We start from the raw sequence: 72,089 nt of genomic DNA, 5'->3' as shown, positions 1-72,089 counted from the left end.
GGTGACACCCCATCTCTACTAAAAACACAAAATTAGCCAGGTGTGGTGGAATGCACCTGTAGTACTAGCTACTTGGGAGACTGAGACAGGAGAATCGCTTGAATCCAGGTGGCAGAGGCTGCAGTGAGCCAAGATCATGCCACCGCACTCCAGCCTGGGTGACAAAGCAAGACTCTGTGTAAAAAAAAAAGAAAGAAAACAAAAGAAAAGAAATTATATAACTGGTCTGCTCAAGATAATTTTGTGTAATTACTGAACATATTAAAGGCTCTTTATTTTATTTTATTTTTATTTTTGAGACGGAGTCTTGCTCTGTCCCCCAGGCTGGAGTACAGGGGCGCCATCTCGGTTCACTGTAAACTCTACCTCCCGTGTTCACACCATTCTCCTGCCTCAGCCTCCCGTGTAGCTGGGACTACATGAGCCCACGACCAGGCCCGGCTAATTTTTTTGTATTTTTAGTAGAGACAGGGTTTCACCGTGTTGGCCAGGATGGCCTCAATCTCCTGACCTCGTGATCCGCCCGCCTCAGCCTCCCAAAGTGCTGGGATTACAGGCATGAGCCACAGCGCCCAGCCGTAAATATCTTTTAATTAAAAAAAAAAAAGCTGGTTAGTATTCTTAAAGAAATGTTCTGGTGCAGGGTTTGGATTGTTATTTTCTTAAAACTGTTTTTTTGGCCGGGCGCAGTGGCTCACACCTGTAATCCCAGCACTTTGGGAGGCAGAGGTGGGCAGATCACAGGGTCAGGAGATTGAGACCATCCTGGCTAACACAGTGAAACCCCCTCTCTACTAAAAAGACAAAAAATTAGCCGCGCGTCATGGCGGGCGCCTGTAGTCCCAACTACTCGGAGAGGCTGAGGCAGGAGAATGGCGTGAACCCGGGAGGCGGAGCTTGCAGTGAGCCGAGATCGCGCCACTGCACTCCAGCCTGGGCGGCAGAGCGAGACTCCGCCTCAAAACGAAACAAAACAAAACAAAACACCAAAAAACTGTTTCTTTCTTTACGTCATTATCTGAGCGGAAACGGAACCGCATTGGGGGTGAGTAGTTGGGCTAAATAGGACTTGCCTTTCTCATATTCTTTTTTCAGATGAAACCTGTTGAGCCGGTGGGTGGGAAGAACCAGCGAAGCACGCAGTTACTGGAGAGGTTATTTGCCTGATGTTGAGAAACATAAGTATGCATTAGAAAAAATCACATCGACTCCCAGGAATCCTGCAACATACTGCAACTGTGATGCTGACCAGAATGAGTAGAAATTTCCTCATGATTTCTCTGTGTGAGATGCAGGTTAAAAAAATTATTACTTAATATATGAATAGGCAGATATTGAATAAGCTATTGCAATAAAAAAAAATAAAAGTATGCCCTAGTGAGTAAACAATGTAAGCTGATGAAATATAATACAATTGATATGAAAACTAAATATCGAGATGGAAGGTTTGCTAGTTCACTGTGGATAATAGATCATGTACATTTTTCTAGTAGAGTAAAATAGAAATATTTGGCTTCCATTCACTAGAAGTCCAACATCATCTCTTTAAATTTAAGTTCGATTAAGCAATCTATTACTACCAATATTTAAAGTAGTAATTCACAAAGTGTATTTGCTTATAAAAGTCCCATGATTATCCACATTTAAGAGTTAATGCTGCATATCACACCCCTTGGAGACTCCATACATTAACATATTTAGTTCTGATAGGACTGTTTACTTGTCTCAATCCTGATTTTCCAAAGTCATTTAATCACAAAATTATGTAGGCAATGTCATATGATAAGGAAAAAAAATGTTCCGTGAACCCCACCCTGCAAAGGGTGATCTAAAAAATGTCAGAGATTCGAAAATGTTTCAACTATCTTTAGAACAAAGCAATAATCTCCTGTGGATTGCAATACTTCCTTTACTGAGAATTTGGAAAGTTATTTGTAGATTTTTAGGTTATAGTTGGAAAGTATGCTGATTTTTTTTTAACATGCTGCAGTGACCAGCAGGGCAGCATGGCCACCCCCTCCCCCAGGGCACCAGTCTCCACCTTCCCTGCCAATGATACCACCAAGTCCCAGCCAGTGCGGACAGACATGCTGATGTCACACAGTAGGCGCTCAAACAGGACAGTCACCGACAGATGGGCTGCTGGAGTTTCTGAATCCTCCCCTGCCAGCTGTCCCTTCCCCTCCCATGTGTCCCCTCCCCAAACCATTGTCCCCTCCGCCTGTGGGGAGTGACTGGTGGTTGTGTTTAAGTGAGTAATTTGGCCCCCGTTTAAGAAGAGGAAGCAATAATAGAGGCCGTAATTGTCCAAATTACTGCTGCCCCTTCCAGTTTGACATCTGCCTAATGATGGCGGATGGAAACCTGACCCATGGCCGAGGGCAGGTGGGTGGTGATGGCTGCTTGGAGCTGAGCGTCCCATCCCCAAAGCTGGCAGAGGCTCTGCTGGCCTGTGCTGGAGGCTCCAGGGCTGGGGGCTTAGTGCAGTGTCCACGGGTTCCTCTCGACTGCATGTGAGGGACGGGCCCAATTCATTTCAGAGACTCAGAAACTAAAGCCCAGAGGGATAGCAACTGCCCCACGGCCACAGAAGGTGGCTGGACCAGGGGATGGGATGGAGATTGTTCACTGTTTGCCATTTGGTATTTTTCACATTTTGAACCAGGTACTGCATTATCGATCCAAAATTTAAAATAAACAAGACATTGCCTCTTCAGCTGAGGCTTGGATGGCTCCTGACAGTCAGAGACACCTGCTTTGATGTAAAAGCATCTAGTGAACAGCATGGGGCTCTGCTGTTGCCAAGGCCACTTGGCCAGGACCTCACTGTGAGGACACGGGGCATGAACACAGCCTCAATCTGTTGACCCTTCCCTCTGAAGGCTCTTAGGGCCAGCGGGCCCAGGAGCTCCTAGTCACGGGATTTCATGGGCCTATCACTTTTTAAAAGTTAGGGAGAAGCCTCCCCAGAGCTACTCACTCTGTGTCATCAAGGACAGACCCAAATGGCCCTAACATGAACCCACTGCCATTTGTTATCTCCAAGCAGCAGAGCTCTCAGCATCAAGGACTTTCTAAGAAAGGACCATGGTGATGGCTTTGTGACCTGCTTGGTATGAACCCAACTCCACTGTTAAAGGACAGAGGGAGCGATTGGCCATAGGCTGAGAAGTCAGGGTAGGGGGGTGGTGTTTGGGCTGAGAAGTCGGGGTGTGGGGTGTGGGGTTTGGGCTGAGAAGTCGGGGTTGGGGGTGGGGTTTGGGCTGAGAAGTTGGGTTGTGGGGTTGGGGTTTGCTGCAGGTGCAGCAGGTTCCAGCTATAATATCCTTGGGAAAGGCTCACTCTCCACCTCACAGCCACATCCCCAGGTCTTCTGTAAGCTCAGGCTGTTGGGGACAAGGAGAGGATAAGGCAGCAGAGTTTATAGAGGATTGGGGCCCTCCCAGTCCTCCTCTACAGGAGCCAGGAGCCCCAGCTGCTCCCACTTACATAGTCAGGTTGCTTTGGGACGGCAAGGAGCTGAAACCATCGGCTTCTCAGGGGTCCCTAGAGGATCAGGGCCCATTGCTGGGGACCCCTGAGGATCGGGATCCCAATCCTGATCTGGCCCAATGGGATGGGGCTCGCCATCAGGATTAGGACGGTACTAAAAAGCTGAAGAATACGCTGTTTCTTCCACTCCTGAGTGGCTCATAGCAAATATCCCTTCAGCTGCTTTTCTGGAAAACTCTGAGCTTTATATAGACCCTTGCCTGGCATTGGGTCAGCTCTGTTCTATAGATCAAATGCTAGACCATTTCCAATTTCCTTTTCCAAGAGGAGCTTCTTTTTTCATTCATTTAGCAGGCACTTAATGTCTGTTGGCTGAGGGATCATGCTGTGTGGGGTGGTGCAAAGAATTCTAGATTTCCAGGCAGATGCACACAGGTTTGAATCCAAAACTCTGCCCTTTTGACATCTTGAGCAGAGCTGTTCACTTCTTGTCCCTCAGTTTACTCCTCTATAAAATGGGAATAATAATGCCGGTGTTGCGGGGTTGCCTTGAGGGCATGTTGGGTCCCCCAGCCTCGCATGGGGCCTCGGGATCTTCCTGTAGGACCCTTGCCTCCAGCAGCTCCAGGCTTGAGGCCCCTCCTCTCCATGGGTCCATTCAACCCCCGCCCCTGGGGTTCATTGCACATTATCTTGCCCTTACGTTTGGAGGCTGCCCCAGAGCTGTAGGGTAACAAGCTGATGGACTGAGAGGATCCCGACACCAAGGCCGTGGGTGGGCTGAACGGACCTGGGTGCCGGCTGAAGAGAGGGCACCAGGCCTGTGAGGATGAACGAATCCCTTGGCCTGGACACTCAGATGGCTGGGGCCTTTGCTGGTGAGAGTCCTCAGCCCCAGCTCTGCGGTCCTCTCCCTACTTGAGGCCTCAGGTGGCCTGAGCCTCCGGTTCTCATATGTGAGACTCCATTCCCCATCCACTGCAGACCTGGGAGAGAGGGAGGGAGGGGGCAATGAAGGGGAGAGAGCTAAAATGTTAGTGAGAACCCACCAGGTGCCAGCCCCATTGTAAGAGGGTCTCACCGACCCCTACACCGTACCAGAATGGGCCTCCAGTCACAGGCAGATCAGGCCCAGGCCTCTGAGCATCTGTGTTACGGGACGATTCTCGGCACCGTGACGCTATGACAAGCTGGGCGATCCTCAAACCTGGCTCAGGCAATTGGCCCACAGCCCTGCTAGGGGCAGCCTGAGGCGCCCACCTGGGGAACTGGGCTGGACCCGCCACTGACCTGGTCCTGCTGGCTAAGTGTGCACAGACACCAGCTCAGAGTGCCCCGGCAAGCAACGGCACCTGCAGGCGTCTCCAGAATTCCTGCAGAGGAGGGGTTGGAGCTGACTCGGGTTGCAGAGGGGGCCCCAGGCTGTGCCTCCATTCCCGAGCCCTTCTCCGGCTTCCTCAAAGCAGCCACTTTTCCAGCCACTCGTTGAGTCCTTCCCTCCGGCCTCACGGCAGTTGGGGCCTGGGAAAGAGCATACAAATGTCTGGATGACACTCGTTCACCTTTATTATATACAGAGGCCCCTCATCTCCTGCCTCTCAGAAGCCCCCCTCCGCTGGCCCTGCAGGGGCGTCCGCCGCCTCCGCGTTTATCTGCGGGGAGGAATGTCTGCGAGGCCGGCGGGACGCAGCCTCCTCCACCCATCCATCACAGCCTGCTGAGCCCCTGACTGTGCCGGGCAGGCCAGGGTGCGCCTCGGGGAGGCCTAGCTTGGGGGGCGCCAGAGGCCTGCTCAGCCAGTGCCCAGCCCCGGCAGGGGGGTTCGCGCAGCCTGACACCAGGGGCTCCTGGCCTTGGGCCCGGGTAGGCCCGGCCTGTCTCCTGGTGCTGGGGTACTAGGATCCAGCGCCCCAGTAAGGGCAGGACTGCTGCAAGAAAGGGCCGAGGGGAGACAGGTCTGGGGGCTCCAGAGCAGGGGCAGGCTGGAGACCCGCGGGGGCCGTTTGAGAGGGGCTGCGACATAGAAGGTGCAGGGCTCCCAATGCTGGGGCAGTTCAGCATCCTCCCCTAGACAGGGTCCCACATACACCCACTTGGGGAGAGTACACGTGGAGAGAGTCAGTATCCATGCCTGCACTCCTGTTTATACACTGTTTTATACAAAAACATGAGCTGTTTTTCCATGGTTTCCATGTACTCTGACTTTTCCAAGAAGGCAATGCCTATGGGAGACGTGGGACAGTCATTCCCTACTTCGTAAAGCCCTGCTGGGTCTCCTGGGAAACAGCAGTGTGCCTGGCACTGCGCAAGGCCTGCACAGATGCGCCGTTGTTGTCACCAGCCGCAGTTCCCAGGTTGCACATGCCCAGAGAAGGTGTTGGTGGGACGCGGTTGGCCTCTGACTTCCTTTAATTCCGACTTCTACTTGCGTCACTGTGCAGGCCTCTGAGGGCCACCTGTCGTCTAGTGTTTCCACGCCTTGACACTTGTCTATTGAAATGCATCTTTTTTTTTTTTTTTTTTTTTTGAGACGGAGTCTCGCTCTGTCTCCCTCTGTCTCCCAGGCTGGAGTGCAGTGGCGCGATCTCGGCTCATTGCAACCTGCAACCTCTGCCTCCCGGGTTCAAGCAATTCTCCTGCCTCAACTTCCCAAGTAGCTGGGGCTACAGGCGCCTGCCACCACACCCGGCTAATTTTGTATTTTTAGCTAGGCTAATTTTTGTATTTTCAGTAGAGACGGGGTTTCACCATATTGGCCAGACTGGTCTGGACCTCCTGACTTTGTGATCTGCCCGCCTTGGCCTCCCAAAGTGCTGGGATTACAGGCATGAGTTACCGCGCCCAGCCTTGAAATGCACCTTTTAAAAGGTTAAGTGTTAGTTTCCTTTGCCTTCCTCAATCGCAGTTGAGGTATTGTGTGGTAACAGGATGTCAGAAAATTCATCAGGAGGAGGGTGCTGGTTCTGACTGGGCAGGTGGGCAGGCTGAGGGGCCCACAAACTTCTCCCCTTTCCCTCCCACCACTTGTGGGTTTGCAGCCTCCAGGGAGTCACTGTGCTCAGCTCGCAGATCTCCCTTCCCAACTCCAACAGGAACAGAGGAAGGGGGAGAGCCACCTAGTGATGGTCCCACCCAGTGTGCACTCTTGCAGGCAGAGTACTCACTCATTTACTAAACAAATATTTGGGCACCTGCTCTGTGCCAGGCCCTGCTCCAAGTAGCAGAGGTACACATGAGCAAAACAAGCACAAGCTCTGAGCCCCTGAACTGATGTCCCGAGGAGGAAAGCCAAAAGGAGACATCTAGACAGAAAAGAATCCTTTTAAAGAGAGAGCGAGTTGAAGAAAGTCACACAAGTCATGGACCAGGAGATCAAGAACTCTGGCTCAGGTGGCCCAGGAGGGCTTCTTGGGGAGGTGACGTGGGTCAGAATCCCATGACATGAGCCAGAGCCGGGACTCCTACAGCATTGGGGGATGCAGCTGTTCTCCCTGTGAGGCTGCCAGGCCAGGAATTCTGAAGTATTCCTGGCCTTTCACTTATGGGCATGAGGTGGCTGCCACAGCTCCAGACATCACATGTGCACAGGACCACAGCTGAAGGCAAGGACATGGAGTGTGTGTATCTGAGGCTGGAGGTGGCACCTGGAACAGCCTCTTTCATCTCCTTAGGGAGGATGAATCTCTTTCAGACACCTCCTTCACAGGGAGTTTTTTCTACATTGTCTCACTGGCCAGAACTGCCTGCCCCTTTCCCACCCTCCTTGACTGGAAATTAAAGTGAGGTTCTGGCTCTCTTGCCCTTCCAGTGAGAGTGGGGAGAGGACGTGAGGCTGTCTGTGGGGGTGGGCTGGACAGGCTTCTGGGCAGGACCCATCAGAACCTGTGATGCTTACCACCAGGCATTTCCTAAAGGTGTCTGACTCTCTTTTTCTCCAAGAGCATCTCATGGGACCATGTTCTGGGGACCACTCCCCTGGGGAAACATTGCTGAAGGTGGTAGGAGCCTCCCGCTGGTTCTTCTCAGGGGCCCAGCCCATTGGGGCCCAAGTTTGAGAAGAGTTCTGAGTGCTGATGGCCTGGAGCCCAGGAGTCCAGGGAGGAACCCAGGAGCCCAGTGGGGAGCCCAGGAGCCCAGAGAGGGACCCAGGAGCCCAGAGAGGGACCCAGGAGCCCAGGGGGGAACCCAGGAGCCCGGGGAGGGACCCAGGAGCCCAGGGGGGAACCCAGGAGCCCGGGGAGGGACCCAGGAGCCCAGGGGGGAACGCAGGAGCCCGGGGAGGGACCCAGGAGCCCGGGGAGGGACCCAGGAGCCCGGGGGGGAACCCAGGAGCCCGGGGAGGGGCCCAGGAGCCTGGGGAGGGACCCAGGAGCCCAGGGGGGAACCCAAGAGCCCGGGGAGGGACCCAGGAGCCTGGGGGGGGAACCCAGGAGCCCAGGGAGGGACCCAGGAGCCCAGGGGGGAACCCAGGAGCCCGGGGAGGAGCCCAGGAGCCTGGGGAGGGACCCAGGAGCCCAGGGGGGAACCCAGGAGCCCAGGGAGGGCAGATTCCGGGAAAGAGGTGGCCCCAGCAGATTCTCCAGATGTTTTTTACACAGGTAATTGTGGTTGGAGAAGAAACAAAACACTTCACAGCTCTGAAGAAAGCAGTCACAGATCTGAGGGACTAGGATTAATGAAGTTCAATATCATTCCTATGGCTCCTATCCAGGGCTAGCAAATTACAGGTGAAACCAACTAAAACCACATTTACTATGAGGTGGAATGGATGGAACGGCTTCAGCCCACTAAGCCAGGAGCTTCTCCAGGGTGGGAATTGAACCTTGCTTTCCTCCCTCCCTCACTGGACTCTGGTCATGTTAGCTAGCCTTCTCACTGTTCCTTGAATCCCCCAGGCTGATCTTACCCCAGGGCCTTTGCACGTGCTATTCCCTGAAGCACTCTTCCCCAGATGTCCATTCACATAGCTCCTTTCCTCACCTCTTCAGGTCTTTGTTCTAAGCTCCTTGCTCAGGAAGCCCCCACCCCATCTCAACGTGTCTCCCAGAATCTTGCACCCCATCAACCACCACCTTACCATCCAACATACGGTTCTCTGTCTTGTTTGCAGCCTCCACACAGAGCCTGGCAAATGGTCCATGTTCAAGAATTCATTCATTCCTTTATCCATTCATTCAAGAAACACTGATTAGTGCTGAGGGTGGGAGGTGGAGGTCATTAAAATCCCTCAAGAACTGCTCAGTCTGGTGCGGAAGACAGACTTGTAAACAGACCATCATGAAGCCCCGCTGTAAGTGCTGGGATTGGGGGCACAGGCTGATGAGAGACCCTGGAGGAGGCATCTGAGCCCCCCCTTGGATCAGGGGAGGACAGAGAAGCTGCCATGTGAAGCCCAGCTGAGCTGAAATGAACTGGACACCAATTTCGTGCAGAGATCTCTGCAGGGTGTCCAGGCCAGGAGGTGGGAGAGGATTTGGGGCATCAGGGCCCTACAGATAAGGTATCCCCCACAGGCTCGGAGTCTCCATCCCAGGTTCTGACAGGAGCATAGGTGTGGTTGAGCTGGTCATATATTTCTACCTGGCTCTCTCTCAGTGTGCAGCCATACACCCTGATGTGGCACCTGGCCTCGTCACCGTGCCCATGTGCTGATGTGGGCAGAGCACAGACAGACCCTGGTATGTGTTGAGGGAAGACACCCAGCGACTGGGGCAGCTGCCGGGCCAAGCCCTCCGGGCTCAGGTGCACAGGGTGCAACCTCTACCTTCCTCGCCCTCCTTGAGCTCCCTAAGCCCTCTGTTTACACAAGTAGCAGCCAGCAGTACAAATCACCTGCCTGCACAAATGGACCAGCCGCCTGCCGAGGCCGGCCCTCTGACAGCTGCCGGATGCTTTCAGGAAAGGCTTTTGACTCCTGGTGACGCTAGGCTACAATCTCTTGCTTCAAGCCCCCACCCCCACCCGCAGAGTCACACAAAGGATGGCTCCGAACAAAATGCCCTGCATGGAGGCAGGAAGAGCTCTGCTCCGCAGCACTGGGGGATTCTTCATTCTCCAGTGGGACACGGATGTTCTCAGGAAGGGGAGCAGAGAGGCAGAGCAAGCAGCCACACCCACAAAAGAAATGCTTCAACCTCATGAGGGGACATGGAGGGCCCAGCTGGGTCCTAGCACTGGCAGCACCTGGCTTGCAGCCCTGAGTGGGTCCCCTTCCCTCTCTCCCTGGTTTCCCTGACCTCGGTGCTTCCTAGAGTAGAGAACTCATGGCCGTGGCATTGCCCGTCAGCTCAGAGTGCACAGACACAGGGCGTCCTAACAGTGTGGGCCCTGCGGAGGGGGCAGCACCCCTGCCAACCCTCTGGGCACCTCTGCGAGCAAGCCGCAGCAGCCGATCTCGCAGGCTCCAAGCTCTGCAATGCTAGAATTTAATCTCATCCTTTGCTTCCTGTTGTCTTCACTTTCCTGGCTATGCTTCAGTTTATGGCAAGTTCTGTTGGGTTTTATAGCAGTGGTAAAAAGGCTCCTTTGAAGTAAATTCATTTAAGGAAAATAAATCCATGGAAGAGAAAAGGGGTGAATCATAGTGGAGGGTGTGGTAGAGCCTGCAGGGGCTTGTGTCATGAGACATAGACAGTGGTCAGTCACCCTGACCTCCCTAGCTCCATCAACCTGCATCCAAACCCAGTTTGGGACCCTGATTTGCACAGTGGCCCAGCAGAAGGGGCATGCTTCTCTGCTCTAGACCCTCCCACTTCCCCTTTCCACTGGCCCATTGCCCTTTGAGCCCTTCCTCACCTCCCTTCCCTGTGGGAGACGGAGGTGGAGGAGAGAAGACGGCAGGTGTCTCTCCTTCTTATCTGTGCCCAGAGATGTGCACGGCCCAAGCACCCTGCAGGTGCCTGGATGATTTGAACCAGTGGTGCCACTGTTCTCCGTCCTCCAGGTTTGGTGGCAGCAGCTTCCTGCTGGCACTAAGTGCAGCCCACCTTCCTCTAGGATGTGCAACCAGTTCTCTGCCTTAAATGCCCTGTATTCTAAACACACGAGGGCTTTCTGTGACTCCCTCTGTGGGCTGAGCCGCATTCTCCAGCCCCTGCTGGCCTCAGGTATGCTGTGAGAGGCCAACACCGCATAACGTCCATCCCACTCAAGTCCTCCATGGGCATTTTCCTCTGCTGTAAAGCTTTCCCGTCCTGCCTTTTCAAAGTTTTCATGCTCTTCTGCCTAATCTGTGGGCCACCCTTGACTTTGCCACACCCCCTGGGATTTAGGCTTCCTCTAATTTCTGTGAAGCTTGTTTCACATGAAGAGGTGGACATAGCTCAGAAAGGGTTATGACACCACGGCCATCCCCAGCCACGCCACTCAACTCACTGGATGCTCCCAAGCTGGCCACGACCTCTCTACACCTCGGTGCTCTGATTTGTGACATGGGAAGGGTCTGTTGTTCCTCCAGCCCTAAGATAGGTCACCATATGCATACAGTTTTTGCTTTTTAAGCAATTATGATAAGACAAATATTCTCAAGAGGGGGATTACTTTGCCAAGGACTATCAGCATTTGGGAAGGCTGCTTCCAATGTTTTTAATGTCTCCATTGCAAATATTGAAGCATGCTAAACTCACTTATCATTGTAGGTTCTGATGGACAATTTTTCCCTTTATTAACCACATGTGGGCTAGTCTCTCTGTTAAAAAATTCCAAGTAGTCATTAATTATTCCCAATAATTGCAGGGGTTTAAAGGAGGTTTGGAACCAAATGGTGGAGGAGTCCCTACTCGCCTGTAAAATCCTGCAGCCCTCACCCACCTGACAGCAACTTGTAGCCAGAATGAAAAAAGCAGGAATTCTCAAAAATGGCTTTGAGGCACTGCCTAGTGCCACCTCAGATAACTACTTTTTAATAGATATAATAGCTTTATTGAGATATAATTCCCATAACATAAAATTCACTGTTTTAATGTGTACAATTCAATGGCTTTAGTATTCAGAGTTGTGCAGTCATCATCACTAATTCCAGAGCGTTTTATCCCCCTAAAAGGAAACCCCATGCCCATAAGCAGTCACTCCTAATTCATACCCTGTGCCCCCAAAGCCCCTGACAATCCCCAATTTCCTTTCTGCCTCTATGGATTTGCCTATTCTGGACGTTTTGTACACAAGAATCATATGCTATTTGTCCTTTCATGCCTGGCTTCCTTCATTTAGTATGATGTTTTAAGGTCCATTGACAGACATTGCAGCATGAATCAGCACTTCATTCCTTTTTGTGGGCAAATAATATTCCATTGTATGCGTCTGCCACATTTTCCTTATCCAGTCATCTGTTGGTTAACTCTTGGATTGTTTTCAGCTGTTGGCTATTGTGAAGAATGCTGCGATAAACATATGTATGCATTTTTATGTGGATGTTTTCATTTCTCCTGGGCATGCACCTAAAAGTGGATTGAGGTCATACGGTAACTCTTTTTAACATTTTGAGGAATTGCTAAACTGTTTTCCATAGTAGCTGCACCATTTTGTGTTCCCATTAGCAATATATGAGGGTTTCACCTTATCTGCATCCTCACCAATGCTTGTTATCATCTGTCCTTTTGATGTTAGCCATCTCGTGGGTATGAAGTGGTATCTCGGTGTGGACTTCATTTGCACAGTGGTATTGAGCATCTTTCCATGTGCTTATTGGCATTTGTATTGCCAATATTTGGAAAAATATTTGAATAAATAATTATTCAGGTCCTTTGCCTACTGAAAAAAATTTGTCTTTACTGTTGAGTTCTTCTTATATTCTGGACAAAAGACCTTTATCAGATATATAGTTTGCAAATATTTTTTCCCACTCTGTGAGTTCTCTTTTTATCTTCCTGATGGTGTTCTTTGAGGCACAAAAGTTTTTAATTTTGATGAAGTCCAGTGTATCTGTTTTTTCTTTTGTTGCTTATGTTTTTGGTGTCATATCTAAGAATCCAAGGACACAAAGATTTACTTCTAGTTTTCTTCTAAGAGCTTTGTAGTTTTATCTCCTACATTTAGGTCTTTGATCCATTTTGAGATAATTTTTGCGTATGGTGGGTTTGTATATTGTTCTTTGTAACAAATTTCTTTCTAAAGCTGACTACCTTAAAATGGCACTTCATGAGAAACAGTTGTGGTGTCCGGCTGATGTTGTTTTTACTAGTAACAATACTTGTTGGTTTTGGAATGTGTCTCATCATAAGGAAATCAATGGCACACCCATCATTTCATTCCCTGCTCACCCAGCCCTATATATGTTAGTGACCCCACTTCACAGATGGGGACATGGAGACTTGTGAGGAGGAGGTAAAATCAAAGGGACAGAGTGAAGTGAGCCTGTGTTCTTCCCTTAACCCTCCTGCCCTCCTCCCCAGGAAAAAACAAGCTTTGCTATGAAGTAGGGTGACCTCCTTACTCACCAGATTCTTTCTTCCTCAGAAACCCCAATGTACTGACTTCTTTGGGCTGTTTGAGGTGTAGGTAGTGACTTTGGGCTACATTTTCTATGCTCTCTGTTTCCTACATCAACAGCCTCATCTGTCAAAAGGAAGGAGGGAGGGAGGGGGAAGGAGTGAAAGGAAGGATGGAAAGAGAGAAGGAAAGAAGGAAGCAAGGAAGGGAGGGAGGGAGGGAGAGAGGGAGGGAAGGAAGGAAGCAAGGAAGGAAGGGAGGGAGAAAAAGAGGGAAGGAAGGGAGGGAGGGAAGGAAGGAAGAGAAAGAGGGAAGGAAGGAAGGAAAGAGTGAAGGGAAAAAATGGAAGGAAGGGAAAGAGGGAAGGAAGGAGGGAAAGAAAGGGAGGGAAAGAGGGAAGGAAGGAAGGAAGGAGGGAAGGAAGGGAAAGAGGGATGGAAGGGAGGGAGGGAAGGAAGGGAAAGAGGGAAGGAAGGAAGGAGGTAAGGAAGGAAGGAAGGAAAAGGGGGAAGGAAGAAAAAAGGAAGGAAGGAAGGGAAAGAGGGAGGAAGGAAGGAAAGGAAAGAGGGAGGGAGGGAGGAAGGAAGGAAGGAAGGGGAGGGAAAGAAGGAAGGAAGGAAAGAAGGAAGGAAGGAAAAAAGGAAGGAAGGAAAGGAAGAGAAGGAAGGAAGAAAAGGAAGGAAGAGAAAGGAAGAAAAGGAAGAGAAAGGAAGAAAAGGAAGGAAGAGGAAGGAAGGAAAGGAAGGAAGAGAAGGAAGGAAGGAAAGGAAAGGAAAAGAGGGAAGGAAGGAAGGAAAGAAGAAAGGAGGAAGGAAGGAAGGAAAAGGGAAAGAATGGAAAGAGGGAAGGAAGGAAGGAAGGAAGGAAGGGAGGGAGGGAGGGAGGGAGGGAGGGAGGGGAGGTCATTTCCTCGAGGAAGTAAAAGTGCAGCTCCTTTCTAGTCTCCCCTGAGTAGAACATGAGAACATGACTAAACCAAAAATCAGGTATGTCTTTAGAGAGCGCTCGTACATCCAGGTGGATGAGCCCTCCATTACTAAAAGTGCCAGAGACAAACCAATGCCTGGGTGTGTGCACAGGAGACTGGAGGGCCCTCGGAGCCCTGGCCGGAGGGGGGACCAGGTTCAAGCCCATCTTCTGCTCACAGCCTGGGTGATCCTGGCAGCCACGTGCCCTCCTTGCTGGGGCTCAGGTGCCTCATCTGTCAAGCGCCGGTGGCTGGGACAGGACCCCTCAGCCTGATAGGCTAAGACTCTAAGTGCTGCTGGAGTTAAGGCAGCAACGCAATCTCCAAGCCTGTCAGAGACCCCTGGTAGCTGGGTGAGTGATGGTCCCGGGGGATTGACCAGCTGTTTGGGTGTCCCATAAACACAGCCTTAAAGTGGCTGGTTCTGCCCATCCATCTTGCCCTTGGGGCTTTCAGAGTGGCCCTAGTTGACATCAGTGTTGGCCCCTTCTGGGTGGCACTGGGCCGTTGATGGGCTCTGTGATGCATGGGTCTCCATAGTGGAGGTGCCACAGCTCAGGATGCCCTGAGGGTGATGCCGGGGGCTTCAGCAGGAACATCTGGGTGGAGGCAGAGCTGTTCTGCTGTGGCTGCAGCCCTGAACTGTGGGATTCAGAGCTGAGAGTGAGGTAATGAAGCCAAGGGCTTCCAGGGTCTACAGATGGATGTGACCAAGACACACTGTAAATAGACTCTCTGGAGTTTCCTTAGTTCCACAGAAACCTGCTCCCTCCCCTGTGGCTGTAGCCTTTTTGTGTCTCTCCTGGTCACAGATAGAACACCAGCCCATCAAAGCACAGGGCTTCCCTTGGGGCAGTAGAAAGTGGCGATACTATGGCCAGCCAGGCCACTCAGGGGTCTGAATTCAGAATGGCTGTTTTTTCTGATTTCTCCAGGGACCCCTGTACAAACCAAACAAAGTTATCTCTCTGCAACCTCCGGGTCTGACCACGGATAACTGGCTGATTCCTCCTCCTGGCATTCAGGGTTGTACCCCTGTGTTCTGAACTGAGGGCTGGAGAGAGAAATAATGAACTCACCAAGCTCTACTGACTGCCTGCTGCTGGCTGCACATCACAGCCCTTGGATAGCACCGTGGCCTGACTTTATGCAGAGCCGCTGACATCCCTAAGGCACTCAGGGCAAGACTGAAACATGCTGAGGCCATGCCCCATGGTCTTAGAAGGGATGATGCGAGCAGCCTGTCTTCTGCTCATTCCTGCAACACGCCTTAGGGTCTCTCGGGGGCATTGTTCATGACGGGAAGCTCGGAGGGCCTGGCCACAGACAGAGGTGACCCACAGTCACTGAGTTGGAGGGGTGGCCCCCAACCTGGGGAGAGGTAGAGAACTGGTGGAGATGGCTAAGATGATTCCTCATTTCCCCTCAATGGCCCTAGTTTTACTGCCCTTCCCACTACCTGCTTTCTCCAAACACATACTCCCTCTCTGACCTGGCTCTCCCCCACCATTCTCGCTAGAAATGTATACTCTGGGAGAAAGGAAGGGCCCTTGGATCCCAGGAAGTGCCTCTACAGCTTCCCTAGATGTTGGGCATCTGCTGCTCTACTTGCATGCCCTGCATGATGGGGAGCTCATCACTCGTCAAGCAGCCCTCCCCATTTTTGTGTCCTTACTGCTGATCTCTGCCATGCCCCCACCCCTCCTGGGGACCCAGCTCTGCTCTCCTGGCCCTAGGACTCCATCAGCTCTTCCTGCCCCAGGACTGGCCCTCAGAGATGGGGGACAGTGAGTAGATTTCACTACTTTCTGCTTAGATGGTTAGTTGAGTCTAGCAGCCCCAGCTCCCCAGGGGTTGTGGTCTCCAGGCCCCTCGTCACTTTAGCTGCCTGCTGTGGACATGCTGGTTTCCCTCCCCAGGGTCCCAGTCCCAGGCCATTCTCCTTCCCACTAATGCTCATTTAGCTCACCTAACTGCCCACTTCGGCCACTTGGGGGCAGAAAGCCTTGCTGGTCTGGAATCTGTCTGCTGCCAGACCGAAGTATTACTGCTAGTCCCTATGGCGCATTCCCAGCCAAACACTGGGGGGACAGCTGTATAGACTGCAAGCTTTCTTCTGTCCCCGTGGCTGTCTTTACAGCTATTCCTAAACACCTGCTTCTCCCTTTCATTCTGGGCATGCCCCTACTCCCTTTGAAGTTAGGTGTGGCCGTGTGACTTGCTTGGCAAATGAAATGTGAGCAGAAGGAACACGTGCAGCTTCAGGGTAGAAGCCCCGTCCCCTTCCCCTGGGTGACTGATGGGCTGGCCCGTGAAGGCACATCATGTAACTGACTGAAAAATGCATTTTTCTGTGTGCAGACATGAGATGTTGGGCTTGTTTGTTGCTGCAATAGAACCCAGCCCACCCTGACTGTTTAGACCCTGAAACTATAATCAGGGCAAATCCCTGCCCCTCTTTGTAGCAGAATGTTCTCCAACTACCTAGTGGCTGTTCCCAAAGCACTGGAAGCTCTCTCTGCACCATCACCTTTCCCAAGTAGTCCAGGACATGAGAGGGACTCAATACATATTTGTTGAATAAGCGAATGATGGAGGAACTCCCTCTCACCCAGTGGTGTCCCCGGGGTTATGGGTAGCCACCTATTGCATCTATTGCACTAAGACTAAATCCCCACCTCCCCACCAGGACCTGCCTGGTCCCCACCAACATCCTCAGCCTCATTGCCTCCCTGCTCCTCCTTCCACACCACCCTGTCTCAAGCACAAGCATGCCCAGCCTATCTTCCCACCCCAGGGCCTTTGCACATGCCATTCCCTTTCTCTGGAGCACGGGATGATTTCTTCTCATGTTGCAGGCCTCTGCCCAAATGTTTTTCCTCAGAGCACTCATCCCTGACCACTTGCATCTCAAGGTGCCCCCTACCCACATCACTTTTTAAAAAACACTTTATTTGAAAACAATATACAATGTATGGAAAATTTGCAGGGATGAGAATGGGACCAAAAACACCTACATACTCCTCACCTACTGTTAACTTTTTGTTATTTACTGTGTTATTTGCTCTTGTTCTTTCTCTCTGTCTCTATCACTGTGTCTCTCCTCTGTGTCTGCCTCTCTCACAAACACACACATTTTGAGGGTAAATTGCAAATGTCATTGCCTGAATTGCGATGGTCAAGACCCTGAAATATTTTGGTGTGGGTTTCCCAAAAATAGAATTATGCTCTTATGTAACTACAGCTCCGTTCTTGACTTTGGTAACATTGAAATTAACATTAACATTGACAAAACACTTTAATCTGCCATCCATGTGCCAATTTTGTCAACTGACATAATGCTGCCCTGACGCAGTGCCATCTATAGCATGTCTTTCCCATCCATCACCCCATCTGATCCAAGGTCAGGTATTGTATTCAGTCGTTTTGTCTTTGGTCTCCTTCTGCCTGATATGGTGTCCATAATCTTTCATTGTCTTATATTGCATTGACATTTTTGAAGAATACAATGTTTTTAGTGAAAAATTTCTCACTTGGAGTTTGTCTGCATTTCCCTGTTTGGGTATGGGTTGTTGTGCCTTCCTACCTGGTGTCAGTGGTGTTAGGGATGTGCACTTCTAGGGCATCACAACTGGTGGCCCCCGGTGCCCCCCTGCACCTCCATGGTGGTCAGTGGTCGATTTTGTCACCCTGCCAGGGTGGGTCCTGATTTCTCCACTGTATAACTTTCCCCCCCTCCTTGCATTGAATACCCGGTCTATGAGGAGACACCTGCAGAGCGTGCAAACACCCTACTCCTTGTCAAAGCTTTCCACCGGATTTATCAGCCATTGATGACTCTTGCCTGGCCAATCTTTGCCACAACGCCTGCAAAACATTGATTTTTCCACCCAAATCCTCCCCCAACATTTCCCAGCTGGCTCTCAACTGGGAAATGGGGGAGGAGAGAGGTCTTTTTTTACAGCCACAAGCCTGCCACAGTTTTGTCAACTGACACAATGCTGCCCTGATGCAATGCTGCCCTGATGCAATGCTGCCCTTTATAGCATGTCTTTCCCCTTCATGACCACATCTGATCCGGGGTCAGGTATTATACACCTGTATAAATAGTGCATAATCTTCCTTTTTTAGTGCATAACAACATGTCCCAGGCTTATAATGTATTGATCCTGTCCCAAGTTTGGAATCAGCCATTTCTCCAAGGAACCCTGGATCTCATTCCCAAGGATGGTATTAGAGACCAACATCTGGGTACAGGATGTGCTCACTGCCACTGAGGTGTCTGCTTCAGAGCTCTCTCAGTAGACAGAGCCAGATACACAAGATGTGTGCATGCATTCAAGACCTTACATACACACACCACATCATATTCTACAGTAGCTTGTCATTCCATCGTCCTTTTCTGTAGGTTGAGCTGGAATGATCCGGGGGGTGACTAATCTGACACCTATTTATCCTCCCTCTCCCTGATCCATTCCTAAGTGCCCTGGAAGTGGGGATTGGCCTCCTGTCTTTTCTCTTGCTGTGTGCCCAGCTTGGAGATCTTTAAGAACTTTTGAATGAGTGAACTCACTTCCGCAGGCCCCACAAGGCTTTGCCTGAGGCTCTCAGGGTCCCAGCAAGGGTCCATGGAACAAGTTAGCTTGTTGGACAGTGTGGTCTCCGGCCCTGGCTTGTGGCAGCAAGCAACAGCCCTATGTCCCTGGTACCTGTCTCCAGCCCTCCTCAGGCCAGCCCTCTATGGACAGAGCTGTTCCCAGGCCCCTCTGTGCCCATTCCTTGACTCTCCACACTAGCTACAGGTGCAAGGCAGCACCTGGAGTCCTCACAGCAGTCCTGCTCTTTCAGGAATCGGAGCCCCATTTTGCAGATAAGGAAACTAAGGCTCAAAGAGGCTCTGGCACCTCTTTGGAGAGACTGCGGAGCAGATTTCTTCCCAAGAAAATCATGAATTGCCCACATGAGCCAAAGGTTTTGTGTGTGCAGAGTGGAACATCTGAGCCTGTCCATTTCTTGGTTGGACATGTGAATAATGTTTTCAAAAGAATTTTTGATTTGATGTCCTGGCCTAGCAGGGCTGCGGTGGGCGAGCCGCATTCCATCTGACTCACCTGGTCCCAATTCCAACAGTGTGAGAATTCCCCAGGGCTGCCTTCCTGCTCCATCTCTGGCACCTAGACCGAAGTAGAAAGACCTCGGGGCTGACTCATGCCGCCTCACATCACTCCTTGGTGACCTTCATCACATCCCTCTGAGCCTCAGTTTCCTAATCTGTCACTGGGGCTAAGTCCCCTCCCCCTTGCAGAGTTTTTGGGGAAGAAGTCTCACCTTCCCCAGAAGCCTTGGGAATGCACCCCACGGAGGTCCCATTGCTGTCCCACAACTTCACGGACTGTGTCAACAGCAGACACGAGAAAGGGGAGGGCAGCTCATTTTTCAAACAAAACGGTATCAGATGTGTGATTTGGTTAAAAAATATATATATATTTCTGGCAATGGCTTCAGCTTTGCTCAAGAGAGAACTGGGTTGGGGGGAGGAGGTGGAAGGGAGGACGTTCCAGTGGCTTAAAAAAACCCAGATAAGTGTACGGTGATTAAGCGCAACCATTAGCTCTGATGGGCAATAACTGGTGATGAGAAATAATTTTCTAGGGCACAACTGCCCCTGGTACCCCCACACCCGGCCCCAGCAAGGGGATGGCCAAGGGGCTGATTAACTCCCAGGCTGCAGGAAATGTCGGAGGCACAAAAAGTTTCCAGATTCAAGGGTAACTGGGAGAAGTTATTTCACTTTCCACATCAGGCTGAAGAGGGGCCACACACCTGCCGGCGAGGGAGGGGCTCGGCCTGCTTCCTGCCCAGGAATGGAGGGCCACTGTGCAAGCGGCAGGGGTGGCCAGCATGGTTAGAGGGTGGGGGCAATTCCCACCTGTGTCACTGCTGGCCCTGTGAACCAGGGCAAGTCACCACAGGGTCCCTTCTCTGTCCTGACTTGCTCCCCAACCAGTATTTGCACAGGCCCTGGTCCTTTTCACCTCAAAATTCACAAACAGACAAACCCACCAGCCAGCAGTTCAGTCTTCCTGAGTGCCCTCCCTTCCCCCAGAGCCTGCCCAAGGCCCTGCTGGCCTTAGGGTACCTTTGTGGGATTCAGGGGAAGATGCTCCTCTTGGCTGTAGGCTACAGCCTTGAGTGTGTCCAGCAGGAGCTGGCTGGACTCCTTGGAGCTCCTGTGTGCAGTGCACAACCTGCCCAACAGCCCTCTGCAGCCTGGCTGTGCTCATGTCTTCGTCTCCTTCCTCCTCACTCTGCTCACTCAGCCTGTCCCCAGAAAGAGCTCTTGGTCACTTCAAATGGGTGAAGTCAAAGGTCCCACTTCTCTGCCCCCCACCTGCCTGCTCCTTCCTTCTTGAGCTCTGCTGCTTCCAAGACCTGCCTTCCTCTCTGCCTCAGCCTCACTCCCCTCTTCCCCAGTCCAAAGCACAAATTCTCCCATCCCCAACCCAATCTCTCTCTGAAAGCCCTTTGCCCTGGGGACTTACTGCACACCCTGATCATCTCCCTCCCAGACCTGCGCCTCTCCCTGGGTCCATGAGTGGGCCTCTCTCCTCTCTGTCTTACTTTCTCTCCCTTTCCCTCCTCCTCTCCATGTGTATGTGTGTTCAGTGTCTTTCACAGTGATTGACCCAAGGGAGTGAGACAAGCATGGCTCCTGAAGCTAAGGAGGCTTTGTGCAATAGGAAGGCCTTTCCCTCCCCTGTCTCAGGGCTGCAGTGTTCTCCCAGGCACGAGACTGAGCTCCCCCTCACACGAGGCATGTAACCAGGGCCTGTACGGCTGCACCTCTAGGATGCTGCAGAGGAGTCCTGCCCTTTGAGGGCCTAGGGGGGTAATCTAAGGAGGTGTTGGCCTAGGATGAGCTGAGGCCTCTAGGTTGACCCCACGGCAGCCTCCTCTAGCTGTCCTCTCTGCCGTCTGCAGGCCAGGGCCTCAGCTCCCAAGCTGCAGGTGAGGTCACCCTCGGGATACCTCCACCACCGACCAGCTGCTGAACCTCTCTGGGCCACAATGTCCTCCTCTGAAAATGAAAATCGTGGTGTTACCAACCTCACGGGACGCACCTGAGGATGAAGGAGCTGGCCACAGAGGTGCTTCCAGGACTGACTGGTGCCCAGAAGCCTCCAGGACAGCAGCTGCTGGGATCACTGCGTGGGGCAGTGAGACATCGGGGCTGTTCCCGCTGCAGGACTGCTCCGCCCCAGGTTGTTGCCCACAAAGTCCCCTCTGTATGCGCTGCGCCCCCAGAATTGCGCAGCGTCAGTTATAAACATAATACTGTGTGGCCGGTGCCGTTGTAAGCACTGTAGATGAGTGTGTTTATTCTGTTTCTCCACACCTCTGTGAGGTGGGCGTTCTTGTGACCCCTATTCCATCGGCGAGAATCGGGGGCAGCCAGATCCAGTAACTTGCCGCAGGCTGGGCCGGCACTGAGTGCTGCGCCTCCTCTGAGCCTAGCACTCTGGCCTCACCGTCGGTGCTCATAGCATTTCAGCTGTAGGACTCTAACAGCAATTACAGTCATGGCCTTCGCCGCCGCCACCATTCCCGTTGGGGTTGGAGAACACAATGCACCGCGCACAGGCTGTGCCAAAGCCCACACGCACCCTTCGGCCGCCATCATCGTGCCCTCTTCACAGACGAGCAAACGGAGGCCAGACGTCACTGGCAGGCGGCGCTGCGGAGCGCGAGGCCTCTCACCTGCGCGGGAAGCGGCAGAGAGAACGCAGGTAAGGTAAAGCCAGGCCGACCCGAACCTGGACGCGCACCTGCGGGGGAGGGGGTCTGCGCGGGGCGGTTGCCGCCCCTCCCGGGGGTGCGGGCGGAGGCAGGGGCGAGTGGGGGCTTTCAGCAGCTCGTCCGCGGTACATTTGCGTGTAATTTGGGAGCGGGTCACATGTGGGAGTCATCAGGCGGAGGAAAGGCTCAATCAGGGCCTAATCACTGTCTGTTTGGAGGGGTCTGGGCCCAAGTGAAAAATGAAAATGGGGCTATTTTGCTTGAGTGACAGCCATCAGTGGTCACCTTTGACCTCCCCACTTCGGCTGGGTCTCCCCGAGCTTTAAAAGCCAATCATCAGGGAAGGGGTGAGAGGGGCTCCCTCTCCTCGGCTCTCCCCTCCCCCATCCTTTTCCCTCCCTGGACCTGGGTTTGTAAAATTCATTCATTCACTCCCATTCATTCTTTCAACAACCCATCCTAGGGCAGCAGGACTCCCTGGTTAGGGCCCCTGGGGCAGATGCCGGATTTGAGTTCTGACACTGTCACTTGCCAGCCGGCGACCTTGGGCAGGTGACTGACAAGCGTTCAGTGTTCCCATCTGCGAAATGGATGCAGGAGGCACGCAGAGAAGAGTTGATGTTGGTGAGGTGCTGAGGGAGGTGGGGCCGCAGGGGCAGGGGGCGAGCCCTCCTTCAGCCCTCCCTCTAATGGACAGGAGCTTTGTAGAAGAGGGCCAAGAGGTCAGGTAGGTTGCAGCGGCTCTGCTTTTTGCATGAATGCGTACCCTTCCTCCCGACACCCTGTGCACAAGGCGCAACCTGGTTCCCAATGCACAGAAGAGAGGCCTCTGCCAGGTGAACGGAAGAGAGGGCACACGCAGGCCAGGGAGACCGAGAGAGAGCAGGGAGGTGCTGGACTGCCCATGGGCAGTGAAGGGCAGTGACTGCTCCCTAAAGCAGCCATAAGCCCGGGCTTGGTTCACCCCAGCATGGAGGGACTCAGCCCACTCTCCCAGAATGGTCTCCAGATCCCTAGAGACCCAAGGGCCTGGACCCGGGGGCAGAGTGACCACTGCAATGGCTGCCTGCAGGCCACTGGGGGCAGCAGAGAGGAGCCGCCCCCGGCTCAGGCGGGACAAGCTCAGCCAGCAAGCTTCTGCCAGCACAGCCTGTGGGGGCCAGCTGCACTCCACTGCACCGGCTGCAGGGCCACCGTGCCTCTGCCCTCCCTGCCACCCAGTGGAACCCTTTTGCCCCGAAGCGGCCCTTGGAGTCATCCTCCCACGGCCGAGGCCGGGAATTCCAGGCAGTCGGTGCAGCTGAGGGTCGGTGGCCCTTTCAGGCCTGAGGAATTGCTCCGGGGCTGGGGGGGCGGGCTGGGTGCCTGGTACAGTAGCGCCTGCTTTGCTCGCTGATGGTGTTTATAGGGATGTGAAATGGGCCTCCAGGAAACCGTCTGGCAGGCCGGGCTTCAGCAAATGGATTGCCAATTAATCAGCATCTATTTATGAGAACGTTTAAACCATTATTAATGTAGTATAAATACAGAACGGCGGGAGGGCAGGCGGGCAGGGGGCCATCTGCCGAGGCTGCCATCACATTCCTGGGGAGTGTTCCTGCTCCCAGCCTCCTGGGGAGGGGTCCCACCCCTTGCCCTCATCCCAGCCAAGCCTGCCCCTCCAGGTGCCGGCTTCCTCCTGCTGGGCCCTGCTGGTTGGGGCCTGCGGCTGCAGCCTGCCAGGTTCTCAAGTTTTTCACCCAAGATGCTGAACAGGGGTGTGAAGGGTGAGTCCCGCCTCAGTCACTCAGCAGGGGTCTGCAGCAGCCCCTGGCAGGCCTTGGCAAGGCTGTTTTCCACCCAGTGGGAGACTGGGCAGGTGTCCCACGCTGGGCCTGGCTGCCTCTTCCCCTCCTCCTTCCTGCTCTGGACGGTGGATCTCATCCTCACCCTGACAGAGCTCAGCCCCTGGAGGCAGGGGAGGGGGAGTTGAGGCACTTTCCCAGCCCCTCCCTCACCTGTGGGTCCCAGTTCCCAAGGCTTCCTCCAACCCAAGACCTAGGGGCTCTCAACTTTCCCCCAGGCTATCCCAAGGACAAAACAAAGTGATTTGTGCACACTGCTGGCACCTCCACTTCTCTCCAAAGATACCAGCTGAGCCGTCTGCCTCCTCCCTGACCTGTCTGGGCCTCCAGTGTACATTGAGCCAAGCCAGGTGGGCTCTGGGAGAGCTGGTGCTGACCAAGGCACTGCAGCCAGCCTGTGCTGTGGATTGGGGGGCTCCAGGGCTTTCAGCCTGCTCACCCCCAATGTCCTGATGATCCTTCTTCCTCAGTATCACCTCAGATGGCTTTTTCTTTACCAACTGTACCCATTTTACAGATGAGAGACTAAGGTTTATGATGGAGAAGGAGCTGCCTGAGGCCACAGAGACAGGGAGCCAGAACTGAAACGAACCATCCCCACCCACCACCCACCATGTCCCATTCCTCTGCAGGCCTCTGAGGTTCCTAAACTACATGACCACATATTTTGAGACCTTTGAGTTTTTACGAACGCTCCCCAGAGTTTCCCAATCTCTATGTTTCATTAGCTGCACCCACCTGGGCCTGCCTCCTTTCTGGGAACGCTTTGTGTGGAGGTGGCTGCACACCTTAGCACTGGATGCCAAGCAAGAGCAGTTAGCCTGAGAGTTCACTCTGCAAAAAAGAAAACAAATAATGAGTCTGAGCTTTGACGCTGCTTGTTATCAAACATCTTTGGTAATTCCGAGGACTTTTCCTGCTCTGGGAAATTGAGGTGTTGGTCTAACGGGGGCCCTTGACAGGAAATGCCATGAGGAGGTGGCAGCACAGTGCTGAGGAGAGGGCCAAGCCCTCCAAGGTATGGGGAGCTGCTTCCTCCTGTCCCCACCCTGGGAACAAGGCCCTCCCTCCCCAGGCCTCTGCCCTGTGCCACGCTGCTAACACTTATGATTGGTGTGTTTATTTTTTCACTCAACTCTGTGCCCCTTGAGGATGGGGACAGCATTTTCACCCCTATTATATCCTGGTGTCTCGAGAAGATGCCAACCAATGTTTGTTGACTGACCATTTGGGAAATTTCTGCTTGGCACTGCTTCCCCAGGCTCCCCTCTTTTCTCTCTGGCTCTAGCCCATCTGCCTTGCTGGCTTCAGCCCTGGTCACTCCACCAAATCCCAGAGCCAGCCAAAGGCCCAGAAGCATGGAGGGGTTCAAGGAGCCGGGACTAGACCAGACAGCCTTTAAGATGGATGCCCCATCTATCCCAACCCACCCCCGTGGGAACACCAGGCCTCAGGACAGCCACCTGCCTGTGGTCACTCAGCACGCCACGAAGCTAAGGTTTCTGATGTCCTGAGGGGCCCCCAGAGCTGCTCCACGCCCCGGGCCCCTGGGCCCTGCTGCACTGGCATGCTGGGAGGAAAGAGAACAAAGACGAGGCGTGTGCCCCTATTTCCCAGCCCCACTCCTTGCCCCCCATTAGCCTAGTGAGGCTTGTTTATATTACAGCAGGAATTATTCCAGCCCTAATCAGAGGCCCTGCAAAGGTTCGGCATTCGAGGCATTTTACCCAAGGACACTCTCCAATCCTATAATTTCCATTTCCTCAGACACCCCTGATTGAAAGCAAACATTCTATGTTTGGAAAGGAAAAGGGCTGTGTGCTATTCATAGCCCATCCTGGCTGTCCAGAGCTAGGTCCTGGGGGACTGAAGGCCTGGAGGGATGGACAAATCTGGGAGGGTGGCAGGGGGCGTGGCTAGGTCCCAGCCAGGAGAGGAGTGGGGAGATCACAGCCCAGGGGTGGGGAGACCGAGGGACAGAGAGAGAGCCCCTTGCCACCAACTGCCCAGCCAGGGACGTCTGGCACTGCACAGCCTCCCTGGTTGAGGGGACCACGTGCGGGAAGGGGGTGCTATAGTAGCAGAGCCTGTGGGCTGGGAAGAGGGTTGGTGGGGTGCAACTTGAGCCCCTTCCTCCTCTGCACCCCCTTGCCAGGTAGCTTCACTGCCTCTTGCAGGTGAGGATAGGAGGCACGCTGCAGGGATGGGATGGAATACAGTACTAACAGTGGGCCTGGGGACAGAGGCCACTGTTTGCCCAAAGGGACTTTGAGAAGCCTATTGTCCAGGGGACTCTGTCTCCACTTCGGGCCCCTCTGTTGTGTGATATTCAGCTCCCCACTCTCCTCCAGGTGCTGCCCACCCCTCTCGAGTCACACTCACCCAACACTCCACAACTTCTTAGGGGCTGAGAAGCACATGGACTCCACACCAATCCCAGGCCAGTCTGCTCCCCTCGCCCTTCCCTTCTGAGTTCTCTCCTCCCTCCCTCGATGTGGAAGTCCAGGCAAAGACCATGTGTTCTTCATGGGAGGATATCAGATCCCCACCTACTAGAAGCTGTGTGTAGGCAGCCTCTTCCATGTGCCACACACCACTAAGCAAGCCTTTTGGAAAGATGCCTTCATTAATCCTTAGAAGCAGATATTATTATTCCCATTTCATGGATAAAGAAACCAAGACTTGTTGAGCTTAAGTCACCATTGTCCCATCTATGTCCCTTGAATCTCAGTGCCTCAGCACTCACCTCCTAAGACCACTGTAAATAAACTCAGGCATGGTGTGCCGGAGGTCACAGCCCGCCGGCACATGCTAAGTGGGGCACACACTATTCTTATTTGAATGAATGGATTTCAGGGAAGCAGGGAAATGAAGAGGGACTGCAAGTTTCTGCACTGTATCAATCCGTATTATTGGAATGATTAAGAGACTGCATTTGGAATTTAATTTTTTTCCTTACGATTTTTTATTTTTATCAAAGTCATGCATTGCAGCATTTTGTTAACTGCTTTATTGAAGTATAACTGATATGTAGTAAAATGCAAACATGTAAAGTATGAAAGTTGATCAATTCTTTTTTTTTTTTTTGAGAGGGAGTATCGCTCTGTCGCCCAGGCTGGAGTGCAGTGGCGCGATCTCGGCTCACTGCAAGCTCCACCTCCTGGGTTCATGCCATTCTCCTGCCTCAGCCTCCCGAGTAGCTGGGACTACAGGCGCCCGCCACCGCGCCCAGCTAATTTTTTGTATTTTTAGTAGAGACAGGGTTTCACCGTGGTCTCGATCTCCTGACCTCGTGATCCACCGGCCTTGGCCTCCCAAAGTGCTGGGATTACAGGCGTGAGCCACTGTGCCCGGCGATAAATTCTTAAAACAGCTTTTTTGAGATATAATTCACATACCATACATTTCACCCATTTAAAATGTAAAATTCAGTGATTTTTGGTATATTACCTTATTAATTATTTTTTAAATTGTAGTGGAGTATATATAACACAAAATTTACCATCTTAACTATTTTAAGTGTGTAATTCAGTGGCATTATGTAATACACATTGTTGTGCAACCATCACCCCAAACAGAAACTGTACCCATGAAACAGTAACTCTCCATTTCCCCTCCCCTCTAGCTCCTGGTAAACTCTAATTTTTGTCTCTATGATTTTGCCTATTATAGATATTTAATGTAAGTGGAATCAGAGTATGTGTCCTTTTCTGTCTAGCTTATTCCACTTAGCATGTTTTCAAAGTTCATCTATCCTGTAGTATGTATCAGAATTTCCTTCCTTTTTATTGTGGAATAATATTCCATCGTATGGATAAACCACATTCCTCTAAGGGTGGGTTGTTTCTACTGTTTGGCTAATTGTGAATAATGCTACAATAACCACTGGCAAACAAGTATCTGTTCAAGTTCCTGTTGTCAATTCTTTTTAAGTATATAGCTAGGACTGAAATTGCTGGGTTATATGATAACTCTATGTTTAGTTGTTTGAGGAACTTCAAAACTTTTCCATGGTGTTGGTACCATTTTACATTCTCACCAGGCATGTATGAGGGTTCCATTTCACCACCTCTTTGTCAACACTTGTTACTTTCTGTTTTTTTTAGTTATAGCCATCCTAGTAAGTGTAAAGTGGTGTCTCATTCTGGTTTTGATTTGTATTTTTCTAATGGCTAATGATGTCAAGCATCTTTTTATGTCTTGTTGGCTATCTGCCCATTATTTAATTGGATTGTCTTTTTGTTGTTGAGTTGCAAGGGTTTTTATATATTCTGAACATTAAACCCTTATCAGATTTGTGGTTTGCAAATAACTTTCTTCCATTCTGTAATTTGTCTTTTTCTTAATAAAATTGATATGCTTCTGTACATACGTGTGTGTGTTTGTGTCTATGTATCTATCTATCTATCTATCTATCTATCTATCTATCTATCTATCTACCTATCTATCTATGGCACCCTCACCACAATGAAAATACTGAACATATAAATCACCCCCCAAAATTTTTCATGTGTAGTTTTTCACTCAACCTAATTGCATAGAAATTTATCCATGCTGTTGCATGTATAAATACTTTATTCTTTTTTATTGCTGAGTAGGATTCCATGGTGTGAATACACCACACAGTAGTTTGATCATTCACCTGCTAAAGGATACTTGGGTTGGTTCCAGTTTGGGGCTATTAATTCTGGTTATTAAATAGTTTCTCTGAACATTCATATGCAAGTCTTCATTTCTCTTGGGTGTATACCTGTATATATAATTGCTGGGTAATATGGAAACTCTAATATCTTGAGGAACTGCTAAACAGTTTTCCAAAGCAATTGCACAATTTTGCATTCCCACCAACTGTGCATAAGGGTTATAATTTCTCTACATACTTGCTATTGTCTTTTTTATTCTGGTCATTTTAGTGGATGTGAAGTGGTATAGCTCATGATTTTGACGGGCATTTGCCTGATGACTACTGATGGCAAACATCTTTTTATATTCTTAATGTCTGTTGTATATCTTCCTTAAAGAAATGTCAATTTAGACCCTTTGCCCATCTATAAATTGGGTTATTTGTCTTTTTGTTATTTTGTAGTAATTTTTTTTATATTCTGGATGCAAATCTCTTATGAGATATACGATTTGCAAATATTTTATCTCACTTTGTGTGTTTTTTTTTAACTTTCTTGATGGTGCCTTTGAAGTGTAAAAAGTTTTAATTTTGATGATGTTCAGTCTATTTTTTTTTTTTTTTTTTTTTGCTGCTTGTGCTTTTGATGTCATACCTAAGAAACTATTTCCCATTTAAGATTCTGAAGATCTACACCTGTGTTTTCATCTAAGACACATAGTTTTAGCTTTTACATTTAGGTCTTTGATCCATTTTTAGGTAATTTTGGTATACGGTGTGAGGTAGGGATACTCCTTCATTCTTTTGCATGTGGATATTCAGTTGTCCTAGCACCATTTGCTAAGAAGATTATTCTTCCTCCATTGAATCATCTTGCTACCCTCATCATAAATCAATTGACGATAAAAGTGAGAGCTCATTTATGGACTCACAGTTCTATTCCATTTAAATAAAGTTCTTTCCTATGCCACTGCCAAAATGTCTTGATCACTATTGCTTTGTAGTAAGTTTTGAAACAGGAAAAGAATGACTCTTCCAACTTTCTTCTTTTTCCAAGGTTATTGTGACAATTTCAGGTCCTCTGAATTTCTTTATAAATTTTAGGATCAGCTTGTCAATTTCCAAAAATAAATCAGCTGAAATTTTGATAGGGATTGCATTGAATCTGCACATCATTTTGGATACCATTGCCTTCATGACAATAGTAAGTCTTTGGTCCATGAATATGGGATGTTTTTCCATTTATTTAGGTCTTCTTTAATTTCTTTCAACAATATTTTGTAGTTTTGAAAGTAAAAGTTTTGCACTTCTTTTGTTAAACTTATTCTTAAGTATTTTATTCTTGTTCATGTTATTGTAAATAGAGTTGTTTAGAAATATATTTGATTTTTATATATCAATCCTATATTCTGCAATTGTGTTGAACTTGATTATTAGTTCTAATAATAGTTTTTTAGCGAATTCCTTAGGATTTTATGTGTAAAAGTTCATTTCTTCTTCAAACAGAGATCATTTTATTTCTTACTTTTCAATCTAGATACATTTTATTTTTTTTCTTACTCAATTTCCCTGGTCAGAACCTCCAGTAAAAGTTGAACGAAAGTGGTGAGAACCGACATCCTTGTTTTTTTCTTGATCTTAACAGAAAATAATTTAGCTTTTCGTTATTATATATGAAGTTAACTTCATCGTTTTTTCATTAGTTTCCTTCTATTCTCAGTTTGTTCAGTGCTTTTATCATAAAAAGGTTTTAGCTTTTGTCAACTGTCTTTTTTCATCAATTGAGATGAAAATATGGGTTTTCCCTTTATTCTGTTGATGTAGTGTATTACTTCAACTGATTTTCAGATAATAAGAAAACCTTAGATTCCTGAGATAAATCTCATTTGGTCATAGTATATAATTCTTTTTGTACATTGCTGGATTCTATTTGATAGTGTTTTGTTGAAGATTTTGGTGTCTATATTCATAAAAAGTGCGAATGAATGAAACACGGTTTTCCTGTGGTGTATCTGTCTGGTTTTGAAATAAGGGCAATACTGGTCTCATAGAATGGGGTGGAAAGTACTCCACCTCTTTTATTTTTGCAAGAGTTTGTGAAAAAAAAAATATTAATTCTTCTTTAAGTGCTTGGTAGAATTAACCAGTGAAGCCATTTGGTCTTGGGCTTTTTTGGCAGATGTTATTTTTGATTACTAAGCCAAACTCTTTACTTGTAAAAGTGTATTCAGATTTTCTATTTCTTCTCAAGTCAGCTTCAGTTGCTCTTTTTTCTAGGAATTTGTCCATTTCATCTAAGTTATATAATTTTTGGCACACAGTTTTTCATAGTATTTCTTTGTAATTGTGTTTTTTTCTGTAAAGTCAATAGTTATGTCTCCTGTTTCACTTCTGATTTTGGAATTTTGAGTCATCTCTTTTTTTCTTAGTCAGTCTGGATGTAGTCCTTAGTGTAAAAATGATTTATACTAGTCCTTAGTGTAAAAAAGAATTTACACTACTCCTTAGTGTAAAAAGGATTCTGTACCACGACTAAGTGTAAATTTTGTTGTCTGTTAATTTTGTTAATCTTTTTTGAGAACCAATGCTTGATTTAGTTGACTTTTCTCTATTATTTTTGTATTCTCTGATTCATTAATTTTCACCATAATCGTTATTTCCTTTCTGCTGCTTACTTTGGGCTCAGTTTGCACTTCTTATTCCAGGTTCTTAAGGTGGAAGGATATTGATTTGAGATCTTTATTTTTATTTCATGTAATTCACATCTGTAAATCTCCCTCTAAGCAGTATATTACCTGCATTCCAGAAATTTTTATGTGTTGTGTCTTCATTTTTACCTATCTCAAAGGATTTTTCTAATTTCCTTTGTGATTTTTTTGACCCATTGGTATTTCATAGTATATTGTTTAATTCTCACATATTTATGAATTTCCCAAATTTCTTTTTGTTATTAGTTTTCAATTTCACTCCATTGTAATTGGAGGTCCTGTAAGTTTGAATTATTTTAAGTTTATTTAGGCTTGCTTGGTGATCTGCCCTGTTGTCTGTCCTGTAGAATGTTCCATTTGTGCTTGAGAATAATGTGATTCTTGTTAGGCACAGTGTTCTGTACATATCTGTTAAGTCTAGTTTGTGTATATTGCTGTTCAACTCTTCTATTTCCTTGTTGACCTTTTGCCAAGTTGTTCTATCCATTATATAGAGTATTGAAGTTTCTAATTGTTATTATTGAATTGTCTATTTCCACCTTCAATTCTGTTAGGGTTTGATTCATATATCACAGGGCTCTGTTGTTAGGTGCACATATGTTTATAATTGTTACAACTTCCCGATGGACTGACACTTTTATCATTATAAAATATCCCTATTTATCTTCAGGGAAAAAAATTAAAGCTATTTTTGGTATTAATATAGCCACTCCAGCTTTCTTATGGTTGCTATATGCGTGATATGTCTTTTCCATCCTTTCACTTTCAACCCATTTGTATGTTTGAATCAAACATATCTCCTAAAGCCAACATGTAACTGCACCACTGCACTCCAGCCTGGGCAACAAAGCGAGACTCCATCTCAAAAAAAAAAAGAAAGAAAAAAAAAGAAAGAAAGAAATGGGTATTTGTAGATTAACCTTGTGTCTTGCAACCTGCTATAATTATTAGTTCCAAAAGAAGCTTTTTTGGTCAGTTATTTCAGATTTTCCACATAGACAACCATGTCATGTGTGAACAAAGACAGTTTTATTTCTTCCTTTTCAATCTGTATAACTTTTATTTCCATTTGTAGTGTTTTGCATTAGTTAGAACTTCTGGTATGATGTTTAAAAAGGAGTGGTGAGAGGGGATATCCTTAAGTTTTATTGTAGATTTTTTTTTTAATCAAATTAAGAATGTTTCCATCTATTCCTAATTTGCTGAGTTTAAAAAATCATAAATGAATATTGGATTTCATCAAGTGCATTTTCTATTGATACGTTTATGTGATTATTCTTCTTTAGCCTGTTAAATTTTATTTAATAAATTTTCAGTCATTGAATCAAATTTGCATACCTGGGATAAATCCCACTTGGTCATGGGGCATAATTCTTTTTATACATTGTTGGATTAGACATGCTAATATTTTGTTGAGGATTTTTGCATGTATGAGTGGTATTAATCTGTACTTTTCTTGCAGTCTTTATCTGCTTTTGGTATTAGAGTAATGCTAGCCTCATATAATGAGTTAGAAGTATTCTAACTCATGCTTCTGTCTTCTGGAAGAGATTGTGGAAAATTGGTAAAATTTCTTCCCTAAATGTGTGGTAGAATTCAGCAGTGCACTCACCTGGGCCTGGTGCTTTCTGGTTTTGGAAGGTTATTAGCTACTAATTCAATTTCTTTAATAGATATATATTCAAATTGCCCATTTATTCTTTTGTAATAACTTATAATTGGATGCCAGACATTGTAAATGTTACCTTGATGCTGAATATGTTTGTGCTTCCATTATTATATATATATTTTGAGACATGATCTCACTCTGTCGCCCAGGCTGGAATGCAGTGGCATGATCATAGCTCACTGCATCCTCAAACTTCTGGGCTCAAGTGATCCCCCCGCCTCAGCCTACCGAGTAGCTAGGGCCACAGGTGCATGCCACCATGCCCAGCTAATTTAAAAAATATATATTTTAAAAGATGGAATCTTGCTCTGTTGCCCAGGCTGGTCTCCAAGTCCTGGCCTCAAACAGTCCTCCTGCCTCAGCTTCCAAAAGTTCTGGAATTATGGGCATGAACCACCATGCCTAGTCTCATTAATATTTTTGAGGTTTGTTCTGGAATGCAGTTCAGTTACTTGAAAATATTTTGATTCATTAGGGTCTTTCTTCTGAAGTTTGTTAGGTAAAAACAGAGCAGCATTTGGCATAGGCTAAATATCCCCCAATCCTGAGGCAAAATCTGTCTGAGTGCTTTCCTTAATGCTACACGAAATATGAAACTATCTACTCTCGCTGGCCAGAATAGGAACCATTTTCAGCCCTGTGCAATGTGTGTGTGCAGCTTTCTGTCTCTTACTGTGCTCTGAAATTCTAGCCATTTTGACCTCTGCAGACCTATAGCCCATCTCCTCACGCAGTTTTCAAAATAAGCTTTATTTTAGAATAGTTTTTATCAAAATATTCTAAAAATAGTACAGAGTATTCCTGTATACCGCATACCTCATTTCCCCTATTATTTACATCTCACACTAGTATGGTGTGTTTGTCACAATTAATGAACCAATATTGATACATTGTTACTAATTAAAGTTCATACTTTACTCATATTTCTTTACTTTTAAAACCTAATATCCTTTTCTGTGTGTCCCAGGATCCCATCCAGGATATTATATTATATTTAGTCATCCCAACTCCTTAAGCTTCTCTTGACTGTGATAGTTTCTCATATTTTACATGTTTTTTGATGATCTTAACTGAATGTAATACATGATCTGGAATTTTTTTTTAGTAATAAAGGGTGTTATTTGAATAAGTGACAAAATTTGATTAAGGTCTGTCAATTAGGTAATAGCACTAAATCAATGTTAATCCCTGCTTTCATAATTCTACATGGTTGTATAGGAGAATGTCTTCATTATTAGAAAATACAAAAGGAAGAATCTGGGGTCAAGGAGAATAATGTTTTCAACTCACCCTCAAAAGCTCAGAAAAAAGTGATGTGTTTTTGAGTGTGTGTAAATGCACTTTTGTTAATGGGCAGAGAGTTGAAGCAAATGTAGTAAAAATGTTAACATTCGGGGAATCTGTGTGAAGGAGATTTGGGAATTTTGTAATGTTCTTGTAAATTTAAGACTGAAATTATGTCAGAATACAAATTTAAAAGAAAAAAATGCACAGTTAAGTATATCACAACAAAAATCAACAGATAAATGACAGACTCATAAGAAATATGTGTAAGGCACAGGACAAAGGGCTTATTTAATAAATATATGAAATCAACATAGAAAAGATAGAACAGTAAAACAATAGGAAAAGAAAACAAGCAGGCAATTCACCATAAACAAAAATGGCTTCTAAAGGAGTCACGCAGAAAACTCTACCACACCCATGTTAGAATATAGTTAAATATATGTTTATATAATTAGTCTTTTCAGTTATCCAGGTGCCAGAAAAATAATAGCACTTTAATGTCTTTGATGTATAAAATTAAAATTTCTCCAATGCAAAAATCCCAGTTATAAATACTATGCACTTTGAAATGTAAGAATACTAGCTAAAAATAAATGGCCATCAGTAGGGTCTTGGGTAAATGATGGCACATCCATTATTAATTCATATAGTATATCTATAAATAACACTTACAAAATAAGTGACACAGATATATGTGTACTAATATAGACTAGTCACCAAGGTATGCTAGGTGAAAAAACAAAGATGTATGTGTGTAAATATATATCTACACAACTTCCCATGCCTATTTTCTGCTTACTTTTGAATGCTTATAATTGACAGAGGAATGTGGGAACTGTCAGATAGTGGTGATAGAAAGATAGCATTTACTGCATATTTCTTTGTAATGCTTTGAATATTTTAATCAAGCATATATATTATCAATAAAAGATGAACCAAACTTTTCACAAAATTTAATGCCTATTTTAAAACTTCCTGTTACCATAGTCTACTTTAAATTATTTACTCTCAATATTTATATTAATACTTGTACTTTTCATAGTACTTTATATACCATATTTTCCAATATTGAGTTAAATAGTTACAGTTCCAGTGGGATACTCTAATTACTGATTTAAAAAAAATGAAAAACAGGATCTCACTCTGTGACCCAGGTTAGAATGCAGTGGTGTGATTACAGCTCACCACAACCTTGAACTCCTGGGCTCAAGCAATCCTCCCACCTCAGCCTCCTGAGTAGCTGGGACTACAGGTGTGTGCCACCACATCTGCCTAATTCTTTAAAAAAATGTTTTTGTAATGACAGGGTCTCCCTACGTTGCCCAGGCTGGTCTTGGACTCCTGTCCTCAAGCAATCCTGCCATGTTGGCCTCTCACAGCATTGGGAGTACAGGCATGAGTCACTGCACCTGGCTCCTAATTAGTGATCTTAATTATCTTCATTATTTCCATGTAAAATATGTGCTCTTGTGAGGAAGGGCTTCAAGATGTCTGACTAGAGGCATCTAGCACTTGCCTCCTCCACAAAGAAGAACCAAAATAGTGAGTAATCACACTTCTAATAGATAATCTAAAAAAGAATACTGGAATTCAACAGAGAAGTAACAGGAAACACCTAAGGCAAGGAAAGAGAGGGAAGAGAGGCAGCCTGCTTGACTAGGGTTGGCTGGGAACCTCAAAGAGGCTCCACAATGTGGGAAAAGGGTAAGTAAGAGACCCCCATTGGACTACACTCCCACCACAAACTCCTGCAGTTCTAGCCACAGGAGAGCCCCTTGACACTCGCGGGCCCTAAGACTTACATAGGGAGCTGCCTGGAGACTGTGTGATGGCATTGCTCCAGAGAGGGAGCCCATGCCGCATTGCATACATCTCCTGAGCTCTAAGGAGCCATTTTGAGAGTCCAGCCATCACCAGACTGCATCCTGCTCTGGAGCCCAACAGTCCCTGCATTTTCACATCTCTAGAGATCTATTGACCTCCCATATCTACAGCCATTACTACTGCTGGCTACTGCCATCAGAGCTGAAGTGTGAGCCACTGGCAGCAATCCTGACACTCCCAAGCAGCAGGACCACCACACATTTACAAGTGCCCTGCTGGCTACCCCACCTGCAGCCACCACCTAGAGCTGACACGTGTCCCCCAGCCACCTGCTTACAGTTGCTGCCACTGAAAAGAAATGAGGAAGTCAAATCGTCCTTTTTTGCAGATAATATGATCTTATATTTAGAAAAATATGAAGCCTTCACCAAAAATCTCCCATCAGTAAATTTAGTAAAGTTGCCAGATACAAAATTAACATACAAAAACCAATTGCCTTTCTATACACCAATAATGAAATAGATGAGAAATAAATCAAGAAGGCAATCCCATTTCAAATAGCTACAAAAAACAAAATACCTAGGACTAGATTTAACCAACAAGGTTAAAGACTACAAAGAAAACTACAAGACACTGATGAAATAAATTGAAGGGACACAAACAAGTGGAAAGACATCCCATGCTCATGGATTGGAAGAACTAATATTATTACAATGACTGTACTGCCCAAAGCAATCTACAATTTCAGTGCAACTTCTATAAAAATACTAATGTCTTTTTTTCACCAAAATAGAAAAATTACTACAATTTATATGGAACCAATAAAAAGCCCAAATAGCCAAAGCAATTTTGTGCAAAAAGAACAAAGCTGGAGGCATCACACTACTTACCTTCAAAGCATTACAATGCTGTGGTAACCAAAATAGCATGGTATTGATATAAAAGCAGATGCAAAGATAAATGGAATAGAATAGAGAACCCAGAAATAAATCCTCATATTCACAGCCAACTGATTTTCAAGAAAGGCTCCAAGAACATACACACATGGGGGAAAGGAGAGTATCTTCAAAAACTGAATAACTATATGGAGAAGAATGAAAGTAGACCCTATCTCTCACCATACACAAAATCAAATCAAAATGGATTAAAGACTTAAGGGGGTCTAAGAACTGAAACTGTAAAACTGCTAGAAAAAACGTAGGAGAAAAACTTCAGGACATTGGCCTAGGCAAATACTTACTGGCAAAGACCTCAAAGTACAGGCAACGAAAACAAAAATAGACAAATGTGATTATATTAAACTAAAACCTCCTGCACAGCAAAGGAAACAACAGAGTAAAGAGACAACCAGTTGAATGGGAGAAAATATTTGCAAACTATTTATCTCATAAGAGACTAATATTCAGAATATACAATGAACTGAAACAGCTCAGCAGTAAACAAACAAACAACACTGCCCCCAAATAACCTCATTAAAAAGTGGGCAAAGGACAGGGATAGATAATTCTCAAAAGCAGACATACAAATGGCCAGCAAGCATCTTCAGATAAAGCAGTGAAGAGGCCTTTTCAGATCATACCAGAGCAGACACCAATTTCTACCCCAGCCCACATGAAGACGTTTTTATTCAATACAGTGACAGAGGGAACACAATGGCCATAGAATGAGAACGTAAGTGCACTTGAATTTTTTCTGAGTTCTGGCTATAGGCTCTGACAAGCCTAGCATTCTTTTCTTACCAGGTGAACATAAATCATCTGCTAATGCCAGAAACTTTAAAGCTCTTAATTCAGCTGGAAACAACTATAATTGAGGGCCTTTATACTAGCTACTTGCTTCCCAATTTAGGGTTGCCTAGCAAGTTAATTTCAACAAAACAAAAGGTGTCATCTGTCTGGCCACAGCATGCACTAGTGACAGCGGCAGGTTTAATGAGTTTTGTGCTCAGATCGCTGGGTCTCTTGGCTGCTCTTGTCCATCTCTGCACCTTGGTCCTGAGCATTCTGAGACTCAGTCAGCTGAGGATAAAAGGGACCTACCAGCCAGTTGAGGGGCATGTTGTTAACAAGGTAATCCATCACGTCATCTAAAGATTCCTTCATTTTCTGCAGCTGCCCCTTGCTAGAAGTGAGGAGGCTGTCAGACACTTCTTTAGAGGAGGTATCATTGCGGAACACTGAGTAGATGTTGCCTGCCATCACCCCCATGTGCTTGGCCTGATCTTGGATGTTCTGTGGTACACCTTGGATGTTGGACAGGAGGGTGTGGCACGTGGTCTGGAGCTGCTGAGTCAGGTTGCCGGCAATTGCAAGAGTATGTGACTCAATTTGCTAAAAATAAAACTTAAGATTAGCAGTGGATCCAACAGTGCGATGTATAAGTTAGTTCAATGACAGTAAGCTGGTTATGTGTCCACCACATATGTGGATTCTTTGGCTTTTAAAAATCCTTATTACAATGCCGAGTGCAGCAGTATTATTCACATTTCATAGATATGAATATAAGCTTAGAGTCTAAGTAGATGGTTTCAGTTAACAACTGGAAAACAGCTGGGTAAGGATTTGAACTAGTGCCTGAGTCTACAAAGTTCATCATCTTAAACTGAAGAAACATATTAGGTAGGGGAGACCCAAAAGAATGGAAATAGACTTCATGTTAGTAGTGTAATGTACATATTCCCTCCTCAAATAAGATGACAAGACATGAACGAACAGTTCATATTGACTTCAGAGCTTTTGGGACACAAAGAACCACTTGCTAGGACTATAAAAGGGTATTTCTTTCTTTCTTTGTTTCTTTTTTTTAGAGACAGGGTCTCAGTCTGTCACCCAGGCTGGAGGGCAGTGGCACAATCATGGCTCACTGCAGCCCCGACCTCTCAGGCTTAGGTGATCCTCCCACCTCAGCCTCTCAAGCAACTAGGACTACAGATGCACACCACCATGCCCTGCTAATTTTTGAATTTTTTGTAGAGATGGGGTTTCACGGTTACGCAGGCTGGTCCTGAATTCCTGGGCTCAAGCGATCTGCCTGCCTTGGCCTCCCAAAGTGCTGAGATTACAGGTGTGAGTCATTGCACCCAGCCAAGATGCTATGTCTTCCCTCTGGAACCTCAGTCACCTTATTGCCCTTTCTCCTAGTTTATTCACCCATTAACTAATGGTTAATAACCGCTTACCATTCATCTCTTCCAGGAAGCAATATGACTCAACCAACCCCACTCCAAGGCTGCCTGAGATAGTCTTCCCATATATTTTCTTTTTTTTTGAGACAGTCTTGCTCTGTTGCCCAGGCTGGAGTGCAGTGGCGTGATCTTGGCTCACGGCAACCTCTGCCTCCCAGGTTCAAGCGATTATCCTGCCTCAGCCGCCTGAGTAGCTGGGACTACAGGCGTGTGCCACCATGCCTGGCTCATTTTTTGTATTTTTAGTAGAGACAGGGTTTCACCATGTTGGCCAGGATGGTCTCGATCTCCTGACCTCGTGATCTGCCTGCCTCGGCCTCCCAAAGTTTGGGATTACAGGTGTGAGCCACCGCACCCAGCCAATAGTGCCTGTATTTATGCTGTTAAAAAACAACTGGACTTGGCTACTCTGAGCGTACTGCCTGTGAAATAGCCCTCTTCTGCAAGGAGCATTAAAAAAAAAAAAAAAAAAAAAAAGGCTCAACAGGACAGCATGGCTGGCTGTATCCCCTGTTAGTCTGTACCCATTATGAGGGCAAGGCCTGTGTTTCTCATTTAGTTGTATCTCACTTGGGGCATATGTATACTCATAGGTTGTTAGATAAAATTACTCCCTGCCTAGTTTTGCTTTTCTGCCACATAACTAGCCACCTATGTACATGGTATTGTTCAGCCTTTTGATAGAGTATTCTAAGACACAGTATAGAAAAATTGAAATGAAAAGTCTGGTAAGAACTTCTTCAGAAACCAGTGAATGACCGTCCCAGTCATCTTATCTCAGCACAGTGGGACTCATCAGTATCATCGTATCCAATGCTCCTTTTCCACTCCACCCATGAGGTAGAGCTTATCCTGAGCATCCTGAATTTTCTGATTGGCACTATGCACATTCTTCCTGGCAAATTCAATCTAGACACATTGAAACAAGACAAAGGAACACACAAGTCAGATATTCATGTTAGCCTGCTTGCAGATGTATGATGTAAATGAAGCAACATAAAAACTAAGAATTTCCTGGAGTTGAATGAGATCTATTCCTGCTATCATTGTTATTTATTATCAATATGTGTAAATTAGCCAAGCAGTAGTAGCTCTTCACTGCCTCTATTTAACTATTAAATCACTGACTCCACATTTACCTCCAGTTTAGCACAGGTAAAGCAACTAAAAAAAAAATTTTTTTTTTTTTTTGAGAGTCTCACTCTGTCGCCCAGGCTGAAGTGCAATGGTTCGATCATGACTCACTGAACCTCCGTCTCCCAGGTTCAAGTGATTGTTCTGCCTCAGCCTACCGAGTAGCTGGGATTACAGGCATATGCCACTATGCCCAGCTAATTTTTGTATTTTTAGTAGAGACAGGATTTCACCATGTTGGCCAGGCTGGTCTCGAACTCTTGACCTCAGGTGATCCAACCACCTTGCCCTCCTAAAGTGCTGGGATTATAGGCATGAGCCATCACTCCCAGCCAGCAACTTAAATTTAATGTGTACATGAGTAAAGGATAAGTTAGAATTACAAAACAGAAAGGAATTTGACCTTCCTCTTCCCTGTTGCCAACCACCTATTTCCCCTTCTAAGAAGAAATGGTTTTCTTATGGCAGTACAGAATGGTACATATTGTTCTGTAACTTGGCAACCTTTAATGGTTACACAGTAGTCTATTGTGATATATCAATTTAATTAGTCACCTTGGTCCTACCTCACTTTCCCAGACAAATGCTCCAAGGACAAGTGCCTGCCAAAGCCCAGGAGAGCACAGCAGAGAGGAATTGGCAGCTCAGCAGCTGGGGCAAGTGCACCCGGCCCCAGAAACAGCCCATGAACAAGGAAACAATAAGCCCTGCAATCCTCTCTGCCTCCGCATTGGGGCTGGTCCTGGGCAACAATTGTGTCCTTGCATTCCTTATGCTCCTGAAAAAACAATGTTGTGTGTCTGGATAACAGGAAGGTGGCCATAAGTCCCTCTGTATAAAAGCCATCTGAAGCCATGGACTAGGTATGTTCTAATCAGAAAGCAGGCAGTAAATGAACATTTTCATCCCACGGCCATGCACCTCTCTGCCTCAAGGTGGTAGAGGGGCACAAAGAGTAGAAATTTGTTTAGTTCTACAAAGACACAGTCCATATATCAATAGATGATTAAAAATGGAAACCTTGCTGATTAATGGATGGTACTGATATTAATAAGCATTATGTACATGGGGTTCAAAAATAAGAACTGCACAGCCATCTCTATCACCAGAGAAAGTGCCACAAATTAAAAAACAACAACACCTCTTTTCCATGTTGAAACTTTCATCCATCTTATTGGGGGAGTGGTTTCCAAATCAGCATCTACTTTCAAGTACAGAGTGCAACTCAAGTGATATCTTCAGCAACTTCTGCGATGAGGTCAGCATGCTGCCCTGGAAACAGCAGCACAGGCACGCAGGTGTCTCCTGTGTGCACGGGGAATGATGTCTCAGTGTCACAGGTGTGGTCAGTGTCCACTCGCCCCCGGGACTATGTACATGTGTCCAGGTCCAGGGATGGCTCGCCTTGTGTTTCTCCCTGGTCAGAGAATCTCACAGATTCCGGGGACTTCAGGCTGCCCAAACTCAACTACACCTATAAGAACTTTCTTCTGAAATACAGAAGCAGCCTGGACACTCAGGAAGCTCTGGAAGTTGAGCTTATTCTTCTGTTGTGTGCAGGGAATGTCTGGGCTTCATTTAGGCAGGTAAGGGAAAATGGCTGAGCTGACCATGCTCTGGGCAAATGCAAGGGGCCCCAGAACAAGGCTGCAGCACCCAGACTTGGAAACAGTCACTGTGCAGCCGCTGGCTCCTGTGCTCCAGCCTCAGTCACCTGACTGGTCACTGGCATTACTGCTTGGTGAGCCCACTGCTGTGTGTCTGTTACAGCCCAGGTGGGAGGAGCTGGGTGTCCCTGGGCATTCATCACCCAAGGTGCCCTCTGTCTCGTGGAGATGCAGCTGGACTTGCCCCAACCTCTGTCTTCCCTGTCTCCCAATGAAAACGATCACTTGCTCCGTTTGTTAGCTCAATGTTCTTCTCACTGTCTTAATGGGCTCCATGCCCACCAGGATCCACAGTGCACTGGTTCCTGAGAGGTGGGGTCACTGAGCCTAAAATTCACCGAGAAGATCAGGTGTGTGCCTGGGAGCCTCAGGTCCTCTCAGGGAGGATGCTTCTGGGCAGCAGAGGCAACAGTGGCTCTGTGACAATGACAGATGGCTGTCTGCCCATCCTCACAGCTCTGAACCAAACTAAGACTAGCCACTGGCAACCATGGCAGATCCCCATCACTTGTCCTGGCTGGGAAAGGTTTGCACCATGCAGCATGCCAACCATTACAGACCGTCACTTGGAATTTTCTGATAAATTATTTTGTCTACCCACCTCTTCAGGCCAATATTTTTGGCCTCCAAACTTCTTATAAATCATTTCCTATTGAGTATGAAACTGAATTCTATCCAAGTCTCAGCTCCAAAGTGGGTAGTGCTTCTTTGTTTAGGGATTTCTCATTTTTATAGATGATAAAGAAAACCCCATCCTCATCAGACTGCACCAGCTGGTCAGGACTCATAGTAGCCAGCTTGGGGGCCCCCTAGCTTTTGGCCAAGAAGATGGGAGCCACAGGGTTCAAGATGAAGAATGGGCTGGGGAGCAGAGCCATGGTTATTTTACAATAAGTAAAGCAACTATGTGTAAATTCTAAAGCAATTACTGTGTGTGCCAGGCCACTAGCTGGGCCCCACAAGGAGCTACAATTAAGGCCTCAGGTGGGATGGGTTGGACAAAAATGCCGGCCTTGCCTAGGGGCTACTGTGTCCTGGGCACGTGGCAAAGTAAGCACCAGCCAGGAGCCATGTAACTAAGGGGGAGCAATTTGCCCTGGATGGGGACAATGTGCTGGCTTATTGGGCTCTGATAGCAGGTTAGCATAAACTGAGTGACTCCAAATACAAACAATAGAAATTTATTCTTTCACAGTTCTGGAGGCCAAAAGTACACAACCAAGGTATTGGCAGGCTTTGGTCCCTCCAGCGGCATTAGGGAAGGATTCTTCTCGTCTTCCAGCTTCTGCAGCTCCAGCAGTCAGTGGCTTATAGATGCATCACTCCAATTTCTGACAGTCTTCACATAGCCTCTGCTCTACGTCTCCTCTCTGTGTCTCTTCTATAAGGACACCAGTCAGTAGATTTAGGGTTCACCCTTACTCAGTATGCTAACATCTTAACTTGACCACATCTATGAAGACCCCATTTCCAAATAAGGCCATATTCACAGGCTCCAGTGGACGTGAATTCTGAGGTGAATTTTTGCTCCCAGCACACATGATCCAGAAAGCCTCTGAGCAAGCATCTCCTGCCACCCTCCATTCCCCAGAAGTGCTGGGTCTGTCCTGCTATGGAGGCTTAGAGCACAAGGCACTGTCACAGTATGTCATGAACATGAGAATCCACTCTGGTTTGCAGTCCCCAATCTCTCCAGGGCCCTTCCTGGCTGTGACCCTTTCCAAGCCCCCAGCCCCAGGGGCCAGCTTAGTCCAGCCTTGGGAATCTCACACTTCAAATGTCATTTTACTTGTCAACTCCAAGTCTCGGATTAACTTCCCCTTCTCAGAAAGTTCTCTTTCCGTTCCAATCATCAGGATAACTTCCCATTTCCTCTACTTTTTTTCATTATTATTTGTAACGACAGAGTAGGTTGTTCCTGTTTTCAAAAGACTGTGCACTCCACAAACGCACAGACTTAGCTGTTCATCAGCGTATCTCTGAGCAGACGTGGCACTTGGCAAATGGCCACTTGGGAAATACTCACTGAATGAATGTGTGGAAGTTTACATGGGTGAATGGATGAATGAGTGGATACCTGGATGGATAGATGAGTAGATAGATCATGATATGGATGGGTGGTAGTTGGGTGGATGAATCGTGAGTGGATAGGCAGATGGATGAGTGGATGGACAGATGGATGGAAAGGTTGCTGGATGGGTGGATGAATGGAAGGATGGATAAATGGCAGAATTGGTGGAAGCATGGACAGGCAGATGACCATCTTAACTCTATCTTCATATTCAGTAAAGACACTGCACTTGGAAAGGTGTTCAGAGAATAGATAAGTCATGAGAACTTGAAGGAAAGAAGAAATACAGTGCGTAAGCAGGAAAGATTTGGCGCTAAAGTCAAGGTTATAGAATGGGACATTTCCCTGCAAATAAATACAGGGTAAAATCCTCTGCTTCCTTGTGCTGGGCCAGCAGACTTTCACAGACCTGGGCATGTAGGAGGTGTCAGATGCTGGCTGCCTGAGCAAGTTCCTGAAAGATGCCCTCAAGCCTGCTTCACTCTGCTGCAGGGTCACAGTGCAGCTGTGCTTCACACTATGTGAGGCAACACTTTTGTTTTTCACCCTAAGACTGCCTTTTCTTCAGGGATCAGCATGCTTTTACTATAAAGGTCCAGAAAGTAAGTAGTTTAGGCATCCTGGGTCTGAACTACGAAACTGCTGCTGTAGCCTGAAAGCAGCCATGCAGCATGTGGCTACATTCCGATACAGCTTTACTAATTGGAAATGTGACTTTCGTAAAAAGTGCATGTGTCACAAAACATTATCATTCCTTTGATTATTTTTCAACCATTTAAAAATATAAATACCATTTTTAGCTCATGGGCCATTCAGAAACAGGCTGGCTTAGGTCCACAGGCTGTCATTCGCTGACTCCTCTCCTAGAGTAAGGACACTTCCTTTTCACCCTATTATAGCACAATATGATGAATATGTGTGTGCTCAATTTTTTAGATAAATAAGTTCCAGCTCCACTGCCCTGGCTGGAGTGCAGTGGCACAATCACAGCTCACTGCAGCCTCAACTTCATGGGCTCAAGTGATCCTCCCACCTTGGCCTCCTGAATAGTTGGAACAACAGGCAAGCTTTGCTATACCTGACTAATTTTTCATTTATTGTAGGTACAGGCTTTTGCTATGTTGCCCAGGCTGGTTTCAAACTTCTGGGCTCAAGTAATCCTCCCAACTTGGCCTCCCAAAGCACTGGGGTGGACTCTGAGCTGGCAAGGCCAGGCTTGCATGCATTGGTGTGCGAATATCCTCCCCAAATCCACAGTGGGGAAGTCACCCCACCCCCACAGCAAGGGGAAGAAGGATGAAGTTTCACCAAATGGCAATCCAAATGATCACATATGTTCTCCTCAGTTTCTCCAGGTGACTATTAATTTTCCTAATAGACCATAGGCTCTGTGAGTCCAGGAGATGTGTTCATGTCATTCAAATTTAGAAAGCAATGAGAAAATATGTTTGACCAGAAAATGAAATGTGTATGTGTAAATGGGATCCCACTTACAAAAGGCACTTGCCACCTGCCCCACTTCCAGCATCCTCTCAGCACCTGTGCTGGAAGCGGGAGCAAGGAGAAGATCCACACCAGGACACCTCTGGCTCATCCAGCCCTGGAAGCTCAAATGATGATGAGAAAGTACTGCAGACTGGGGGCTTAAACAGTGGAAATCTGTTGCCTCACAATCCCAGAGGCTGGAAGTCTAAGGTCAAGGTGTGGGCAAGGTGGGTTCATCCTGAGGCCCCTCCTCTTGGTGCGCAGATGGTCGACTCCTCCCTCTGCAGCTGTCTATGTCATAATCGCCTCTTCTTTTTAAGGAAACCAAGTCATATTGGATGAAGGCTCAACCTAACGGTCTCCTTTTCATTTATTTGTCTCTTTAAAGAGCCCATCTCCAAATATAGCCACATTCTGAAGTCCTAGGGGTTAGGACTTCAACAGCTGAATTTTTGGGGAAATACAACTCAGACCACAACATAGGAGTTTGCTGAAGAGGTGGGCTGTTCCCTAGATGGAGTTGGGCATCTCAAAGGATCTGCCTGCTTCTGTCTTTCATTGCCAAGAGAGCTACAAACCTGGCCAGGTCTCCAGGACCCCACAGAGCACACAGCCCCACAGAAGAGATGTGCCCGGACTGTCATCTGGGGAAGTGGGCGGCAGAGTCATCCCGTGCGGGCTGCTTGTGTGCCAGTCCCTCTAGCTACGAACAACTTCTAAATGCTGGTTGTTATTCCCCTTTGATTATTTCCATTTCTTGGCCAGTTACTTGGAAGGAATAAACTGACTCTCAAACACCAATGCAGGCAAGCCTGTCCTTTCTACTTCAGAGGCTCCTTGACAGCAATTTGAGATGAAACAGCCGTGATCAAAGAGGGAAAGTAGAGGTGAGGCTTATGTCCTACTGAGCAGAGGCCACTGTTCCCCCAGGACAGAAGGGCCAGGAGTGAAGAATTCCACAGAACGCACAAGGACCAAATTGCAGGGCTCATGAGACAGAGGGCCAGGGCCCCAGAGGACAGGAATCTCCCTGGGAAAGTTCTTCTCAGTGTCCAGGCATTCCATCTTCATGTAATGAGGCCTTGTCTCATGATGCTTATAGAAAATGGGGCTTATGTTTGGAAAGTGTTGGGAGAAGTCGGATGTCGCTGGGAACCTCACGTAAACTAAGCAGGGACACCCTGGAGGATAGCTCACAGGGCAGGTAATCCCAGGGCATCTCCTCAGGCTAGAGGCGGTCAGAGACCCCAGTGCCCCTAGCCCCTCAGGACTTTTCCACCCATCCTGATATCCCTTGTCTTTCTCAGAATTCTGCTGCCAGAAGCCGGGAATTCAAATAAGAATGACCTAGGCAGACTTCCAAATCTCTTCTAGCCCTGTGTCCTTTCTGTCTACATGTTCTGGGATAGAGCAGCGTGTGAGATGGGGAATCCCACCTAAGGCTCTTGACCTCTGCAGATCCTGGAGTCTGCCCAGGAATCCGCAAAACCAATGCCCACACCAGCAGGCACTACACCAGGAGAGGAAGACTCTGGGAGGAATGGACGGTCCAGGGCACAGGCCCTTGTCAGCTGCACCTGCTCCAGGCCATCTTCCCTCTTGGTGGGGACAGTTCCTGTCTTGCAGGGAGGTGGGAATGAACATCTGGGAGACCCATACAGCTGGTGTGGCAGTCAGCAAGGACAGGGAAGTGTTGTCTATTTGGCTCATAACAGTGAGCCTTCCATGGGATATGCCTGTCACTTGCAACAGTTCCAGGAGGCAGGTGTTATTCCTTCCTCTTGGCCCCAGGTTTCATTACAGAAATGCCTAATCTGTTCAAGGCTGCCCTGCTGGGGCGCCCTGCACTGATGTTGCTCAGCACCTGCCCCCACTTTTCCCTAGCATGAATGAGAAAGGATGCCCATGGAATCCACCCACCCTTTCCTTTGTGGATGGGCACACACAGGCCTTCTCCTCTTAGAGATGGCTGGTCAAGCACTGTCACCAGGCAAGGCTGCTGGAACTCCCAGAAGGGCTAGCCTTGGCCTCAGTGTGGTTTTCCCAGAAGGGCTAGCCTTAGTAAATCAGAAGTCTTCCTCGTAGTCACCCGTGTAACGTTATAATTTTTAATTTAATCAATGATACCTAATAAAATGTTCCATCTGGTCTTTGTAATTTAGAGCAAAAGCAAAAAAAAAAAAAAATGTCTGAGTAAATATATCTCCCTCTCCTTTGAGTAGACCAGGGCTTACTCAGGTAAGTGTGTCAGCCAGGTGTCCTTTGGCAGCTGGGCTCACCTGTTACTGTCCTACCAGGGAAGGGAGGCCCCAGGGCTTTGCTGCAGTCATAGGGCAGGTAGAGCCTTCCGCACCTGTGCATGGGGGTCCAGGCTGGAACTTCTCTCCACACTTGGATCTTTCTGGCAGGAGAAGAAAGCTGTTTCAACTTATCTGACTTTTGGACTTTCTTGTTAAGCAACATTTGCATCTCTTTTTCCTGGGCATCTCCTTTCCCTCGTATTAAAGCAGAAAGAGAAAGTTAAGTGGCACCAGGTTGCCAGGATGTTTCTAACGTGAATTTCTTTCAGGATGTGTTTCCTGCCAGCTGCCTTGTGAGTCCTTCATGCTGCCCCTTGGCCAGATGCATGGAAACTGGCACACGTGTGGCTCTTCCTGCTCCCCCTGGATGCTGTTATAATAGGCCAGCTGTTCAGGATGCTGGAGCCACCACTGCCTGCCCCTTCCCCATGTCAGATGTCACTGATCAATTTGGCCTTTTTAGTCACTGAAACTCAGCATCCTTATCAATCCAGCATCTCTCCCCCAAACTAGCAGCCACCCCTTGACCAGAGGTGGCTCCAACTGGACCTGGGACGAAGCAAAAGGTATCCATGAGGGCATTTCTCAGCAGACCTGCCTTCTACTGCTGTCTGTGGACCCTGCTTGGCTATTTCTCTGAACTGTCCAGGATGCCCATGGAGAGAGAGCTCACCATCCTCTTGACCTCTCAGCTATGCCCAGCTCTAAGGGGTGCCAGCCCATTCTCATCATCAGAGATTTGTCTGTTTATAGCAGAGCTCTGTAGCAGACAGGCAGGTGGCAGCTGGGAGTCTGGCAGAGGTGCTACCTCTAATTCCCTTCCCTTGGGCTGATGACAATTCTGTTTGTGCTTCTTTCCACTATCTTAATTCCTGCAGCTATAGATGATATGGTATGGCTTTGTGTCCCCACCCAAATCTCATCTTGAATTATAATCCCATACTCACCATGTGTCCTGGGAGGGACCTGGTGGGAGGTAATTAAGTCATGGAGGAGGTTTCCCTCATGCTGTTCTCATGATAATGAGTGAATTCTCACGAGATCTGATGATTGTATAAGCATCTGGCATTTTCCCAGATGGCACTCATTCTCTCTCTTGCCTCCTTGTGAAGAGGTGCCTTCTGCCATGAGGCCTCCCCAGCCATGCAGAACTGTGAATCAGTTAAGCAGAACTGTGAATCAATTAAACCTCTTTTCTTTATAAAGTATCCAGTCTCGAGTACTTCTTCATAGCAGTGTGAGAATGAACTAATATCGTAGGAGACTTATTTTTATATTTATGGATAAAAAGCTACCTCTCAGTTCTTCCAAACTCATTAATTTTTTCATATAAATTTCAAAATTACCCTGTAAGTTTACACAGAAAACCATATGGGATTTTGACTAGTATTTCATCAGCTCTACCAATCAATCTGTAAAGGATTGGCATCTTTACATAATTGGGTTTTCCAGTACCAATAAGTATGGTATTCCTAATTTATATGTTTTTTAAATGTCTCTGAAGGTTTATATTTTTCCTTGATGAGGTTTTGCATACCTTTCACAAGATTCATTACTCAGCATTTGACACTGTATGCTATTATACATGCTAACTTGAAAGTTTTTTCAGTTTATTGATGTATATAGAAATATTTGCCAAACTTACTGCTTTTAATAAAAGATCTTCAGGCTCTGTTTGGTTTTTCACTTACCCAGTTGTATCATCTGCAAATTATGACAATAGTATTTCTTTCTTTCTAATAGTTATAACTTTTGTTTCTTTTTCTTGCCTTATTGCACTGCCCAGGATCTCCAGGCCAGGGTTGATTGAAATTTATAGTCGCAGACATTCTTGTCTTGTTCCCAATCTCAGAGTGCTTTCAACAATTCACCATCATGTTGATATTTGCCATAAGTTTTTGTATATTTATTTTGCCAGATTAAGGAAACTACCTTCTATTCCTAGTTTCTAAATGTTTATTTTTATTATGAATGGATGTTAAGTATTATCAAATGCTGTTGATGAATCTTAATATTATTATACAATTTTCTACTCTATACTAGGTACATGCTTAACTACATTGGTTAATTCTTATTCTTAAGAATGAGAATCCAATCTTGCATTCCTGGAATAAACCCAATTAATTCAAGTAATATTATTATTTTTGTATATTGAGGATTTGGGGCTTGTTAATATTTTGTCTAGAGTCTTTGCATCTGTGTTCAGAGGTGGCAAAAATATTAGTCTGTGTAGACCTTCTTATAATGCCTATATCACATTTTGGTATTAAGATTATGCTGGATGCATAATCAAGCTGTGGAGAGTACTTCCTGGTCTATTATTTGAAAGAGTTTGTGTAAAATTAGCATAATTTCTCAAATGTTTAACAGGTGTGACCAGGAAAGTTCATCTAAATCTAGAATTTTTATGGGAAGAATTTTCATTCCAGAGTTATTTTTTAACAGTTATCGACTTGTTTTCTATTTAATCAATTTCTTTTCTTTATAACTTTCTTCTTACTTTCTCTGAGGTTTAAAATTAACTTCTTGAGATAACTGTGCATATAAGTGACTTTCAGGCTTTCTTCTTTTCTTTACCATGCATTTATAGTGTAAGTCTACTTACAAAAATGTCTAGCTTCATATTATTCATATTGGTATAATATATTTTTATTGTCATTAAATTTAAAGTATTTTTATTTCCAATGCGCCTCTTTTCTTTGACATGTATTTTATTTAAAATTGTTTTCTTAATTCCCAAACTTGAAAGATTTTTATTCTGATTATCTCTTTGTTTTAATTTTTAACTTAATTCTACATGATCAGAATGCATTGTCTTTATAAATTCAATCCTTGGAAATGCTTGAAACCTGATTGATGGCCCTGCATAAGCTTAATTTTGTAAATGTTTTATGTTAAGGGCTCTGTGATTATCCTATTTTGCAATGTGCTTGTTTTCATATAATGGCAAGCTGCACACCTGGACTTCTCTAGCTGTTTGCCGCCCACTGTCCAACAAAAGAGGGCAGGCAACTGTCCAGTCCAATTCCTAGGCCAGCCCTCACTGCCGGCAGACCAGAGGGAGAAGAGGACACAGGCAGGAGGCCCTGGAGCTGAGGGTGATTGAGCCTTCCCCCACCCCTTGCCTGGGCTCCCAGAGCTGATTTGCCTGCGTGAGCCTGTTCCCTTACCCAGAATTTACCCTGAGCTGAGATCTGCTTGCAGCCCCCATGGGATTTCCCAGTCACAAAAGCATGAGCACCAGCATGGAGGAGGTCGTGGCATGAGAGCTACAAGACCTTCACTCAGAAGGGCCCCGGCTTGAGCTTGAAAATGCCCTTCTGGGGCCGGGCGCAGTGGCTCACACCTGTAATCCCAGCACTTTTGGAGGCCGAGACTGGTGGATCACAAGGTCAGTTGATCGAGGCCATCCTGGCTAACACAGTGAAACCCCGTCTCTACTAAAAATACAAAAAATTAGCCGGGTGTGGTGGCGGGCACCTGTAGTCCCAGCTACTTGGGAGGCTGAGGCAGGAGAATGGCGTGAACCTGGGAGGCGGAGGTTGCAGTGAGCCAAGATCGGGCCACTGCACTCCAGCCTGGGTGACAGAGCAAGACTCCATCTCAAAAAACACCCAAAATGCTCTTCTGTCACCATCTTGAAATTCTTGCCATACTGGCTGTGAATTTGTGCCGTGTAAGTGCAGTCCCCTGAGATGATGGAGCATGGCCAGGACTTGCAGCCTCATCTCCCAGGATGGCTGGGTCCCCACTTCCCAACACTGGAGCCCCAGCCCTGCCATCTCTCCCTCACTGCCTCCAAGGTTGAATTTCACCAAGCTTGAAACTCCCATGCTCATTCTAATGGGTCCTGGATAACAAGGTATAGTCCTGGAGCAGGGAAAGAAATGGTCCTCTCCAAAGGGAATGGTGGCTGAAGACATGCACCTCATGTGGCCGAGGAGTCACAGGGACATGGGCCTGTGTGGCTGTCCTGATTCTGCGGGAAAACTGAAGTGGACCCGGGGCTCCTCACAGAATGCTCAGCTGTGCTTGCTAGGCACGGCTGATTCTTCTGTTTCCATAAAGTCATTTAAGTCCAACTGGCCTGAAATTGATCCCCTAATTGGAAACCAGTTGGAAGACATACTGAATTAATGATGCAGCTAAGACCATTGTTTCCCAAATCATTTCTATAGCAACAGTGGGAACAAAGTGAGTGGGGTGAGAGTATAAGGAGAGAGAACTTCAAATAAAAGAAGTTTTAATCTGTTATATTTTGCTAATATTTGTATTTTACCTGATTACCTTTTCTCCTCCATCTAGTATATTACTTTATATAAAAAATCCTGATAAGTCTTGAGAAAAATATGTAATACTGGAGCTTAAAAACTGTAGTGCAAAATACAACAGTTCATAAAACGCTCTATCCAAGTAGCCAAAATCGTGTGGTGGTTAAATTAGAAGTAGTTAATTCCAGGAAAGGCATTTTATTAGCTACTAAAATTAAAACAGGGCACCACTATTTCACAGCCAGATAATGAAGTACTGATTTCTATTTTTTAATTCTATAAAATTAAGCTTCCTCTTTTAAAAGTCTGGAGGGCATTGAGCAAAGGAGCCGAAGATGAGCCCTGAAGGCAAAGGTGGGAAAATAACGCTGCCCTTGTGTGTCCCCGGGACTTTAGGATGCAGGACTTGAAAAATACATGCCACAGTCCACAAAAAACTTCAGGCCATAAATTGTAGGTTGTAGATCAATTTTTCACATCATCTTAACTAATCCATTAAATCTTGGTCCCCAGGCCTCTATCAGAAACAGAAGCTGCAACTACCTGGCACCCACACCATCTGATGTTGCTCAAAAGCTGTGAGCAGTGCCCCTGATGAATTAAACCAGGTCTCTGGAACAGAGGCCAGGGCCCTGCACCCTTTGTCACCCACTCCTGACTCTGTGGGCGGGGGAAGACCAGGCAGTGCCTTTTCTACTCAGAGTGCCACTTTAATTTCTAAGGGTGAGGGACCTGCAGCCAGGGGACCCAGGGGTCCTGAGGTTGCAGCCTCACCCAGGAACTGAATCTTTTCCATTCCCTCTGATTTATTCCTGCCCTTGGCAAAGGAAATAAATTACTTAAATCATGCCATGGGGACTTAAGACAAGTGAGAATTCCCCTCACCAGGGTACAGCCAGGGTTTGTGGGCCTTCATTGTATACAATTTGAGGACCCCCTTTAAGACAATGAGTAGAACACAGCGTTAACTTTGAAAATATTACAAAAACATATGATGATGGGGCACCAGGTGCTTCGTGGACTCAACAAGGCTGTTTTAGGGTGGTGGTCATGGTTTTCTCTTGTTTAACTTTATTTCACTTTGGTTGTTTGGGGGCCTGTTGTATGTGTAGGCAAATTCTTGATGAATTCAATTTTCTTAAAATTTTAACAATACAGAGAGGGGGTTTTCTCTGTGGTTAGAGGCTTAGGATGGGGTGACTGAGGGGCTCTGTCAGTATCCCTTGGTCATGCTGGTCCCTCGGCAACAGGACAGCCTGTGACGAGCCTGACCCAGTGGGATGACTGGATGAGGACTGGAGCTGTGGCTTGCTGCCTACCATGCTGAGGTACAGTGGTAGGGTTTGGATTCAGTCCATCATCCCTGATTTGCAAAACAGAACTTTCCTGGGAAAATGAGCTCCAGCCTGCCAGCCACACAACGTGAATTCTGCATCTCCTATCCTTCTAGTTGTCCCATTCATGATGACTATGTAGCCTGTCTGGGGCCATCCAGCCTCATCTATGAGGGCCCTGAGGAGGGAGGAAAATGGGGCCCACTGCACCCCAACCTGGATTGAGGCTGGAAGGTGTGTGTGTGTGTCTGCAGATCTGAAAGTGTGACAGGGCAGGGCTGGGGCTAGGGGGGCTGGGGCTGGTGACACAGGGGGGGTGGGTACCTAGGTGCTTCTTGCTGGATACTGAAGGAGCCCTAGTGGGTATGATGCTATGGGCAGGGTTCAAATCTGCCCCTTCCATGCCCCATCAGTGTGATTTTTCCTCCTGGGCAATGTAGGAGCACTTGGCACACTAGATACTCCCCTCCCTCTGGACAAAAGACTCCCTATTGTCCAGAGCACCTGCTTTTCATGGGGCTCCTCTGGGGATGAGTGGGTGGAGTCTACCAGGAAGCTTTGACTATGTAACCCATGCCAGCAGGAGTGCAGCACACAAGCAGCAGTCCTACAAGAGCAGGATATGTGAGGAGCTGACTGAACAGGGCTCCTCGGGCCTCCCCACAGCCCAGGCCAGCCCTGACCCACTGCCTATAGGAGCTGAGAGCCCATGGCTAGAAGGCCATGGAAGACCAGTCCTATCTGTATGTTTACAGAAATGCATGCCCACATTTTACCAATAAAATACTTACCAAATCTTAAGAGATGTTACCTCATCAAATGGCAGCCCCATCCTGGATGTAGGCACAGGGAGGTTAAGCAACTTGCCCAAGATCACACAGCCAGGAAATTGAGCAGTTAGGATTTGAACATGGGCTGCCTGGCTCTGGAAACCTAAGGTCCCTGAGAACTCTGTTATGGCATAGGTGTGGCACCTCCCAGGCCCCCAGCTCTTACTCTATCAGGCCCTGCTTGCCTCTCAACCACCCCTAAGACCAGATCACAAGGCTGACTCCAGGCATTGAACCCACCCTTGGTCATTGCACCCTACAGGCTGGGTCCAGTGGTTTCTGCCCTGGGCTCAGGACTTAGCCAGCTGCATGTGGCTTCTTGGAAGGCTCTGGCAACTGAAACCCTCCAGTTCCAGTGCAATCACCACCCCCAACCTGATTGTTCCTGTGACCTATTTGATGAGGTAACATATGTGGAGCAGAGAGAACTGTGCCCAGTTCAGATGCAGGACAAGTCAAAGGCATGGTTGCCCCCTCATCATCCTGCCTTATATGAGAACCTGAGACTTTGAGGCAGGATTGTGTCCTGGGGGACTCCTGAGCCCTGTGACGTGGGCACACCATGATGTGGGGACTTGGCTGAGAATGACTGGTCAAGGGTTGCCAGTGGTTGGAAGCCTGGGAGGCAGCCATGCACAGAGGCCAGGTGGATCCCCAGTTTGTGGACTGAGGGTCCTCATCCCCAGACACTGAGCATGGCTCCCCATGAGGGATGGACATGCGGCTGGGCACACAACTTCTCCACTGGAAGGAAACTCTTGGCAGAGTCAAGACCAGGTAGGCAGAAGTCCTGAGACACCAAGCAGCTCTCCCTGCACCCATCAACAGTGAACAACCATAGAGGGCCCCACCCTAAGCTTCTTTCACCCACAGGAAAGCCCAGCAACAACTGCTGGGCTACACCCAGCTCTAATGTGGGCTTTGATGTGAGGTTCCCCCTCTCTTCTTTTGATACTTTTAGGCCACATTTTATATTTTAATGTGTGTTTTTAATGGAAATCTTCATGGCCCACATGCAGCTCATAAGACAGTGAAAATAATATAATCATTGTGGAATTGCTTGCATCTAAAAATTATTTTCTGTGCACTTCTAAATTTTATAAAAATTATTTTTATAATCCCTGACCAGTTCATACAAAGAATACTTTGTGAAACAAGAATATTATAAGAAACAAAAAAATTATGATTATAGCATGAGTGGCAGGCAAATAAAGACAGAGAATTGGCATGGGGAGATTCTGAATCATGAGCCATAATATTTTACAAAAATAAGTTCAATACAAAGTAGAGAATACAGATTTGTTTTGAGAATCTTTGAAGTTGCTAGTTGTACTAGTCCATTTTTATATTGCTATAAAGTAATACTTGAGACTGAGTAATTTATAAAGGAAAGAGGTTTAATTGACTCATAGTTCCCCAGGCTGTACAGAACACATGGCTGGGGAGGCCTCAGGAAACTTGCAATCATGGCAGAAGGCAAAGGTGAAGGAGGCACAACTTACATGGCCAGAGGAGGAAAAAGAGAAAGAGAAGGTGAGAGTGCTGCACACTTTTTAAAAAGATCTCATGAGAACTCTCTATCATGAGAACAGCAAGGTGAATATAGGTCCCCATGATTCAATCACCTCCCAGCAGGTCTCTCCTCCAACACTGGGGATTACAATTCGACATGAGATTTGGGTTGGGACATATGGCTAAATCATACTATTAGTTTTCTAGTAAATTACCAACCCTATAAAAATTATTTTCTTTCAATATTCTTTTCTTTTCAAAATAGGTACATACACATGCACACGAACCCAATTACTTGCCTCATAATTCCCTTACATCTAAAGATTATCTTTAGAGTAAGGGCTTTGTACATTTAACTCTATGTAAATCAAAACTAAAAGTCTGTGTATGTTACACGTTTGTAGAGAAAGAGGACACATGTTCAAATAAAAATACAGGACAAAATTTTGTTAATAGTCATTCAGGACTCAAAAATATATAGATTTTGTCTCAAAAAAAAATATAGATTTTAATGGAACTCCTACTATAAGTTTTCATTGTGATCATAATAACCATGTAGTCCTTAAAAATTTAGTTGTGCATTTAAAAAATAACAAGTGTAACTGGAGTATTTGTAACACAAAGGGTAAATGCTTGAGGTAATAGCGATCTCCTTTACTCTAATGAGATCATTACACATGTAATGACTGTATCAAAATATTCCATACATGCTCTAAACATGTACATCTACTACATACTCACAAAAATTAAACATAACTTTAAATAACTTTAAAGAAAAATAAAAATGCAATCTATGGGAGCAATGTTCTTCAAGTTATCTGTAGTTTAAAACCACTGGCAACAGGGATTACTGGAGATGTCATTTCACTATGTTACCAAATAATATATTGTTACCATCTTTTACATCCTTGACTAAGAGGACAATTTAATGTTGGTGGCAAGATAACATTTCATTACATGCATTATAGTCTTAATACATTAAACACAATTTGAATTTAAAACAAATTAAGTTCACACATAATCTCAAAAAAAGTGTTACAACACTAACTTCATTTTATTACATAAAACTGCAATTGGTAAAACAATTTACTACAAACATTTAAAGTGTTTCCCTCTCATTAAAATGCAGATGAATATTACTCTAAACATCTACCTCATGTATCCCTTACAAGGCTTAATTCAACCAAAAAGAACCTCTGCACTTAGATTTTCATCATGGATCTTGCATTTCAGTATCCTCACTCATCCATGGAATAATTCATGAATGGTGCTGATCTAATACAAAAAAACCCCTCATAGCTCTGATGCAGCAACAGTTGTTGACTCAGTCCTATTACATGAACAACAGGTATAAAGGAAAAGCATGAAGGTATTTAAAAGTTGAATTGGATCAATATTTGCTTTTCAAAAATTCTAAAATTCAATGGAAAATTCTATAGTTCAATGGAAAAAAGTACACTTTGAATGTAAATATACCTCTTCAACATTAATCTCCTCCTTTTAAAATTACATAAAAACAATTTATGTAATAATTTTATCTTTGTATTCTTTTCTATATTCAACATTCTGATTCTGTCAAATGCCTGAATGCAGACATTTTTTTTGTCTGATTTCGTCTAAGCTGTAGTTTTTAAACAAATGTTTTGCCACTAAAGAACACTTGCTACCTCTGTTTCAGGTTTTGGAAACACTTATTTTAAACCAAATTTTAATTTTTGTGTCCAAAGTAAGTTTTAAGGGCATCTGTTCTTCCATATGAAATAGGTTAGGCCGGGCGCAGTGGCTCATGCTTGTAATCCCAGCACTTTGGGAGGCCGAGGCAGGCGGATCACGAGGTCAGCAGATCGAGACCACAGTGAAACCCCGTCTCTACTAAAAATACAAAAAAAATTAGCCAGGCATGGTGGTGGGCGCCTGTAGTACCAGTTACTTGGAGAGGCTGAGGCAGGAGAATGGCGTGAACCTGGGAGGCGGAGCTTGCAGTGAGCCCAGATTGCACCACTGCACTCCAGCCTGGGCGACAGAGCGAGACTCCATCTCAAAAAAAAAAAAAAAAAAAAGAAAGAAACAGGTTAGGCTGTCTACTTCTTACTGAGCTCATGGAATGGTTCTGCTTATGATATTCTGCATGCTGCCTTTTAGTGAGTGAAGAGTTTGGGGTTGCCTAGCAACTTGCTAACTTGTCAAAAGTCATCTTTCCCTCACAGAAATGAAAGAAAACAAAGCTAAGTCAGTGAAAGACAATCTTTATAGTTTCAGGAGTAAATCTATATGTGGCTTTTGTCAAGCACTTAGGTAGATATAAATGCAGCAACTTGTTTTTTTTTTTTTAAAATGCACAATTTGCTTCCCCAGAACGTTGTTACTTGCCTTTTCAAGTTGTTGACAAACACACATTTGATATGCTCTTATATGTTATAGTTATGTAACATATAAACCTCAGAATTTTTATTCTTTGTGATTAAATCCTGTTTTAAAATGTCACAAAAGAGGAACCAGCATTCAAATTAGATTTACTATATCAAGATACAGTTCAAATAGGACTACTCCATTCGTTGAACACTAAAACTATGAAACAGTTACTTTTTATATTAAAAAGACCATGGATTTAACTTAGGAAAATCCAATTGCAGGATAATAATTTTTCTTTACTTTTCTAACCTAAAAGAATTTTTGAAAGACTATTGCAGGTGTTTAAAAAGGAAGAAATGTTGTTTTATCTAATACTATAAGTAGTTGTCATATTCTGGAAAATTTAATAGTTTTAGAGTTAACATATCTCCACTCCTTTGTTAGGCAATAAGAAAGCCCTTTACCATTGTGGAATGATTCCCTGGCTTAAAGTTTTAAAGTTTAAACTTTAGTTCCACATCATGTTTCTTTTGAGAATTATATTTGGAAGTTGGTATTACAGAAATGCATTAGTTTGTCAGTTTGCAGACAGATTTAGCACACTACTCTGGATAGACTGAGATGTTCTTTCACAAAAGATGATCTGTATCACTGTAATATGCTGATCTTTACAACTGTTTAATCAGTTTTATTTTTGTACAGTATTAGTGACCTAAGTTATTTTGCTGTCCTGTTTTTGTAAAACAAATGAAATTATAAAAGAGGATTCTGAGAGTAGGTATTTTGTACATATGTATATATGTTGTCCAAATAAAAATAATAAATGATAAAGAAAAAAGCAAATGTTTTTCCACATTCAATACATTTGTAGTGTTTCTCTTGAATACAAATTCTCTGATGTTTCATAAAGTAATAGAAGCTTTTAGAAGCTTTTTCAGGGTTTTCCTCTGGCATAAAATATGTGTACAAAAAGATCTGTGATCAAAGTGAAGTGATTACACCCTCTTTATAGTTTTAATATTTATCTTCAGAATCAATACTCTTGTTTCCTATAAAGGCTTATATTTTCTAAAAAGTCTTAATTACACTTATTATGCTTTAAGTATGAAGTATTGAAATTTGAGTAGAATTTATGCAGATGTTAAATGCTTTGCTACATTCTTGGTATTTTTACAATATTTCCCAACTATAACTGCTTTCATATACTATAAGCTATGAGCATTGACTAAATGTAATACCCCTTTCTTTGTACTGGTATGGGCACTCTCCAGTATGTACAGTAATGTGTGACACTCTCCTATGTACAGTAACGTGTGACAAACATTTAAAGGTTTTGTAACATTCTTCACATTTCTAGGGTTTCTCTCCATTATGATTTATGTTTAGAAGCATTTGAGTTCCAGATAAAACTTTGTCACATTTTTCAGATTTCTAGAGTTTCTCTGAAGTATGAAGTATCTTATGATTAGAAAGGCTTGAGCAAGACTTAAAGGCTTTGCCACATTCTTCACATTTGTAAGATTTCCTTCCAATATGAATTCTCTTGTGCTTTAGAAGGCTGGAGGCCCAGTTAAAGATTTTGTCACATTCTTTACATTTGTAGGGTCTCTCTCCAGTATGAATTCTCTTATGATCAAGAAGGGATGAGCGACACTTAAAGGCTTTCCCACATTCTTCACATTTGTAGGGTTTCTCTACAGTATGAATTTTCTTATGTTCACTAAGGTTTGAAGAGTATTTAAAGGCTTTGCTACATTCATCACAATTATAGGGTTTCTCTCCAGTATGAGTCCTCTTATGTCTAGTAAAGCGTGACAACCACTTAAAGGCTTTGCCACACTCTTCACATTTGTGGGGTTTCTCTCCAGTATGAATTTTCTTATGTCCATTAAGGTCTGAAGCCTGTTTAAAGGCTTTGCCACATCCTTTACAAATGTAAAGTTTCTCTCCAGTATGAATTCTGTTATGTCTAGTAAGGATTGAGAACTGTTTAAAGGCTTTGCCACAATCCTCACATTTATACGGTTTCTCTGCAGTATGAATTATCCTATGTTTTGTCAGGTCTGAAGTGCACTTAAATGCTTTGCTACATTCATCACATTTGTAGGGTTTCTCTCCACAATGAATTCTCTTATGTTTACTAAAGGATGAGCGATACTTAAAGGCTTTCCCACATTCTTCACATTTGTAGGCTTTCTCTCCAGTATGAGTTTTCTTATGTTCATTAAGGTTTGAGGAGTATTTAAAGGCTTTGCCACATTCATCGCAATTATAGGGTTTCTCTCCAGTATGAGTCCTCTTATGGCTAGTAAGGCATGAGACCCACGAAAAGGCTTTGCCACATTCTTCACATTTATAGGGTTTCTCTCCAGTATGAATTTTCTTATGTCCACTAAGGTATGAGCCCTTTTTAAAGGCTTTGCCACATTCTTTACAAATGTAAGGTTTCTCTCCAGTATGAATTCTCTTATGGCTACTAAAATTTGAGAACCATTTAAAGGCTTTGCCACAATCCTCACATTTATAGGGTTTCTCTCCAGTATGAATTCTCTTATGTTTTCTCAGGACTGAGATGCACCTAAAGGCTTTGCCACACTCATCACATTTGTACGGTGTCTCTCCAGTATGAATTCTCTTGTGTATAATAAGGCTTACAGATCGTAAAAAAGCTTTGCCACATTCATCACATTTGTAGGGTTTTTCTCCAGTATGAATTCTCTCATGTTTAATAAGGTTTGAGGGCCAGTTAAAGGCTTTGCCACATTCTTCACATTTGTAAGAATTCTCTCTAGTGTGGATTCTCTGATGTTGAGTTAGGAGTGAGAACATGTGAAAAAATTTGCCACATTCTTTACATCTGAAAGGTTTCTTTCCAGTATGTCTTATCTTATGTCTATGTAAATCTGACAATTTATTAAAGACTTTCACACATTTATTACATTGAAATATTTTACTATGTGTAGTTGACAAAGATTGGTTAAGTCTGTTATAACATCCTTTGTGCACCTTACTCACACTTCTACAGCCTTTCCTACATTGTAAATTCCCATGTCCACATATTCTATATCTTCTCTGTAGTGCTTTTTGCAATGAATCTTTTGAGCCTTTCTCTGGCCAAAGCTCTTGGGTGTAATGAGAATACACAGCTGCAAAAAATAAAAATAACAAATTACCCCAAAACTAGACTTTGATAAATATACTATATAAATCTAGCATATAAAATTGTATCAAGTACATTAGCAAGATGGCAAAACAAAATACCATAGGCCCTAATAGCTTCGTAGACATATATATGTAACAACAACATACTAACTAAAATGCCTGTTTGGGAACTCTATAAATGAGTTAAGTGTTTCCAGGCCCCCAGCTGAGGGCAATGCAAAAAGCCACATAGAAGGGGAAGGAGTTTGTTACATTTACCCAAGGCACCCTTTCCTCCTTCGCAATACAGCATGGTGCCTTTAGGAGTAAACTGCCAATTCCTGGCCAGTTCCTCAAAAGAGAAAGATGATTTTCACAAATGTATGCTTACTTCTGGCTTAGGGGGATGTTTCCAAAGATGGATTTTGGTCTCCTGTAAAACAGGCTACTGAAAAGAATGGTGGGATACACCAGAAAGACAGCTTGGGTATGCTGAGACCAGTGGTAAATGATTGTTACAGCAGCAGAGAGACTACACTACCACAGACAGTTAAAAGGTGTAGGAAATGATTACAGCCTTTTAAGAAGAAACATGGAATGTAACTGAAAAATAATCACACCATTCCAGACATATCCTAAGCACAGATTTGAGAGGCTCTCAGAATGTCTAGCCCAGACTAGGTTTCAGACTCTGTCAAGACAAAACCACATTATAAAGATTGTGACATGTAGCTTTTTCTTATTGCAAAAAATCTCAACCAAGGAATGCAATGTGTACAAAATATTAGGACAACATGGTGCAATCAAAAAAATTTAAAAAATATAGAAAGGAACCATAAAACATGAAGATGTATAAATTAATTTTAAAAATTCGAAATAGCCTGAATAATACTCAAAAATCAGGAAAATGAGATTATCAACAAAAAGTTAAAATATAAAAGAAACAAATTGTGGAGGTGAAAATTACAAGAAGAAATAATGACTGGGAAATTCTCAAATGTAAGAAAAAGGGATGTAAAAAATCAAGAAGCTCAACAAACTCCAACTACAATACACACAAAGAAATTCGTAACAAGACACATATACAAGACAAGATTTAAAAAGTCAGACAAGCTGAGGCTCTTGAGAGCAAGACAAAAGTGATGTGTCATTTGTAAGTGTGCTCCTATGACCACTGAATTTGTCCACAGAAACCTTGCAAACCAGAAAGGAATTGTGAGATATGGTCGAACTGCTAAAAAAAAAAAAAAATAGCTTTCAAGCAATGCTAAGGTAACTTGCAAAACTGTCCTACAAAATGAAAAATATAATAACCTTCCTAGAAAATCAAATGCTGAAAAGTATATCAGCACTATACCTGACTTATAAGAACTAATGAAAGGAGTAAGTTTCATTGAAAAAAAAATGGTGCTAGAAAACAACACATAATTATATAAAAACACATAATTATCTAGAAAATATGTGCACATACACAAAAATGAAATTCTGTAGCATTAGCATAATGATGTTGGAAACAGTTTTACTTATTCTCTAAAATTTTAAAGATAAAAGCATAAAAATAATCATAAATATCTGTCAGTGGGTATATAACATAAGACAAAATTCATATCTGTAACATAAAGTTGAGGGCAAACATAGTAAGGAAAAATTTTGTATGCAACTCAAGTTACGTTTTTACCAGACTAAAATATTCTGTTGTAACTTTTATATAATCACCAAGGTATACACAGAGAAAATGCCTATATAAATACACAAAAGAAAATAATAAAGCAGTGAAAACATATCAACACAAATATCAAAAAGACACAAAGGAAAACACAAAGAGAGAAGACAAAGCTAAAGAAACCAAAATAATAAAATGGCAATAGTAAGTACTTCCTTTTCACAAATTTGTTTGAATAGTAATTAAATAAACTTCCAAATCAAAAGGCATACACTAAATGAAAAGATTTATGAAAATAATTTAGAGGCCTGGTGTGATGGCTCACACCTATAATCCCAGCACTTTGGGAAGCCGAGGCAGGCAGATCACGAGGTCAAGAGATTGATCCCACCCTGGCCAACATGGTAAAACCTCGTCTCTATGAAAAATACAAAAATTAGCTGGGTGTTGTGGTGTGTGCCTGTAATCCCAGCTACTAGGGAGGTTGAGGCAGAAGAATCGCTTGAACCTCGAAGGCAGAAGTTGCAGTCAGCTGAGATCGCACCACTGCACTCCAGCCTGGTGACAGAGACTCTATCTTAAAATAATAATAATAATAATGATAATAATGATAATTTAGAAGCCAAAACCAATTTTGTTTGTCTACAAGAGTCACTTTATATCTAACGGTGAAAAGAGGCTAAAACTGGCAGGATGGAAGTAGTTATCCTCTGTAAATACTGACCAAATGAGATTAGGAGAGGTCAAGATTATATTACCTGAAATATACCTTAAGTCAAAAATTATCATATTTTATAAAATATACTTTAGGTTAAATGTCCCAAGAGACAAAAAATGACATTAAACAATAAGAAAGGGGTTCATTCACTGGAAACCTATGACAAATGTGTGTATACATATATTTGTGTGTGGGGGGGGTGGGTATGTGTTTGTCTCACATTATGGTTACATATAAGCAAATATTAACAGAATTGAAGCAATACATAGGTAAAAGGATATTTCAATATCTCACTTTCAGTAATGAATAATAAAATACGAATAAATATTGATAGGAGGGCAGAGGATTTGAGAGCAGTTTAAGAAAATTATGCTTTATGGAGTATAGAAATCATACCTCAATGACATCCGGTTACATGCCCTTCTCAACGGCTCATAAAAATTCTCTTGAACAGAGCACTCATTAGGCCACAAAAGAAGTCAAAAAAATTTTTAAATTGAAATTTTACAGATGTATAACCAAAATGGAATGAAAGTGTAAGTCAATAACTGGAAGAAAAGTGAAAAATTCACAAATATATGGAAACACTCACTTGAGCATTCTCTTCTTCAAAAGTTGGTATAATTAATATTGTGAAAATGCCCACACTGCCCAATGTGATCTACAGGTTCAATGCAATTTCTTCTAAAATTCTAATTTCATTTTTGCAGAAATAGAAACAGCAACCAAAAAGTCATATAGAATTTCAAGGCACAATGAAGTGACCAACCATCTTTAAAAACACAGGAACTGTGTTGGGGGTATCACAGTTCCTGATTTCAAAACACATGATAAAGCTATAGTAATTAAAACAGTTTAGTACGGGCATAAAGGTGAATGAATAACTAGGCCAATAAAATATAATGCAGCACAAATATAAACTCTCACATATACGATCAGATGAAGTGTTATTTATTAATGAATGCCAATAGATGAGGGCAACCCAAAGTTCCCTCAGCAAATGAATGGATAAATATAATATGGAATATAAAAATAATGGCACATTACTCAGTTTTTAAAAAGCAGAAAATATTCTAATAGTTATAACAAAGATACATCTTGATGGCATTATGCAAAACGAAATAAGACAGCCACAAAAAGACAGAGACTGTATTAATCCATTTATATGAGAGATCTAAAGGAGTTAGACACAGAAAAAGCAGTAGTATTTGTAGAGGGCCAGGCAGTGGGGGAAATGGGTAGTACTTTAATGTGTATTGAGATTTAGTTTTGCAAGATGAAAACGTTCTAGAGATATGTTGCATGACAATATGAATATACTTGGCATAATTAACTGAATATTTAAAAATATTTCAGATTGTAAATTTTGAGTTATGTGTTTTTGATAATTAGAAATAAATAATAATACCTAAAGGAGATACAGAGCTATGATGCTCTTTAAAAGTTATCTTCAAATCACAGGTGTTTCTCCCACAGAAAAAAAATGTAAGTTGACCAATAGATATTGAAATTAAGATAATTTCTATGACTACTCATCTGGGCAGCATAAAACTACCACTGACAACCAAACAACAGAATATAAAAGTCATAAACAATACAGGGGGAGTATTTATACAAGCAAATAAACACAGAGATAATTATATTGGGAACAGACATATGGCTGACTCATATTTGACTTTTGCCCCACACTGTCTTAAAGTGTAGAGCTGAATATTGCCTTACAGAATGATAATATAAAATGGCTGGGCATGATGGCTCATGCCTATAATCTCAGCACTTTGGGAGGCCTAGATGGGAGGATCCCCTGAGGTCACGAGCTCGAGACCAGCCTGGCCAAAGTGGTGAAACACCATCTCTACTAAAAATATATAAATTGGCTGGGCGTGGTGGCTCACGCCTGCAATCCCAACTATTCAGGGGGCTGAGGCAGGAGAATCACTTGAATCCAGGAGTTGGAGGTTGTGGTGCGCCGAGATCACACCATTGCATGACAGCCTGGGCAACAAGAGTGAAACTCCCTCTCAAAAAAAAAAAAAAAAAAAAATTAGCTGGACACAATGGTGCACACCTGAAATCCCAGCTACTTGGGAAGCTGAGGCAGGAGAATCACTTGAACCCGGGAGGTAGAGTTTGCAGTGAGCTGAGATCACGTCACAGCACTGCAGCCTGGGTTACAGAGTGAGATTTCATCTCAAAAAAAATTATAAAATAAAAACTAAAAACAATTACCTGATGTCAAGAAGCATACTGTAACATACAAGACACAGAAATACAAAATTACAAAACAAAATCAAAACATGAAATTTGAAACTTATCAGATACCAGCAAGTGAAAAATATACTCATGAAAGGACTCCTAGAAGGATAACGTAGGAAAAAAACAGTACAAAGGTTATTTGAAGAAGGGGCCATGAATTTCTCATATTTGAATGTGATGAAAACAAAAACGCTATCAACCAAGAATACCTGATCTAGAAAGTTACTTCAAAAATAAGGGAAAAATAAAGACTTTCCAAAATAAACAAAAAGTAAGGGTGTTTATCACTGCCAGTACACTCCTACAAGAAATGCAAAACTGTGCCACGCCTAGTGGCTCATGCCTATAATCCCAGAGATTTGGAAGGACAATATAGGAGAATTGCTTGAGGCCACGAGTTCGTGACCGGTCTAGACAACATAATGAGACCTTGCCTTCAAAAAATGCTAGAGAGTCCATTATGTTGAAAATCAAAATGATGCTGACAATATCATAAATCCATATTCAAAATATAAAGCTCTTCATTAAATGCAAATCTATAAGCAGACATAGAATTGTTTACTGTCATAATGATGGTGCATAAAACTATTAAAATTCTGCTATAGAATTTGAAAAAATATATAAATTTGTATAAATCTGTTACTAGATATACAATATAAATTAACTTGTGAATTTAATAACAAACTAAAGGATGTAAACAGCTACAGTATTCATATTTGAAGTTGTTATGAGATCAAAATATATTGTTATAACATTAAGATGTTTTATATAATCTCCATTATTCAAGGTGCTCGCAAAGAAAATATGCCTAGAAAGTATGCAAAATAAAACGAGAAAATAATCAAAGCATGTACTGAAAAACAACCAAAAAAAATGAAGGCAGTCAAACAGGAGATGAATGAAAACCTATCTACAAGAAAAAGAGAAAAAAATAACCAAAATAGTAGTAGTATATTCATTTCTTTAAGAAATTGTTTCAATAGAAACAGTTTAAACTACTTAAAGAAATAAAATGGCTAAACAAACAAGATTATAAAATATATAATCTACAAGAGACTCACTTTAAACAGTCAAACAGGCTGGAAGCAGAATTTTAAAAATCCATGCAAATAGTAACCACAAATAGTAACCACAAAAGGTGGTTATAATTATATTAGAGAAAATACACTTTAAGTTAAAAATCAGAACAAGAGGCAAAGACTGATATTATATAATCATAAAATAAGTCTACTTACTCAGAATTTGTAACTGTTATAACTATCTATATGTATATGTAACTATAAAATCAGGCTCCTAAATATATGAAGCAAATATTGATAGACATGAAGCAAGAAATATACAACAACATAGTAACTGCAGACATCAAGATCACACTTTCGTAATGAATAGAAAAATCAGAATAGAAAGTATAAAACTAAACATACTCTACAACATATTCTTGCTCAAGGGTCAAATAACTTAATTTTGTTAAGATGTCAATATAACCCACAGTGGTGAACAAATTCAAAATAATCGCTATCAAAATCCCAATGTTACATTGTTTTGTAGAAATTTATTTTAAAATTTATGTTAAAACTTGATCAGAAAATATAACTAAAGGAGAGAAATGCTGATCAGGTAGAAGATAAATAAAAGAAAACTTGGATAACATTATAGATTCTATTAGTCCATTTTGCATTACTGTAAATGAATACCTGAGATGGAGTAATTTATAAAGAAGTTGATTTGGCTCACAGTTCTGCAGACAATAAAAGACGCATGGTGACAGCATCTGCTTTTGGTGAGGGCCTCAGTAACCTTAGAATCATGATAGAAGGCAAAGGAGGACCAAACATTTCACATGATGAAAGAGGGAGCATGTGCAAGGCGGATGTGCCGAATGCCCTTAAACAACTAGCTTTCATGGGAACTAATAAAGTGAGAACTCACTCATCACCAAGGGGATGGTGCCAGTTCATTCATGAGAGATTATCTCCCATGACCCAAACACCTCACACCAGACCCCACCTCTAACACTGGGTATCACATTTCAACCCAGATGTGGAGAGGACAAACATCCAAACCCTATTATAGACCAATTAGACTTAACAGACATGTACAGAACTCTCCAGTCAAAAGCAACAGAATACACCATATTCTTCATTGCACTTGGTACATTCTGATAAGGCACATAACAAATCTTATTAAACTTAAGAAGACCAAAATCATACAATGTATGGCTTCTGACTAAAATGGAATGAAACTACAAGAATGAAGCTACAAGAAGAAAAACAATGTGCTACTGAAACAAAGAGAGATAAATGATGCTGAAAACAATATCTACACTGAAAAACTTAAGTTGGATTCTTTCCTTGTACCATATACAAAAAAAAGTTTTTAACAAAATAGCTAAACTTAAAAATATATAAATAATATAACTCTTAGAAGAAAATACAGGGGTAAGATATGACATTGGTCTTGGTACTGGTTTCTTGGATGCAACATCAAATTCATGAGCAACACAGAACAGAAAAATTGAATTACATTAAACTTCAAAATTTCTGCACATCAAAGAAAACATTTAGTGGCGTAACAATGTCGCTTAAGAAATGGGTGAAAATATTTGCAAACCACATGTGATGGGAGTTAATATCCAGCATAAATAATTCTTAAAAATCAACAAAAGTTGAATAACTTGTTTTAAAAATAGGCAAAAGATTGAACTAACATTTCTCCAAAAAAGATATAAAAATGGCAAAAAGCATTTGAAAGGATGCTTAAAATTACTAATTTGTAGATAAATGCAAAACAAACTCACGTCATAACCATTAGACTGGCCATTATAAATTTAAAAAGAAATATCAAATTTGTTGAGGATGTGAAGAAATGAAAACCCATGTGAACTTTTGGAAAAATAATGTAGCTATCATAAAAAATACTATGAATGTTCCTCAAAATATTAAAAAGGAAAACATCATATAATCCAGCAGTCTCATTTATGAATCTATATCCAAATTATTCAACACCTGACCTGGAAAACATTTGAACATCCACGTTTGTTGTATCATTATTCACAAAAACCAAAAGGCAGAAGCAATCTCTATGTCCCTGGACAAACACATTTCTAAAAGTGCTGTATACACACAATGGAATGTAATTCACTGTTAAAAAAGGGTATCTTGTCACATTTGAAAATAAACTTTGAAAATATTCTGTCAACTGAAATAAGCCAGTAACAAAGTCATTCATACTATCTGATTTCACTTATATGAGATATCTTAAGTAGTCAAACTCAGAATCAGAAAGTGGAAGGGTGTTTGTCCAGGGCTGGAGAGAGGGCAAAATGGGCAGTTGTTACTTAATGTGTATTGAGTTTTATAAGTTTTGCAAGATGTAAAAGTTCTAGAGGCCTTTTGCATAACAATATACTTATCATGACTGAAATTTACACTTTTTAAGACTGGGTCTCAATCTGTTGCCTGGGTTGGAGTGCAGTGGTGTGACCACAGCTTACTGCAGTCTCCAACTCCCAGGCTCAAGTGATCCTCCCACCTCAGCCTCCCAGGTATCTGAAACCAGAGGCACATGGGACCATACCCAGTTGTTTTATATAAAAGCTCATATATATATGTGTGTATATACACACACACATATATATGTATATATATATGTATATATACACACACACATATATATGTATATATATATGTATATATATATGTATATATACACACACACATATATATGTATATATATATGTATATATATATGTATATATACACACACACATATATATGTATATATATATGTATATATACACACACACACATACACACACATCTTTACATATATATGTAAATAAATATAACAATTATTGATAAGAATGTGAAGAAAAAGTATTCTGTACACTCTTGGAGAGTTTTAAATTGGTAGAGTCATTATAAAAACCAATATGAATGTTATCTGAAAAACAGAACTTCCAGGCAATCTAGCAATCCCACTTTTGGGTATATAATCAAAGGAAACAAAACAAGTATTTCAAAGAAACATTTGCACTCCCAAGTTCATTGCATTATTCACAATTGCAAAGATATAAAATATCCTACATGTTTGTGAATGCTGAATGGATAAAGTAAATATGGCCCCAATAGATAACAGAATATTATTCAGCCATAAAACATAATGGAATCTTGCCATTTCAACAACATGGATGTACCTGAAGGACATTGTACTAAGTGAAATAAGACAGGAACATTAAGAGAAATACTGCTTGTTTTCACTTATACGAGAAATCTGAAAAGGTTGAACTTATAAAATCAGAGTCCAATGGTAGCTGCCAGGGACTGGAGGTGAGGAAAACGAATAAATGTTCAAAGGATACAAACTTTCAGTTATAAGATGAATAAGTTTTAAGGATCTGGCTGGGCGCGGTGGCTCAGGCCTGTAATCCCAGCACTTTGGGAGGCTGAGGTGGGCGGATCACGAGGTCAGGAGATGAAGACCATCCTGGCTAACATGGTGAAACACCGTCTCTACTAAAAATACAAAAAATTAGCTGGGCATCATGGCGGGCGCCTGTAGTCCCAACTACTCAGGAGGCTGAGGCAGGAGAATGGCGTGAACCCAGTAGGCGGATCTTGCAGTGAGCCAAGATCGCGCCACTGCACTCCAGCTTGGGCGATAGAGTGAGACTCTGTCTCAAAAAAAAAAAAAAAAGAAAAGATTTTAAGGATATAATATATAGCTTCATGACTATCGTTAACAATGTTTTCTATGCTTAAAATTTGCTAAGGCAGTAAACAGGTGTTCTCATTACAAAAAAAGGTACTAAGGGTAGATATGTCTGTTAATGTGATTGTATTAATTATTTCACAGTGTATACACATAGCAAGTCATTACACTATACACAATAAATATGTAGTTATACAAATGTAATTTGTAAAAAAATTCCACAGTACAAATGCACATACATATATGCACAGGCACATGAATGACACAGTCCTGGTAAGCTTCATACTAAACAAGATAAAATTATAAAATAATAGTTATTAAAAATAAAGTCACAAATGGGACTTTAATATGTGCTCAGCAATGTTGTAATCTCCCTAATGGCATAGTATATTTGAGAAATGTAGGGAGTAGACAAATTAAACTATCTTACAGTTAAGGAATTAGGGCATATAGACTTTAAATGACCAACTCAGTTCATACTAAAAAAAGTGAAGTAAAATAACATCAGATTTTTTTTTAATTTGGGCAGATGCTTAGTATCCTGATAAAATTACCGAGTATGAATTTCTGTAGAAACACGTTTGAAACCTCCATAGTTTAGAAAATTTTAAAGCAGAAAACTCAAACATCTGTCCCGGGTGTTCCTGGAATTTCTGAAACAAATCGCAGTATCACTACTACTCTCACAAATTTCAGCCATGATTCAAAAGGGGAACTTAAAAATGGCTTATCATAGTTTCTAAAAAAATATATTTGTGTGTCCCTAAAGGCAACAGAAAAGCAGTCAGATAATGCAGTCCCTCATATGCCATGAAAATGACTTTGCCTCTCAATGTAAACTAGAAGGAGGATCACTAAAGGGAAAGTAGAATCCATAGAGAATTTAAGAGCGTGAGACAGAAGATGCCCCTGTATGAGAGAAAGAAAGAGAAATCCAGGCTTCTCACAAACTATTTCCATTGAAAGGCAGGCCTCCCAAATCACATTTTAAGGTCTGGTTCCCTCATTGACCTTGGACCTCTCATCTGTCATCTGCTGTGTCATCTGCTTCATTCATTCTCACCTACCTGGGAGTTTTGCTATTGTCTCATGTCTCTTCACATTCCAAGGTTCTTTCCTTTCTTCCAGACAGGTGATCAGCTCTGGCTTAGGGACAGCAATACCTGTTTTATTTTAAAAAGTAACATAACTGTTGCTGGGATTTTCCAATTACCAACCTAGTACTATGTTTAGTAGGGAAAAGAAGACATAATAGAAGTCTAGAAAATCCCCAAATACTATTTCATGACAGAACCTCTAGAATATTTAGGACTTATTTTAAATTTCTGGGTCTTTACCTCCACTACCCAGTATTACTGAATCAAAAATTAGTAGTGGCAATTGGATTTTCAGGTGTGGGCAACAATATTTTAAGCCACCAAACTTCTGGAATTACCACTTATCTATAATAAAAGATAACACAGATCAGCTCAGGAAAGGGGAAAGTTCAGGTAAAGATGGAACATCTTCGAGAATTTCTTTTCTACAACAACAAATCTCCAAGATTGTCTTGAAAGCAGGAATCTAAAATGTATTCATGGAAAGCAGAAACTATAGAAAAAAATTCTACAAAGGAAGGAAATGAAACCCTTGTGGTATATTAGGAAAAATGTACTGAAGTTATCCTCACCCAGGGAGACCAGGTTTCTGTAGTTCTCCAACATCACATTCCTATACAAATTCTGCTGAGCTGGGTCCAGACATTGCCACTCCTCCATAGAGAATTCTATGGCCACATCCCTGAATGTCAACAGTTTCTGAAAAAAAAAACACACACACACAAAAAA

At 44.0% G+C, this 72,089-nt stretch overlaps 1 protein-coding gene and 1 pseudogene across 1 annotated transcript in view; both read right to left on the bottom strand.

Annotated features, from left to right (window-relative positions):
- Positions 1 to 37,260: 37,260 nt before the first annotated feature.
- Positions 37,261 to 60,825, bottom strand: LOC129478528 (perilipin-2-like; annotated as a pseudogene).
- A 10,497-nt stretch (positions 60,826 to 71,322) lies between these two features.
- Positions 71,323 to 72,089, bottom strand: part of LOC129478346 (zinc finger protein 679-like) — a 14,780-nt gene continuing 14,013 nt past the window's right edge. The window contains exons 2-3 of the mRNA XM_055269963.2: positions 71,933 to 72,059; positions 71,323 to 71,426 (exon numbers count right to left, since the gene is read on the bottom strand). Coding sequence (XP_055125938.2) covers positions 71,323 to 71,426; positions 71,933 to 72,059 — 231 coding nt within the window. The remainder of the gene's footprint in view (positions 71,427 to 71,932; positions 72,060 to 72,089) is intronic.

The sequence above is a fragment of the Symphalangus syndactylus genome, chromosome 3 (genome assembly GCF_028878055.3).
Source record: "Symphalangus syndactylus isolate Jambi chromosome 3, NHGRI_mSymSyn1-v2.1_pri, whole genome shotgun sequence".
Lineage (NCBI taxonomy): Eukaryota > Metazoa > Chordata > Mammalia > Primates > Hylobatidae > Symphalangus > Symphalangus syndactylus.
The sequence above is the reverse complement of the archived record's forward strand: the minus strand, read 5'-3'. Positions and strand labels throughout refer to the sequence as shown.